Raw genomic sequence first — 72,089 nt, 5'->3', positions numbered from 1 at the left:
TGGGACTTGAACCCATGTGGCCAGGAATCAAACATGGACAGAACCCAGTCTTCCAAATGAGATCACACACCAGGTTTCAGGACTTAATGAAGCTCAGGTTCTTTTTTTTTTTTTTTAATAAATTTATTTATTTTATTTATTTATTTTCGGCTGCTTTTGGTCTTCGTCGCTGCACACGGGCTTTCTCTAGTTGCGGTGAGCAGGGACTACTCTTTGTTGCGGCGCGTGCCTCTCATTGCAGTGGCTTCTCTTGTTGTAGAGCATGGGCTCTAGGTGCACAGGCTTCAGTAGTTGTGGCACGCGGGCTCAGTAGTTGTGGCTCGCAGGCTCAGTAGTTGTGGCGCACAGGCTTAGCTGCTCCTCGGCATGTGGGATCTTCCCGGACCAGGGATCGAACACATGTCCCCTGCCTTCACAGGCAGATTCTTAACCACTGAGCCATCAGGAAAGTCCCAAAGCTCAGGTTCTTGATGTCTGATCACAGAAAGAATTCAGTAAGAGACAAAGTGATAGGTAGGAAGTGGATTTATTTAGAGAGAAACACACTCCACAGACAGAGCACAGGTCATCTCAAAAGGTGAGAGAGGCCTTGGAAGAAACACACTCCACAGAGTGCGGGCCATCTCAGAAGGTGAGGAAGGCACCATACAGTGAGCATATGCTCTGAGGCTCAAGGCCTAGTGGAAGTCGACTTGTCTGCCATCTTGGACCCATTTGGTTCTAATCAGTTTATGCCATGTTCTTGGGCTAGTCATTCTTTCAAAGGTTGCGCCCTGCCCCCTTCCCTCCTATTTCAGCTGTACCGTTTTGCATTTTCATCAGGAATGAATGACAGTTCCTGTTGATCCACATCCTCATCAACATTTGGAATTGCCAGTGTTTTGGATTTTGACCATTCTAATAGGTGTGTAGTGGTATCTCATTGTTTAATTTGCATTTCCCTGATGACATATGTTGTTGAACATGCTTATTTGCTATCTGTATATCTCCTTCGGTGAAGTGTCTGTTCAGATCTCTTGCCCATGTTTTAACTGGATTGTTCATTTTCTTATTTTTGAGTTTTAAGAGTTCTTTGTATATTTTGGATAACAGTCCTTTATATGTGTTTTGCAAATATTTTCTCCCAAACTGTGGTTTGTCTTCTCACTCTCTTGACTTGGCTTACTTTTTTGTATTTAAATATATCTGGAATTTAATTTTATCTAAGGAGTGAGATTGGAGGCCCAAGTTTTGTTTGTTTGTTGCAAATGGGATAATCTAGTAATCCCAACATGTTTTATCGAATAATTCATTTTTCCCCACTAATCTGCAATGCCACTTTTATACCAAATTCTCATATGTATTTGGATCTAAAAAACAGAATGGTTTTTAAAGTCTGTGTCTAATGGCTACTTAAAACAAGTAGCCTATATATTACCTAAAACTTCTTCAAATGTGACAAAGTACCTAAGTCATTTTCATGCATGTGTTCACCATTTCCTGTTCTTTATTGGAAACCGTGGTTGTATAAACTACATTGGGCTGGAATTTGCCCAAGGACAAATCAGGGGCTCCCTGAGAACAGAGACCATGAGCCTGGGAGCTCCCTGACCTGTCTGCTTTCTCAGACTGGTCACTACCTAAGGGCAGCAATCCAGTTACCTCCTTTATCAGCAGGTCAAACACAGTAACATGCTTCCTCCTACTTGGGGGAAAAGACCCTTTTGCTACTATTATGATGAGGATGCCCCAGGGAAGAGGCTGTACCACCTCTGAAAATCTCTGGATACCCACCCCACATACTGGCCACTCCCTTCTTCTTGTTGACTGTTTATTAGACCTGTTCCTAGCCCTGGGGGCCCCCGAAGAGAAGGTGGCAGTGTGTGCTGTGGGCTGAGTAAAAATAAAGACAACCTCTGTTGGGTGTCCATTGCTGACATTCCTCCCAGCAAGCAGAAAACCACTTGGGGGGTGGAGGGTGGCCTAAGCTCAGGTCCACGTCCCCCCTCTCAGTGGTCCATGCAGGAAGAGGAGGTCTTCAGCTTGACCTTGCAATGTCCCATACCCCACCTCCTCCTGGACTGCTGCTCTCCCAGCATTGCCAACTGCCGCCCTTCCCACCCTGGGCTTCTTCTCCCTCCCTTTCTTTCCCTTTGAATATTTTGTTTTCCTTTTCAGAAGAGAGGATCATGAGATAGAGCTCAGCTCGAAAAACATAACTCGGAGGGTGGGGATGAGGGGAGGGCTCAGTACCTCCCTTTTTTTTTTTTTTTTTTTGTGCGGGATAGTTCCCTGACCAGGGACTGAACCTGCGCCCCCTGCAGTGGAAGCACAGTCTTTTTTTTTTTTTTTAACATCTTTATTAGAGTATAATTGCTTTACAGTGTTGTGCTAGTTTCTGCTTTATAACAAAGTGAATCAGTTATACATATACATATGTTCCCATATCTCTTCCCTCTTGCATCTCCCTCCCTCCCACACTCCCTATCCCACCCCTCTATGTGGTCACAAAGCACCGAGCTGATCTCCCTGTGCTATGCGGCTGCTTCCCACTAGCTACCTATTTTATGTTTGATAGTGTGTATATGTCCATGCCACTCTCTCACTTTGTTACAGCTTACCCTTCCCCCTCCCCATATCCTGAAGTCCATGCTCTAATAGGTCTGTGTCTTTATTCCTGTCTTACCCCTAGGTTCTTCATGACATTCTTTTTTCTTAGATTCCATACATATGTGTTAGCATATGGTATTTGTTTTTTTCTTTCTGACTTACTTCACTCTGTATGACAGACTCTAGGTCCATCCACCTCACTACAAATAACTCAATTTCGTTTCTTTTTATGGCTGAGTAATATTCCATTGTATATATGTACCACATCTTCTTTATCCATTCATCCAATGATGGACACTTAGGTTGTTTCCATCTCCTGGCTATTGTAAATAGAGCTGCAATGAACATTTTGGTACATGACTCTTTTTGAATTTCGGTTTTCTCAGGGTATATGCCCAGTAGTGGGATTGCTGGGTCATATGGTAATTCTATTTGTAGTTTTTTAAGGAACCTCCATACTGTTCTCCATAGTAGCTGTACCAATTCACATTCCCACCAACAGTGCAAGAGTGTTCCCTTTTCTCCACACCCTCTCCAGCATTTATTGTTTCTAGATTTTTTGATGATGGCCACTTTGACTGGTGTGAGATGATATCTCATTGTAGTTTTGATTTGCATTTCTCTAATGATTAATGATGTTGAGCATTCTTTCATCTGTTTGTTGGCAATCTGTACATCTTCTTTGGAGAAATGTCTATGTAGGTCTTCTGCCCATTTTTGGATTGGGTTGTTTGTTTTTTTGTTATTGAGCTGCATGAGCTGCTTGTAAATTTTGGAGATTAATCCTTTGTCAGTTGCTTCATTTGCAAATATTTTCTCCAATTCTGAGGGTTGTGTTTTGATCTTGTTTATGGTTTCCTTTGCTGTGCAAAACCTCGGAAGTTTCATTAGGTCCCATTTATTTTTGTTTTTATTTCCATTTCTCTAGGAGGTGGGTCAAAAAGGATCTTGCTGTGATTTATGTCATAGAGTGTTCTGCCTATGTTTTCCTCTAAGAGTTTGATAGTTTCTGGCCTAACATTTAGGTCTTTAATCCATTTTGAGCTTATTTTTGTGTATGGTGTTAGGGAGTGTTCTAATCTCATACTTTTACATGTACCTGTCCAGTTTTCCCAGCACCACTTATTGAAGAGGCTGTCCTTTCTCCACTGTACATTCCTGCCTCCTTTATCAAAGACAAGGTGACCATATGTGCGTGGGTTTATCTCTGGGCTTTCTATCCTGTTCCATTGATCTATATTTCTGTTTTTGTGCCAGTACCATACTGTCTTGATTACTGCAGCTTTGTAGTATAGTCTGAAGTCAGGGAGCCTGATTCCTCCAGCTCTGTTTTTCGTTTTCAAAATTGCTTTGGCTATTCGGGGTCTTTTGTGTTTCCATACAAATTGTTAAATTTTTTGTTCTAGTTCTGTGAAAAATGCCAGTGGTAGTTTGATAGGGATTGCATTGAATCTGTAGATTGCTTTGGGTAGTAGAGTCATTTTCACAATGTTGATTCTTCCAATCCAAGAACATGGTATATCTCTCCATCTATTTTTATCTTTAATTTCTTTCATCAGTGTCTTATAATTTTCTGCATACAGGTCTTTTGTCTCCTTAGGTAGGTTTATTCCTAGATATTTTATTCTTTTTGTTGCAATGGTGAATGGGAGTGTTTTCTTGATTTCACTTGCAGATTTTTCATCATTAGTGTATAGGAATGCCAGAGATTTCTGTGCATTAATTTTGTATCCTGCCACTTTACCAAATTAATTGATTAGTTCTAGTAGTTTTCTGGTAACATCTTTAGGATTCTCTATGTATAGTATCATGTCATCTGCAAACAGTGACAGCTTTACTTCTTCTTTTCCGACTTGGATTCCTTTTATTACCTTTTCTTCTCTGATTGCTGTGGCTAAAACTTCCAAAACTATGTTGAATAAGAGTGGTGAAAGTGGGCAACCTTGTCTTGTTCCTAATCTTAGTGGAAATGGTTTCAGTTTTTCACCTTTGAGAATGATGTGGCTGTGGGTTTGTCATATATGGCCTTTATTATATTGAGGAAAGTTCCCTCTATGTCTACTTTCTGGAGGGTTTTTATCATAAATGGGTGTTGAATTTTGTCGAAAGCTTTTTCTGCATCTGTTGAGATGACCATATGGTTTTTCTCCTTCAATTTGTTAATACGGTGTATAACATTGATTGATTTGTGTATACTGAAGAATCCTTGTATTCCTGGGATAAACCCCACTTGATCATGGTGTATGATCCTTTTAATGTGCTGTTTGATTCTGTTTGCTAGTATTTGTTGAAGATTTTTACATCTATGTTCATCAGTGATATTGGCCTGTAGTTTTCTTTCTTTGTGACACCTTTGTCTGGTTTTGGTATCAGGGTGATGGAAGCATAGTCTTAAATACTGGACTGCCATGGACATCCCAGGTTCAGTACTTTGAAGATTGCCCTAAGTCAAAGTTACTCACTGCTTCCCAAACCTGGTGTTAGCAGGAGCTCATGATTAATATTTCACAGAAAACAAATGAATAAAACATGCTGCTAAATGTTCCTTTTTAGCAGCTCTATCTCATTAAAGGCCTGTGCGGCAGGTCTGTGAGCCTCCCTCTGCTGGCAGATCTGAGACGGGCTCAGCGGCTCAGAGAAGGTAAAGGAGCCAGCAGCCCTCCTCCGAGCCCCACAGTGAGCAGTGAGCAAAGCATCTTGGGAGGGCCCAGAGCAGGGGGAAAACCAGGGTACTGGGAGTTCGAGGGTGCATTTCCAGCTCTGATGCTCACCCGTGATTTCACTAGAGCTTGTGTTTCCTCATCTCTACAATGATGGTAGTAATTCCCTCAAGGCGTTGTCATGAAGATGAGATGAAACTACACGTAAAGCAAGTATCTATCACATAGTCAAGGCTCAATGAATGGCACCAATCAAATTATCCAAGACTCATTGGAATAACTTTGCTCTATTCTTGGAAAGTGTTCTTAAATTAGCACCTCTACTCACCATGATGATGAATCTTGGTTGAAAACTACATTTTAATGAAAGGTATCATGGACTTTCTTCATCCTCCCCATTCCCCTACTCTCCCCCACACCCCAGCCTACTCACTACTCCTGAGAGTGCGCACTCAGTCCAAGCCACCAACTGCAACAGCCCCCTAAGGCATCTCCTGTTTCCTTTCTTGCCCTCCTTCCACCCAGCCTCCACACATTACCAGAGTGATCTTTTGAAATTGAAAACTGGGTCGCTTAACAGATACACACTACTATATACAAAATAGATAAACAACAAGGACCAACTGTATAGCACATGGAACTATATTCACTATCTTATAATAACCTATAATGGAAAAGAATCTAAAAAAGAATACATAAATAAATATATATATGTAACTGAATCACTCTGCTGTACACCTGAAATGAACACAACATTGTACATTAACTATACTTCAATTAAAAAATGGTTAAGAGAAAAAAGAGATAAAATACAATTGATGTTTTAAAATAATCTATATAGCTTTCAGTAAGAAAATTATTCAATGTATATTGATTGTGTGCTTAGTTTATGGCAATTACGTTAGGAGGCATAATTGAAATTATCATGATGTAAGGTAAGTATTGATATTTCAATTCTACATTTGAAATAGCTGAATGTCACAGACTGTTAATTAACTTGCTTGATATCACAAAGTGGCAGAAGTATAATTCAAACCCAGATCTTTCTAATTCCGAAGTCTGTATCTTTATTATTTCCCTAACCAAGTGGCTCTATTTGTAAGTTTGCAGGGTGGGGCAGTGGGGCAGGGGAAAGTTACATAAAAGATAGGAAACTGACTATTCCAATAAAATGCAGTATTTGACTCTGAGCCAAAAGAAAGAAAGGAAAAGAAAACTGGGTCCTTGCACTACCAGTGCTTAAAAGCCTCCAGTGGGTTTTTCTCTCACTTAGAATATGCAGACAAAAAATGTCGCCTGCCACATCAGTAAACAAAGGATGTTGCAGCCATCAAGCCAGCAGCCACTACCCCCAATTGTGCACCGAGGGGATTCAGGATGGAAAAAAAACAGGATACTGGCCCTAGATAGTTAAGGTGCTTATCAAAGGAATGATTTCAATAAGCCCAGACTCTTGCATCTTCCCATACACAGAAAAGTGCTAAATTCACTAAGATGTCTGGTTTTCTTTAATTAGCAGTAATCTTTTGATGTCTGACTACCTGTTTTTTGTTTGTTTGAACTCCTGCATATCCCGGCCCCTCCCTTATCTTTTCGGAGCAGTTCCTCAGAACTCTCTGAGAGGCTGAATCTCCAGGCTTAAGTCTTCAGTAAGGCTGCTGAATAAAACATAATTCTCAACTTTTAGGTTGTGCTTTTTTTTTTTTCTGTCGACAGACCTACAGGTGCCTACATGAGCTGGCCCCTGTCCACCTATCCACCTCCATCTCCAACCTGTCTTCTCTTGCTCACTCTGCTCTGCCCCACTGCCTTCCTTTTTCCTTAAACTCACTCAGAGCCTTTTCACTTGCTATGCCTAGAAATGCACTTCACCCCTGTTACAGGCTGAATTGTGTCCTCCCAAAATGCTTATGTTGAAGTCCTAACCTCCAGTACCTTGGAATGTGACTGGATTTGGAGATAGGGCCCTTGAAGAGGAAATTAAGGTAAAATGAGGTCATGTGGGTGGGCCCTAATCCAATAGGACTGGTGTCCTTATAAGAGGAGATTAGAACAGGGACACACACGGCCTGAGACACATTCATATGAGGACACGATGAGAAGGTGGCCATCTGCAAGCCAAGGAGACGCCTCAGAAGAAACCAAACCTGCCAAAACCTTGATCGTGGACTTCGAGCCTCCAGAACTGTGAGAAAATAAATTTCTGTTGTTTAAGCCACGCAGTCTGTGGTATTTCCTTATGGCAGCCCTAGGGAACTAATACAACCCCCATCTTCACACAGCTGGTTCTTTTTTATCCTTCTCAGCAGTCAACGTAAAAGCCATGTCCCCAGAGAGTATGTCCATCACCACTCAGTCTAAACTACATCTTCCCATCACTTCATTTTCTTCATGGTAAAATATTTCCACAGCATGAAATTATTTGATTTGTTGACCAGCGTATTGTCTGTTGTAAAGTAGAATATAAAATCTGTGAGAGCTGTCACCTTGTCCGTCTCGTTGCTCTGCTAGGACAGTACGTGGCACAGGGTAGCCACGTGGAAAATATTTATTTAATGTCCACGATGCCAAGTGCCCAAGAGGCTACACAGACAAATATGAAATGGTTCCCAACCTGGGGAAGCGTGGGGCCCGCGGTTGGCCAGGAATCCTGGCTCTCAGGGAGTGCACGAGCCTGCGGGGTGGACAGGGCACGGTCTGGAGAGGCCAGCACAGAGCTGTGCAAGCACACAGCAGAGGAGGGAGGTGTTGGGACATTTCTGAAAGCCCAGAGGAGTGAAGCAACTGTGTGAATGTGGGCAACGCCAGCAGTTCAGCTGGCTTAGAGGGACCTGCGCTTATAGGAAGGGGTAGGAGAGTAGGGGGGTGGTAGACAGGGACTTCACCATTAAATGCCAAGCTAGGGGAGTTGAACTTTCCTCTCTCTCCTTTCGCCTCTGTCTCACTCTCTTCCTCCTTCTCTGTCTCTCTATCTCTCTGTCTCTCTCCCTCTCACTTTGCCTCTGTCTCTCTCGTTTTTCTGCCTCTTCCTCTTCATCTCCTCTCTCTCTCCCTCTCTCCCCCCTCCCTCCCTCCCTTCCCCTTTTCTTTTTTTTCTTTTTTTTCAAATAAATTTATTTATTTATTTTTGGCTGCATCGGGTCTTCATTGCTGTACGTGGGCTTCTCATTGTGGTGGCTTCTCTTGTTGCGGAGCACAGGCTCTAGGTGCGTGTGCTTCAGTAGTTGTGGTTCACGGGCTCAATAGTTGCGGCTCGCAGGCTCTAGAGCTCAGGCTCACTAGTTGTAACGCACAGGCTTAGTTGCTCCGCGGCATGTGGGATCTTCCCAGACCAGGGATCAAACCCGTATCCCCCGCATTGGCAGGCGGATTCTTAACCACTGTGCCACCAGGGAAGTCCCCCCTTTTCTTATAAGTAGAAAAAAATAAAGAAATCCAACCTTATAGGTGTGCTGTGAGAACAGAATGATATAATATATGTGAAAGCATCCACCAACGTGTCAGATCCCTAACTGATAAAAATTTGTTGAATAAAAGTTAGTTGCATAACTGTAACAAATAACTGCATAAACTGTAAAAACTATCTAGGGGACCGTACATCCAAAAGCACAGAATGCTTCCAGCTTGTTCCATCCTGAATTCCCCTCAGGGCACACTGGCACTGTGGGGTGTGACTTAATTCTCTTTATAAGGGGATGATGAGCAATGCTCTTTGTTCTTTTTGTTTACAGTTTTATATATATTTTTTGCCTGGATTTTCATATTTCTGATCCCTGTTACTCCATTTTGTTTGAAAGTGAAAGTCTTACAGAGCCAAAATTATGGAAAAGCTGGGAAAACAACTTTAAGTATTTCCCAATCCATGAAAAGAGGAAAAACAGTTTTGCTGTGGCCAAGAAATTGGATGGCGATGGTTTCACGGACATCCTGAAAGAAGACATTAAGGGATTAATTGAGGAGCAGAGAGAAACATAAAGTAAAAGAAGTTCTTAGTACCTCATACTTCTGGGAGATTTAAAGGCTTTTCCAAGGTAATTCTGACTACAGGCTGTGGGGCTTTCCCCGACACTGATCTTTGACCCTAACTCCAAGGTCAGTGAGACTTCCCAGTCCTGTTTTCTGTTTCTCTTCTGTTCACCCAACTACTATGCAGGGTAAGAGGGCATGGCCCGAGGTCAAGGATGGAGAAGGTGGAAAGCTGCTGAAGCAGTTCTGGGGTGGGGCGTGAGGGGGGACCCAGACTCAAGGGAATCGGTCACCTATGAAATAAAACTGTTATCACTCTCTTCGCCACCAAATACTTGCCAAGTGCCGCTTTGCACAGCGTTGCTGCCAAACCAGAAGTCCATCCTTTTAACTTTCGGCCATTGACTCTGGGTATTGACCCAGTGCCAACTTCTTGCCAGGTACTGTTCAGGGGAAAAAAATCAACTATACTTTTTGGCTTTGGGGGCTAAAAGACCCAAACCAGCACACGAGAAACCGTTAAAGAACACTCCAAGGGTGAATTCTAGGTTTTCATTTACACACCTAAAAGGCCCATAGGGTACCCAGCACAATGAATGAACAGACTCCACCACCATCATGGTACTTTGTGGTGAAATTTCCCAAAACCAGGGCTAAAAGGAAGATCCTAAAAGGTTAAAATAGCAAAAAAACATGTTCTATATAAAGACCAGAGCTACAAATGGAGTCAAGCTTCTCAATATTAGCTCTGGATGCTAGAAACCAATGGGGCAGCGACTTCAAAAGTCAGAGTGGGGGAACTTCCATGGTGGTGCAGTGGTTAAGAATCCACCTGCCAATGCAGGGGACACAGGTTCGAGCCCTGGTCCAGGAAGATCCCACATGTCGCAGAGCACCTAAGCCTGTGCACCACAACTACTGAGCCCGCGCTCTAGAGCCCACGAGCCACAACTACTGAGCCTGTGTGCCACAATTACTGAAGCTCGTGTGCCTAGAGCCCCTGCTCCACAACAAAGGAAGCCACCACAAATGAGAAGCCCACGCACCGCAACGAAGAGCATCCCCCACTCGCCGCAACTAGAGAAAGCCTGCACGCAGCAACGAGGACCCAACACAGCCAAAAATAAGTAAATTAATTAATTTTTTAAAAGTCGATTAAAAAAAGTCAGAGGGAAAATGATTCTCAATCTAGAATCCCATACTTAGCCAAATTATCAAATATGAAGATAAAATAAAAGCATGCAAAATCTAATAATAACACCTCCTATGCAACTGTTCTCTGGCAGCTGCTGAAGAATGTACTTCAGCAGGATGAAGCAGCAAGTAAAGAAGAAGAACAAAAACCAAAAAACATGAGATCCAGAAAACAGGTAAGGGGATGTAAATCCCAGGATGAGAACTGTGCAGCCAAGAGAGTAACTATAACCAGTTCAGGTTGGAGTAGGAAGAGGGAAGAATCCAGGAGGGAGGTCTCCAGAGGGAGGCGGAAGAAAAGGGGATTGACAGACTGATCTTAAAACATTTAGAAAATAATATTTTTAACCATTGATAGATAGATATGATGTAGTATGTGGAAAAAATTAGGACAGGTAGAGAAAATTAAGCAAATAGAAAAAAAAGGGCAATTGTTAACCAAGAAAAGTACAAAGTTGTGCAAGAACGGCATGTACACCATTTGGCTTTGCAGTGGACAAAGTTTATATAGCCATAAGATGATAAATAATTGTCAATTTAACTAAAAAATCATGATACAACTATTAGGAAGATGAAGCAGGAAAAATGGGGAGTTTAGGAGTGGAGTAAGAAAGATAAATCTGCATCTCTGATAACCTGAAGTGTAATGGATAACATGTGAAATTAATAAATCAAGGAAAACAGCATGAATTGCTATAATTGAGAAATCTGGAACTAAAGAAAAAGTAAAAAGTTGAAAGTGGCTACCTCTAGGAGCAAAAATGAGGAGACTGAGGAATCAGTAGGAAGTCTGAAAGTTACTATAACTTTTCTAATACTATATATTTACTTTTTTACAACCATATGCATTGCTTGAAGTATTTTTTTTATTCTGGTAAAATTTCCATAACATAAAATTTACCATTTTAACCATTTCAGAGTGTACAATTCCATGGCATTAAGTACATTCACATTATTGTTCAACCACCATACTATCCCACTCCAGAACTTTTCCACCATCACAAACTGAAACTTCATACCCACTGAACACTAACTCCCCATTCCTCCCTTCCCCAAACCCCTGGGAATCACTAGTTTACTTTCCTTCTCTATGAATTTGACTATTCTAGACATCTCACATACGTGAAATCCTATCAATATAATTTGTTGTTTATCAGCTTATTTCACTTTAGCATAATGTCTTCAAGATTCATCCATGTTGCAGCACGTGTCAGAATTTCCCTCCTTTTTAAGGCTGAATAAATATTCCATTGTATATAACCATATTTTGTTTATCCATTCATCTGACGATGGACACTTGGGTTGTTTCCACCTTTTGGCTATTTCGAATAGTGCTGCTATGAACATTAATGTGAGTGTACCTGTTTGAGTCTCCGCTTTCAGTTTTTCTCGGTACATACTTAGAGGTGGAATCACTAAATCATGTGGTAATTCTATGTTTAAGTTTTTAAGAACCTGCCATAGAGTTTTTCACAGGAGCTGCACTATTTTACATTCCTACCAGCAATGCACAAGGGTTCCAATTTCTCCACTTCCTGGCCAACACTTGGTATTTTCTGATCTTGTTTGTCTGTTTTTTGTTTTTACAGTAGCCATCCTAATCAGTGTGAAGTAGGATCTCACTGTGATTCTGATTTGCATTTCCCTAATGATTAGTGATGTTGGGCATCTCTTCATTCTCTCTGAAGAAATGTCTCTTCAAGTTCTTTGCCCATTTTTTTGAATTGGGTTGTTTGTGTGCCTTTATTACTTTGAGATAAAAACAAAGCATTAATGTTAAAAGCAAGATTCAAATGCCAACAGGCAAGTTGGGTTGCAAAGCAGAGACCCTGGGGCTTCCCTGGTGGCACTGTGGTTGAGAGTCCGCCTGCCAATGCAGGGGACACGGGTTCAAGCCCTGGTCCGGGAAGATCTCACACACCATGGAGCAACTAAGCCCATGCGCCACAACTGAGCCTGCGCTCTAGAGCCTGTGCTCTGCAACAAGAGAAGCCACCGCAATGAGAAGCCCACGCACCACAACGAAGAGTAGCCCCCACTCATCCCAACTAGAGAAAGCCCGTGTGCAGCAATGAAGACCCAATGCAGCCAAAAACAAATAAATAAAATAAATAAATTTATTTTTTTAAATGTATATATGTGTATAACTAAATCACTTTGCTGTACAGCAGAAATTAGCACAACATTGTAAATCAATTATACTTCAATAAAAAAAAAACAGAAAAAAAAAAAAAGCAGGGACCCTTGGTAAGGCCCTTAGATGGTTTCTTAAATGGGAGGCAGGGCACAACTTCTGCATTAGCACACACCGTTGAGGTCCCAGGCATTGTCCACACAAAAGTGTGTTACACCCTATCTCAACAAAATCTATGCATTTCTTTGCAAGGTGTCACTACCCTTCTAATACTCCTGTCCTGGAGGGTAGGAAAAGTCGTATTTTGTTTTTTTGGGTTTTTCTCCAAGCCACCTGGGACACATTCCTAAATTGCTCCCTGGTGGACAGTGTTTCCAACAAGATAACTGAATCCTTCTGGGGGAAATCCATTTTCTACCAGCTCCTTATATATTTCCAGTGTGAGCTCTGCTTATCACGTGCGTATCTAAGGAGGGCCTTTAACCATGACTGAATTGAAACGTGACACAGAGTAACTGATGTTGCTGGTGGGAGAGGTGGCTCAATGGGACATGAAACCTGCATTTGGGAGCCACTGCCCTCATGACTCCATCTGGGGCTCAGATATAAGCATACATTTCGTCCTCTGGGCACCACATCTCCTTAAGTTCTCTCAAAAGCCCCCTCTCCCCCACCCCACCCCACCCCTTTTTTTTAAAACTATAGCTAATATTCTCATTCAACCAATGAACAATTGAGATGGTGCAGAATAGAGGATGAGAGTACAGATTCTGTAGCCCGACTCCCTAGGTTTCCATCCCAACTCAGCTACGTGCTAGTTGAGTCACCTTGACAAATCCTCTAACCTCTCTGTATCTCAGTCTCCTCGTCTATAAAATGTCCTTCATTGGGTTCTACAGTTAAAATACATGAAAAGTGCTTCCAACAAGGCCTGGCACATGGTGAGTACTGTACACATCTGAAGCTCTTTGAGATGATTACCATCAAGGCATCAAGTACCCAGGAGGACGCTTACCCAACTCTTACCAATGATGTCCTCTGAGGAGTAGGATTTAGGAAGGGAGGCTGAAGTGACGATTTTAATTTCTAACTCATGCACTTCTGTATTGTTTGAATGTATTACTTTTTATTAATAGCAAAATAAGGAAAAAAATTTAATGGCATCTGGCTGAGAATATAAAACAATCTCTCTAACCTCCCACTAAAAGCTAAAAAGACACAAAGATTTTTTTTTTAAATCTTACCCAAATATTTAAAACTAATGTTGCCAATCTAGAACCCATATGAATTTTCTGTACCTACAAGACCAACAAAGGCTAAGTGGGGAGAAAATGGCATCGGTGGTTCATCTGTGCTCCACTTCCCCACGAATAGTTATTAAGAACTTTTCTTCAGCCCACAGCAATTAAAAAAAAATTGTTTTTAGTAGAATTTTACTTTAATATAAAATGGAAAAAACCCACAAAAACCCAAAGCCCTAATAGGTTAAAATAAGTCGAACAACCATTCTACATAGATAAAACCTTCACAAAGGTCAACTGAAGTAATCCAGAGCTAAAAGTGAATTGTGCAGATTTTCAAGGAAGTCACCAGTCATGTAACATAAACAAAGTATTTACACACTTGCAAGCCCTCTAAGAAATGTGCCCCAAGAAGCATTAACTTTGTTTTTTCGTGTGCCATCCTGAAGACCTGCACATTTTATTTTTCAGATAATTTAACATTTTTAATAGAGTGTGTTCTCAACCAAGTGGTAATGCTTTGGTACTATTCATATAGGACTGCTTATCCTAAAGACTTGACATTTCCCCAAGAGGAACTTCCGCTTTAGAAGTTTCATCGAAATTAAAATCTTTATCAAACATCAATATGGAGGGAGGTGACACGGGATGCAACATATACAGTCAAGTTACCTCTGTAGATTTAGAAATTACTCTTTCAAGATATTCGCACCAGAGAGCTTAGCCTGTCCTGCTTAATATTCAGTAGTACAGGTTTGAATCATCAGAACCTTGGCAAGACCTTAATATTTCAAAGTTATTAACAACTACCTATAGGGGCAAGTCCATGTTTACTGAGTTATGACAAATTTATTATAACGAAGGAAAACAAGTATAGCCAGCCATCTTAAAAAAATGCTCTAACCACTGCTTCTGAATATAGAAAGACTAAAACTACATACATTTATCATAAAACAAATCCCCTCTGTCCCCTGAAATTCCCCTAATTTCATTCATTAGAAGGGGATTTTTTTTTTTAATAAATGGATACTAGGAAAGCCCAAGGGGATTTTTAAAAAAGACTTAAAAGCACTTTACAGCCTCATTCAGCTTTCCTATGAAATACTCAGCATCTGAAATATTGGGTTGGCCAAAAGGTTCGTTTGGGTTTTTCCATGACATCGTACAGAAAAAACCCAAACGAACGTTTTGGCCAACCCGATATTATGTACACTTTTTTTTTTCTTTTAGTAAGCTTGACACTGGCTTCAGAGTTTGTGGAACTGAAGGAAAAATAACCCACTCAAAACTATCCTAAGGGCCTCCCTGGTGACGGAGTGGTTAAGAATCCGCCTGCCAAGGCAGGGGACAGGGGTTCGAGCCCTGGTCCGGGAAGATTCCGCATGCCGCGGAGCAACTAAGTCCATGCGAGCCTCTGCTCCTCAAGAAGAGAAGCCACTGCAATGAGAAGCCCGCGGGCCGCAATGAAGAGTAGACCCCTCTCGCCACAACTAGAGAAAGCCCACGCACAGCAACGAAGACCCAACGCAGCCAAAAATAGATAAATAAAATAAATAAATTTAAAAAAAAACTCTATTAAAAAAACCCAACTATTCTAGAAATCGTCATTTGGCAGAATAGCAGGTATCCAAGTTAAAAATAGGAGGGTCATTTTGTTGCTTTGTTTTCCAAAATTTAAATTGTTTTTTGTTTCCTTTCTACACAAACGTCAGTCACCACGCATGAGTGGAGATGGGCAGAGGCTCTGGCCCCTGTGCCTCCGGCTTCTCAGCAGCTGCTTTCTCATTGCTGCAGCAAGACTTGAATAGATGTGTGTCAGATGAGGACTTCCCCAAGACAGCCTTTATAGATCATGCCACAGCATATTTTCTGTCGTATCCAGTATGTGAGATCCAAAATGGAAAACACTGTTAGAGCCAGAAGCCATCTCTGTATCTGAGCCATCATCTGACTGGTTACTATAACAGGGAGATTGAGCTGGAAAAGCACTTGAGGTGGTACTGTGAGCATCAGAATTACCACGTTTAAATCCCTTTGGCAGTTTGCTGATCTGGTTGCTTTTTATCCTGTTTCCAGATAAGAGTTTTCACTTTCTCTGGTTTCAGTGTAGTCTTTAGACTGGGTCCTGCCCTTGCATCTACCACGTGATTCCAGTTGTTTTTTTTTTTTGATCCTGATGGTAATTTCTTCCATCTTTTCACAGCAGGACACGGGCATTACATGTGTCTCCTGATCAAGTCTCATGTAACCGAAAGCAGCTCAAGTCCTTTTCATAGAGTTTACTGTCAGTGAATCGGGAACTGGAGGATTTAGCTCTGCAAATACAGCAGCCCTCTATACTTTGGTATATCTTTGGCTTGTGAAAACCAAACACCTCTTCTTCTGGGCAATACTCTTCCAAAAGCAGCCGATCCACATGCAATAACGTTCCTGAGGTGTGGAGTGCAGGAGTGCATACCAAACCAATCCCCCCCTCCAATCACTCCCTCCTCCTCAACTGCCATGTCTAGAACGATTGTCTCCTGCAGTTCAGCAGCAATTAAAATTTGAGGTTAGTACCAATCAGGAAATAAAGTAGCAGTCCCCTCTACTTCACAATGAGCTTATTTGTTTGTTTTGAGCCAAGTAACCAGTTGTGGCCACCCACAGTTTCCCCATCAGTTTCTCTTTCTACATTCAGTTAAAAACTACAGCTCCCAGAAGACCCCTCGGTAGGAATGGGGGGGGTCTGGAAGAGGTCCAGGTGTGCCTGACACTAAAGCAAGCTCATTTAGCCCCACCCACCCTGCCTTAATATCGTTCTGAAAAAGCACCTAGAAGCTTGTTTGTTTAAGGGGCAAGGGCTCAAGAAACCTCATCGTGTGCTGGTCCTGAAGGAATCACTTAAAGATATTAGCCAACAGCAATGAGGAAGGAAAATTATAAAACAGCTGGCAGATGACACAGTTCAGTGGAACCTCAACAAACATGACAGCCAACTAACCCTGGAATCCCCACAAAAATGAAGGCCTCAGCAACCACACCCCAGTGGGCAGCCCCAGGGGCTACCGGATGGAATGTGCAGGGGGCAGAGTCTCCTTCCACGATGCCATCTGAATGAGGTTCCAAAATGAACGGTCACATTATGAATTGCTATTGCTCTTACAGGAATAATTTACTCCACATAAGAACTTGGGCTCCCTCCTTACCAGTTTCAGAAGCTTCATTGAATGTAATTACCACAGCATTCACTATGCCAAAAACATGGAGCTACAGCCATTGTCCTAAAAGAAATACATCTAAGATGGTGCAGGCACTCTGGAACACAGTCTGGCAGTTACTCCAAAAGTTAAACATTGAATTATCATATGACCCAGCAATGGCACTCCCAAGTATATTCCCAAGAGAAGTGAAAACGTATCTGCATGCTAAAACTTGTACACAAATATTCATGGCAGGATTATCCATGACAGCCAAAAAGTGGAAACAATCCAAATGGCCATCAATTGAGAATGGATAAACAAAATGTGATATAGGCATACGACAGACTATTATTCAGTCATGAAAGGGAATGAAGTACTGATGTGTGCTGCAACATGAATGAACCTTGAAAACATTATGCTTAGTGAAAGAAACCAGACACAAAAGGCCACATATTGTATAATTCTATTTATATGAAAAGTCCAGATTAGGCAAATCCATAGAAAGTAGATTAGTGGTTGGCAGAGGATAGGGAGAGAGGAGAATGGGAGTGACTAATAAGTGTGGGGTTTCTCTTTGGGTGAGGAAAGTGTTCTGGAATCAGGTAGTGGTGATGGCTCTACAACCATCAGAATATATGAAAAACCACTAAACTGTACACTATACACAGGTGAATTTTATGGCATGTGAAAGATTCCTCAATAAAACTGCTGTAAAAAAAAGATAGAACTAACCCCCCCCACCAAAAGTTAATACAAGGGTTTGGGGGAAGTATGGCCAGAGTGTCAATTTTTATTCCTACTTTTTGGAGTTTCGTTTGTTTGTTTTTTTCAAAATTTCCCTCTCTAATGTGCAGCTATTACTTCAGTAACTGAAGCTCTGGGATCAGAGAGATTCTGCTGGATTCAAATCCAATCTCTTTCTGGATGAACTGGATAATCTTGGGCAAGTCAATTATTCTAAATCTCAGTCTCCTCATGAAAAATTGGGGGAATAATATCAATGGTCTCATAGGGCAGTTGTGAGAGTTTAATAAGAGAATGCTGTAGATCAGAGCCTGGCATATTAGTAAGTGCTCAAGCAATATTAGCTGCTGCCAGTTTTGCTATTAAGAATACAATGCAGTAAAATAATATTACTAATTATCATAGGTAGCACTTACATAGCACTCCTGTGGTGCTTTACATAATTTTAAGGTGTTTAGTCCCCACAACTGCCTTGTGAGGTAGGTACTCTTATGCCCATTTTACAGATGAGCATTTACTGTGGAGTAGATGCACACTTGCCAGTGACATGCAGTCTGTACATTTTGTGGGAATTTAGGAGCAGGTAATGAGCATAGAGAGCTAAGGCAATCAGGGAGGACTTCGTGAAGGAAACGGTCCTGGAAGGAAAGGAAGGTGAGCCCTGGATAACCCCACATGGGTGGGAAAGTGTGGTGAGGACCCTGCAGGTGAAATGGAAGTTACCAAACAAAGAGGTGGGAAATATCAACATTTGTTCATTGTGGGTGATGAATACAGATTATATTATATTATTTCCTGCACTTCTGCACCTTAGAAATAATTACGAATTAACAAAAATTTAAAATATTTAATCATGTTGTAGAGGGATAAAACATTTTCTTTCCCTCAGTCTTTGACCTTCTTGTATATACGTACAAGAAAAAACTTGCTGGTTAGAAAAATGAGTAAATGCCAGTTTCTTTATTCTTTCTAAGATAAAGAATATTTATTCTACACTAATAGTATACTATACTAAGCATTGTTTGTAAACACCGTACTGTTGTTTGTGATCCTGTACGAGTGTCTGTATAAGCCTTTCCATGCACTGAGTGCTACTCTGAGGTAGACACCAGGAAGCATAAATGCTGGGTCATAGACCCAATTATTAAAACGTGAATCAAGCAGGGGCCAATGGGAAATTTCTGTACCTCCCTTTCAATTTTGTTGTGAACGTCAAACAGCTCTAAAAAAAAATAGTCTAAAAAAAAGTAAATCAGAGACTGGGCAGGCTAGCGTCCCAACTCCGCTTGCTTACCGGGCATCCAGGTCGTTTCTCACATGGTCGGGGCGGGGAACGTGAAGCTCGAATCCCCATCTCTGCGCGGGCCCAGGCGGCACCCGGTGCAGCCCTCCGGGAGCGAGGACTAAGTGCGAGGACCTGGTGACCCACTACCCTCCGGGCACGCGCTCTAGCCCCGCCTCCCGGCCCCTTCCATTGAGAAACCCCTTAGCGATCACGTGAAAGAGGCATGCCGGCTGCTTCACGTCACGCAGTGCGGACCAATGGTAGCTTCTGTTTATATCGCGGGGGGGCAGGGTCGGAATATTCACGCCCCCGCTGCCGCCGAGTTGCCCTCTGGCGCGGGTGGTGAAACCTAGCCAGGGTGGGAGGCGGCGTGGCTGCAGCGCGGCGGGGAGGGCCGCGCCGGTCGCCTTCTGCAGCCGCGTCTCCGTCAGTTCCCGTCGCCGTCCCTGGGGCGCCGTGCGGCTCCAGTCCGGAGCGGAAGCTGCGGCCGTCGCGGCGGCCGGAACCGCGTCCCGCCTCAGCGCCCGGAGGACATGCGGGAGAGAGAATGAGCCAGAGGGACACGCTGGTGCATCTGTTTGCCGGAGGGTACGTCCCAGGAGAGGCTTGCAGACTGGGGCTGAGGGCGCTGGGCTGAGGCCGAGGGCCGTGGCCTGAGACGCGGGCGAGAAGGGAGAAGGGGCTTCAGCCCCGGGAACCGAGTGAGGCCCGGGCGGGGAGTGGTGAGGGGACTGGAGCCGGGGGAGCTGAGGGAGCCCACGGGACTGAGGCCGAGGCGGGGAGGGGTGGGAGGGCGACGCCGGCAGGACGTCAGGCTTTGGGCCCGCGGAACCGGAGCGAGGCCTAGAGAGTGGCCGGCGGGGCTGGCGTCCACGCAGGCCCAGTTCACGCGCCGCGGCCTAGCGGACGTCGGGGATGCGGGGCCGTGGAAGGCCAGTAACTGCAGGCCTCACGTAGGTTGCTCGGCCGGGGCGGCGTTGGGGGGGGAAAGCGGGAAGTGCGGAGGCCGAGCACAAAATGGGCGCCGGGCCTCCTCCTCCTTCCGTTCCTGGCGCGCGGGCTGTGGGGCTGCCTCACGTCGCTCACGCCCCGCCTCGGATCTCCGGCAGCTGATTTCCGGGCCCTCCTCGGCCCCGGTGGGTCGTCAGGGGGCTTCCGGCGCCAACTGGAAGGCTTTGGGGTTCTGTCGCCCGCAATAGCTGTAGGTTTCTAGGTCTTGGAAAATTTCCTTTCTCCAGGTTGCGAGATGCGCTACAAAGCGACAGTGCTTCTGGGGTCGAATTCTATTCCTGAGAACCAGGCGTCTTGTACACCCGCTGCTTTTCGTCAGCTTAAAAGGAGAAAGGGGGGGGTAGGGGAGAAGTCAGAAGCTTTGGCAGTAGTTACTGTGTGTACAAGATTAAGACTAAACTTAAAGTCTCAGTTCCCTGATTGCCAACTTGAGTACTACAGATCTTTTGTTCACCCAGTTTAGTCTGCTTTTTAGGTTGTTCTTTCCAAATTATTTGGAGAGTCGTAACAATTTTAAATTTAGGAGTTACTTTTTATCTGTAGGATCACAGTCTTATCAAAAATGGCTACGGCGAATTATGCTGAGGCGCTTTGCTGCCATTATGACCATATAAAGTCGCATCCCTTTAAAGCATACAGTTTGTTTTTAAATCGACTACTTTAAGAATATCAAAGTAATACATAGGCGGTTCTATTCACAGTGGCTTGATTGGAGTTAAACGTGTGGACTCTATTGCCAGTGATGACAGTACTTTCCTCGAGTTGGCACATTCATTGAACATTTATTGTACACCAGTTATGGGCCAGGCACTGTTCTGGCATTAAAATACTTTTCATTTAATACTGTTCGTTTAATTCGTGAGACACGGTTTAGGCAGGGTTTGCTTTCTATATTTCTGATACGTAAGAATAATCTTGGCAAATTAAATCATTTTTTAAAAACGATTAGCCATGTAGATGTTCTTGTAAAGATGTGCAAATAATTGGGTTCCCTCCTATAATTAGATCATAAGGTAATTTTTGAAAGTTAGGATACCACGCATCTACTTCTGGCCACTATTTTGGGTGAAAAATGGACACGCTTTTTGATTTTAATTCATCTTCATCTGTAAAATGAAGAAGTTGTACTAAGTGATCTCTAAGGCCCTATTCTAGGTCCTAACATTTTTATTGCTCTGCATTCAAGATTCAGATGTCAAGTTTTGTTTAAAATTTACTTGAAATGTTAGCTTGATTGCACTAACTTCCCAGTTTGGATTAGGATCATCAGCCACGTTGTTGTTACTAATGCCTGTCAAGGCCCTTATGGTTAGCGTTTTCTTTAAAAACAGAAATGGGGCATTTTTGCAGCATCTAAACCCAAATAGATTTAGGAGCCCCTCTACCCCCAAAAAAAGAACCTAGCATATGCAGGTTTTTTAGAGTATTAAATGAAGTACTTGTTTATAGGTCCTGACACAAGATAGGTACTCAGCCTTATAAATTTTCTTCTTTTGCATCCCATTTCGATTTCATGTTTATATGTGGTCTCATAAGTCATTTCAGTAAAACTTGGCTTACCTTTTTTAGAGAAACAGTAGAACTAGGAAGGATGGTAAAGATCATCTGGTTTTGCCCCTTCAAAATATGGGAAAATACCAAGGTATAAAAAATCTACCCAACATTAAACAGCTTTTCATACATGTAAAATGAGAGTTAAAATAATCTCTGAAGAACCTCCCAGCTCTATATTAAATGAAATCATTTAGAATAGATTTCTGTATGAAATTTCTGTAGAATATTTTGGAAGTCTGTATGCTAAGCATTATGGAAATGCAAACTGAGTTGTGGGTAACATTGTTCTTAATTGAAGATGTCTAGTATATCTCAAAGTTGCATATTTAGGCAATCATTTTTTGGACGTTCTTCATAGAAAACTAGATTTCATTTTTTTATCATGATAGAATTATGTAAATTAGGAGTTAGGAAACTTATTTTTTACTTTCGTAATAACAAGATAGAGAAAAGGCGAGAGATCTTATTAGCCGTTGTGCAATAACCAATAACCTTTCACAGTGGCATTTAATCTTTAGACAAAAATTGTCTTAAGGTGGAGCCTTTGGATTGTTTTCCTGATGGTTATAATCGTATTTATTCAAATATGTGTTTGTCAGGATCTCAGATTTCTAGTAGCCTTATAGATGTATTATTAAATCAGGAAAACTTGAAACAGACTAGCACTGGACCTTGGGTCTGGGTGACCGACTCACATGCATAACTCGTGCTTTCTTTAACACACCCTTTGGTCCCATTATGTTTTTGTCAGGGTTAATATTCAGAGTTTGTAAGGTCATCGGTTAGGTTGATTGAGTTACGGAGGCTACTCACAACTGCCCCAAAAGGGTGTAAATATGATTTAATTTTAGCTATGCTTTTAATAACACTATATGTTTGTGTATGAAGACATAAGCAGTATGTTTTTAAATTCTTTTATAGATCTACATTGTTTAGTTGTGTGTCAGCTGCATATGTCCACCAAGAGGCAGTTTGGGTTTTTTTCCATTTGAGAGAGATTGCCTCAAATGGGAGGAATAAACCTTCAACATTTAAGTGGATGTATTTCCTTCCTTTGTAGCTCCTGTGACAGCGAGAGCTTAATACATATAGTTGGTAATTTCAGATTATCTAAGAAATGGTTTATTTTTATATCCTGGAATTAATCAATCCATTCATTTATCAAATCATTTATTTTTCATTTATTCAGGAAGAAACTCCATTTGGGTGTCAGATAATGTTGATTCTGTAGAAATTTTGTCATATTTGTTAAATTACTTGCACCTGTTTCCTTGTAAAATCAGGGCAGAAGTAAACTACTTAAAAGTATAATGTGGTTTATTTACACTTTGTCTACATTTTTTATTAGCCTTATTTCCATAATTTTTATAACCTTTTTCTTTTTTTTCTTTTTAAAAATACATTTTAATTCTTACTAATAGATTGCAAGACTAAGGTAATTTGCTTATCCTGATGTATTCTCAAACTTATTTTCCTGTAAGGGGTTTAGTGTAGTATAGCATTGTGGGTCAGGGACGCCTGGGAGTTTCCAAGACCTTTTTGGTGGTCTGAGACATTAAAGCTCTTCTCATAAAAATACTAACACATTATTTGCCTTTTCACTGTGTTGACATTTGGACTGATGGTGCAAAAACAATGACTGGTGAAGCTGCTGTTACCTTAGCATACATCAAGGCAGCATCACCAGACTGTGCTAGTAGTCACTAGCACTTGCAATTTAAAAACACAGGGTCTCTTAATAATGTTCTCGAAGCAGTAAAAATTAATGTTTTAAATCTTGACTCTTGGGATTTCCCTGGTGGTCCCGTGGTTAAGACTCCACGCTTCCACTGCAGGGAACGTGGGTTCAATCCCTGGTCAAGGAACTAAGATCCCACATGCCACATGGCACGGCCCCAAAACAAAAAATCTTGACTCTTGAGTACACATCTTCATTTCATATTCTGTTTGGCAAATGGGAAACATGAGTAAAGCATTTCGACAATTGTTTCATCCTCAAGCTGAACTAGCCTCTTTTTTCATGAGAACCAGTCTTAAAAGAACAATTGATAGAGAGACTATGACAATTGAGACTTGAATATTTGTCAGATATTTTCTCAAAAAATGAAAGAAGTGGGCCTGTTGGTTCAAGAAAAACCACAACAAATGATAACATTTGTTGCCATATGATAAAATTTGAGTTTTCAAGCAAAAATTAGAATTTTTGAAATCTTTTTATTTTTATCGTTTATTTATTTATTTATGGCTGCGTTGGGTCTTCGTTGCTGCATGCAGGCTTTCTCTAGTTTCAGTGAGCGAGGGCTACTCTTCATTGTGGTGCGCGGGATTCTCATTGCTGTGGCTTCTCCTGTTGCTGAGCATGGGCTCTAGGCACATGGGCTTCAGTAGTTGTGGCTCGTGGGCTCTAGAGCGCAGGCTCAGTAGTTGTGGTGCACGGCTTAGTTGCTCTGCAGCATGTGGGATCTTCCGGGACCAGGGCTCAAACCCATGTCCCCTGCATTGGCAGGCGGATTCTTAACCACTGCGCCACCAGGGAAGTCCCTTGAAATCTTGAATAGATAGAAAATGTAATTTTTAAAATATTGTATCACAAAACGTATCTACACTTGGAAGACCTGTATAATCCAGTGAACCAATATTTTTCAAATAACCAATGCATGATGTTATAAAGTAGTGCATAGGTAAAAGATTCAGAATGTAAAATAAAGCAATGGATTTTAATGTAACAATATGAAAAGTTTACTGGTATAGTTCAGATTCCATATTGCAGCTAATTTAAAGAGCCTATCACATGCCCAGTTTTACTGTAATATTGAAAGATATCCACAGTTATCTGAAAGGGGGCGTTGAATTGTTACACTAAAAGATTTCAGTGCCATGGTTGGGGAAAAAGTGGAGTAGGATAAAGGGGAATAATGGGGGTGCACTGTAGTTCTAAGTAGGAGGATAGTGGAGTCTTTGAGAAGGTGACTTTTGAACGAAGACCTGGAGAGGAGAGAGTTAACTATTCAGAGGGAACAGGCAGTGAAAAGATCCTAAGTAGGGTAGGAGCACTGAAATGAGGCAAGTATAGCCAGAGTAGTAGGCTATTGTTAGGCCATTGAAGATCTTTGGCTTTTCTGATATGGGAAGAGTCATTGCAGGAGTTTTAAAGCCAAATTCTGGTCGTACCATGCTTAGAATAGACTGTACATAGGGCAGGGCCAGAAGTAGGGAAATGATTTGGCTACTGGAGTAATCAAAGTGAGAGGTAACGGTTCTTCAGAGAAGGTTGTAATGTACTGTATGTGGTGTGTGAAGAAAAGTCAAGAATAACTCCAAGGTTTTTAGTTTAGGCACCTAGAGGGAGGGAATTGCTGTTAACTGAGATGGGAAGGAAGGTTGTGGATGGAATAAGGTTGGGGGAAGATCAGTATGTAGTTCCATTTAAGACGAAAATTTGAGAAGTAGAGAAGCAAAAAGCCAGTTGTTTAGGTGGCTGGTTATATTAGGTAACTCCAGGAAGGAGCTCTGGACTAGAGATAACACATTTAATAGTTAGTGGAACATAGATGATGACATGAGCCTAGACGAGGCCAGTAAGGGGGTGAATATAGAGCAGAAGAGAGGAAATTTCAGCAAAAGAGATCAGAAGCAGAGCAGGAACCAGCAAAGTAGACTTAAAAAGTGCCCAAGAAAATGTGTTCTGAAAGTCAAGTGAAGAAACAAATATACAGTATTTAGGAAGGACATATGTTATTGTCCATTAAGATGAGGTCTGAGAGCTATTAATTATTGAATTTAACAATTGTGGAGACCTTTGGTTACCTTGATCAGCAGTTTCCAAGGCAGAGCAGGGGGAGGGAAATCTGATGGGAGTGGGAGAGAAATTAGAGACAGTAAATAGGATTTTGAGATTTGTTACAAAGGGGGATCAAAGAAACAAAACAGTAATTTGGGTGGGCGGTGTTACTTTTACTAAAACTACCACATACCCTCAGCATATTTTGCTTCTGTAGTGAATTTTAGTCTTGATATCATTGTTTTTCCGTACGTTGAAGACTATACATCCACATCTTGGGCTGTATCATAATGGCTTACTTCTGTGTTTCCATGTTTATCAAAGTTGTTGGTTAACATTTTCTTTTTTTTTCAGTTTATCAGTGTTTTGATTTTGCTTTAGTATTTCAAATAAGCCTAGCTTGTTAATTTTTTTCCTGCATGAGAAACACTACATGTACCCCCCCAGCCAAATACCATTATTTTCATCCACTCTCATATCTGACTTTTCAACCACTCTCATATCTGACTTTTCATAAGTTAGTTTGTCGAGTATGTAGAATATGTCCTTCATTCTTCAAGAACTTGTTTCTTGCCTGAACATTAAAGCTTCAGAAGAAATAACCTCTACAAATATACTATCAGAGAAACAATCTTTAGTAAGACTTTCTAAATGATTTTTATGGAATTTCAGAGACAGGCTACATGTTTTGAGATTGCAACTCTATAGCTAACATTTTTTTTTTAAATATTTATCTAATTTTGGCTGTGTCGTGTCTTAGTTGCAGCAGGAGGGCTCTTCGTTGCTGCACGCGGGCTTCTCTTTTAATTGTGGTGCCCAGTCTCCAGAGCATGTGGGCTCAGTAGTTGTAGCACGCAGCTTAGTTGGCCCATGGCATGTGAGATCTTAGTTCCCTGACCAGGGATTGAACCCTTGTCCCCTGCATTGGAAGGCGGATTCTTAACCACTGGACCACTAGGGAAGTCCCTATAGCTAACATTTTAATGAATCTCTTTCTTAGTGGTATTTCTTAATATGACTAATGCCCTAATTAGGAAATTACAGGGGAGTGTTACCTGCAGCAGAAAAATGACAAAATATTTTAACCTATTCACTTTGCTTTACAAAGCTAGACACTGCAGTTGTCTGACAAAATAGTTTTGTTTAATGTTAACAGAAATATATTTCTAAAGTACCTGCATATACATATATATGTGTGTATATACGTACATACACATACACACAAATATTGTGGACCCAATCAGAATAGATTTTGTCCATTTATAAATTAACCTTGCCTATTCAGAACAAGTGTCCTGATCCATACATGCTCAAAAGGTCAGAATCAAAGATACATGTGTAACAGCCACAGTCTTAGAATCCCATTTCTTTTCCTTGACCCATCCTTTCCTTAGCAGAAACCTGGGGCACCTTAAATTCCTCCATAGGTGTGGCTAGTTAAGTTCTTTAAAGCCAGGGGAACTGAATCTAGTGGTTCAGGCCCTTGGGGCTATCCTGCTGATCAGGTTTTGCATCTGCACTGACCTAGGGATTTATGACTCTTGGCATCATGGCTGAACTGATCTGCTTGTTACTAATATTTACTTAGTGAACAATTTCTTTTTCCCCTTCCCTATCTTCCCCCAACCTCCCACATTTCTGATTCTTGTGTTGCTGTAACTTGGGTGAGGGAGAGTATCTTAGGGCCCTCAGAGTCCTTTCTCTTTCTTAAAGATCTGTTTTCCCAGATTGTTTCGTTTTGTTTTTTTTTAACCAGTTTCTTGGTTCCATTGTGCCTAGCTTCAAAAAAAAAAAATTTTTTTCCATTCTAAGCAGCTTTTAGCCATTGCTTTACTCAAGGGATCCATAGCCCTTGAGTAGTTAGAACCCCTGGCATGTCAAAAAATTTTATCTTCATTATATACAGTGAACAAGTAGAAGCCACACTTGAAAGTTCTGACACATTTACTCCCAAATTACCATAGGCTAAAAATGTGTCTACATTCCAGTAAATTCCTGGGGTGACTTGATTTACTTATTGTATAATTTCTCAAACATCATGAAAATAGAATAGTTTTAAATGTCTTGTAAAGGTGTTTCGTGATAACCATGTTAAACAATTCTTAAATATTCTCTAAAATCAATGCATAGTTACATGATAACCTGACTCTCACCAAGCAACCTTGGCCTCATATCTTTAAAAGGTATGACATTTGCCTTTGAAACTTTAAAATTGGCATTGATCCAAATAGTTTTACGAAGAACACATAGTTGAGATTTTCTAATGTGGATATACCAAGGGTATAGGGGCATTTTACAGTTTTATTTGATTCATAACCTTAGAAACCCCCTTTCTAGATTTTTTTTTTTTTTTTTTAATTTTTGGCTGCATTGAGTCTTCATTGCTATGTGTGGGCTTTCTCTAGTTGTGGCGAGCGGGGGCTACTCTTAGTTGCGGTGCACGGGCTTCTCATTGCAGTGGCTTCTCTTGTTGTGGAGCACGGGCTCTAGGCACATGGGCTTCAGTAGTTGTGGCACGCAGGCTCAGTAGTTGTGGCTCGCAAGCTCAGTAGTTGTGGCTCACCGGCTTAGTTGCTCCACGGCATGTGGGATCTTCCCAGGCCAGGGCTCGAACCCATGTCCCCTGCATTGGCAGGAGGATTCTTAACCACTGCGCCACCAGGGAAGTCCCCTTTCTAGATTTTTGATATTACAGAATAACACATTTATATGCTCTTCTGCTATCAAACTTGGCTGTTCTCTCCTTGGAATTCTTTGCTAATTGAAGCATTTAAAGCAAATGAATGAGAGACTTTGAATTGTAACTTTTTCTTTTAACAGTAAAGCATCCAACTTAATACTTTTGTTAGTAGCAAATTACATTGGTGACACCTTGCAATTGATCTTGACACATTGGCCACATCACTGGATCAGAAGGGACTCAGGACCAGCTAGAAGGCTAGAAATAAAATGAGGCCCTGCTTTAAGGCACTTGCAGTGTGGATTGTGAGGGGAAATATAAGAGGAAGTTTAGAATGTAGAACCAGTGAGACTTGAGGATAGTCGGATATCAGAAGGCCTCTTTATCCTTTAATCTCCCTTCGAACTGATGATTGTTAGCCTCCAATACCACAGGAGCATGCTTGGTGTGTTAAACTCTAATAATTAGAATTAGAGCAGAGGCCAGTATGGTTGGAACAGAGTGAGTGTGAAGGTGGATAGTAGATGAGATCAGGAGGAATCAGGGAAGATCAGATTGTGTTAGATCTTGTAGGCCATTGTGAGGACTTTGACTTTTATTCTGAATGACATAGGAAGTCTTTGGAAAGTTTTGAGCAGAGGAGTGACTTAATCTGACAAGATTTTAATACAGTCACTCTTATGTATTGAAGATACATTGGAGGGAGTGGGGTAAGGGTAGAAGAAAGACACTAATTAGGAGGTTAGTCCAGTAACTTCGACAAAATATTGTGGCTTAGACCAGGGTGGAAATGGTGAGAGGTGGTCAAGATTCTGGATTTATTTTGGAGTTCTGAGTCAAAGACACTGGCGCAAATACATCATTTTTTCATGGATTCCATTGGGTCCCAGAAACATCAATCACATTCTCCAGTTAAAAACCCATGCTGTTTTTAAAGGATACTTACTGCTAAAATTATGATTAAACATACATTTAAAAATAAAGAAGTTTATACGTATAGATTCAAAAAAAGCTGCTGAAATAAAAACCGTTTCCCTGCCCCCTTCCCCCATGTCTCCTTACCAGCGGGAACTTCTTATTTTATCTGCTTAATAGTTAGGTTTGGCATAGAATTCTAGAATAAGTAATCTTCTGCAGTTGTTGAGTAGTGTGATGCTATTATGACTTTTCCTGTGTTTGCGACCTTTTGTTCTTTCTAGAAATTCATGAGATCTTTGTCTCCAGTATAATGAAAGATTGCAATATTGTAACTTGATGTGGGCTTTTTGCATCCATTGTACCCGCTAAACCTGAGCTCACAGTTTGAGTTTGTGTGCTTCAGAAAATTAGCCTTCTGCCCTGGAATACAGTTTTACCCATGGTGGGGAGGAAGAGAATACCACCTGGGTATCCTAGCTTTGCTACATTACCCGTCAGCCAGTCCTTCTGTTTTAAATTCTTAGCCTTACCTCCATCTTGAGTACTTGGTGCACTTAGTCATTAGGCCTGTTGTAAGGAGTTCAGCAGGGCAAAACTGTTTGCTTCTCTTTGGTATTTGTTTCTGCAAGCCTTTCTTCCTCTTTGCCAAGGCAGTTAATCCTTCCCATTTGATTCATTGCTTGAAATCGTGTTAATTTCTCCTCTTTGTCCTTGTGGCATTTTCCTTTAGACAATGAGTTTTGACATGGTGAAGAGATAAACCTAATGTAATTAATCCTGCTTTCATACATAGAGATTTTTAAATGTTTATTGACAGCAGTAGTTTTGTTCTCTACATCAATTATGATGATTTCAGTGTACAAAATAATTACTTTAAAATGACTAAGATAAAAAGCCGCATGAGAAACACTGGAGTGTCACTCCTGTACTACATACCTATTGCATTTTATAATGTAAAACTGCTTCAGGACAGTGTAAGTGCTTGTGTATACACCCACTTACACCGCCCTCCCCCTGCAGCTCTGTACAGTTTAGATCGTCATGTATTTTATTTATTGAAGTGGTTTTTTTAGGTATCATAGTATATATGTCTGTCGTCTGCCATAAAGTATTTGTAATAGTTCTGTTAAAAAATTTAGTTGCTGGGCTTCCCTGGTGGTGCAGTTGTTGAGAGTCCGCCTGCCGATGCAGGGGATACGGGTTCGTGCCCCGGTCTGGGAAGATCCCACATGCCGCGGAGCGGCTGGGCCCGTGAGCCATGGCCACTGAGCCTGCGCGTCCGGAGCCTGTGCTCCGCAACGGGAGAGACCGTAACGGTGAGAGGCCCGCGTACTGCCAAAAAAAAAAAATTTTTAAATTTAGTGGCTATAATCAGTAATAGATGCTGACAACTTCAGTAGCTAATGCTTATTGAGTACTTTCTATGTGTCATGTCATGGGTTATATCATTATCGTATATTATCCTTACAACAAGCCTGTGAGGCATAGATACTGTTCTTCCCTGGTAGGTTGGTTGGTTGTTTTCTTTGTGTAATGTGTTTATTCTTTCGGAACCAGGAATGACTGAGTATGATATAGGTAGTCATTCCTGTGAATGTGCTAACTTTGCTTTTTGCTTTTGTTTATTTTAATTATGCAAGTAATTCATGTTCATTGTGAAAACCAAGGACATATTCTTTAGGTTTTACAGAATATAAATTTGCATGTTGATTACAAATTTGGGGTCTACTGGGGTTTATGTTCAATAAGCTTATGTAAATATATTAAACAGCTTTCAAAAAGCTAGGCAAATTTGAATTAAAAACAAATATGAGTTACTATAAATAAATCACTACTGTAGTGTGAATACAGTGTGGTCTACCATGTAGGCTCTCTTGAGTTCTGTAGTATATACTAAAGTGTATACTGTGATGATTCATATCTCTTACTATGTAGCCTCAACAATTAACATAAATAAACTATGGCTTCTGTTTTTAAGATTCTCCTTGGGCCTTATATATAATTAGGGGGTTTTTTTGTTGTTTTTTTTTAAGAAGATGTTGAGGGTAGGAGTTTATTTATTTATTTTTGCTGGGTCTACTTTTCTGTGCGAGGGCTTTCTCTAGTTGTGGCAAGCGGCGGCCACTCTTCATCGCGGTGTGTGGGCCTCTCACTATCGCGGCCTCTCGTTGCGGAGCACAGGCTCAGTAGTTGTGGCTCACGGACCTAGTTGCTCCGCGGCATGTGGGATCTTCCCAGACCAGGGCTCGAACCCATGTCCCCTGCATTAGCAGGCAGATTCTCAACCACTGCGCCACCAGGAAAGCCCTGTAATTAGGTTTTTAAGCCTATTTCATAGCTGCTTAAAAATACCAGTTTCTTATTCATTGAGTGTAGAACTCTCCCTTGGCCTGCTTAATTTTGTTTCAGATCTTTTATGTCCCTACTATTTGTCTAATTGACGCTTGATTTCTGAAAATATAATCATGGTTTTGATCTTTGGGGGGATTAAATTTTTTAATTTCCTATTTAAAGTCATAAATGGAATTTTTGAGAAATACTAATTTTTTGGTTTCCCAGTACATAAAAAGGTTTGCTTATACTATACTGTAGTCTATTAAGTGTTCAATAGCATTATGTCTAAAAAAAACAACGTATATACCTTAATTTAAAAATACAGATGACCTGGGGACTTCCCTGGTGGCGCAGTGGTTAAGAATCCGCCTGCCAATGCAGGGGACACAGGTTCGATCCCTGGTCCGGGAAGATCCCACGTGCCGCAAAGCAACTAAGCCCGTGTGCCACAACTACTGAGCCCGAGCACCACAACTACTGAAGCCCGTGTGCCTAGAGCCCGTGCTCCGCAATAAGAGAAGCCACCGCAATAAGAGAAGCCACCGCAGTGAGAAGCCCGCACACCACAACACGGGTTTGAACTGCACAGGTTCACTTATAGGCAGATTTTTTTCAGTAAATGCATACCATAGGACTACACAACCCATGGTTGGTTGAATCCACAAATGTGGAGCCACGGATACAGGAGGGCTGACTATATAGTTATACGTGGATTTTTGACTGTACAGAGGATCGGCACCCCTAACACCCACGTTATTCAAGGATCAAATGTACTTGATTGCTGGGAATTCCCTGGCTGTCCAGTGGTTAGAACTGCACGCTTCCACTGCAGGGGGCATGGGTTTGATCCCTGGTTGGGGAACTAAGATCCCGCAAGCCGCGAGGCGCTGCCAATAAAATAAAATTAAAAAAACCCAAATGTATTGATACTTGATTGCTAAAAAATGCTAACCATCATCTAACAACACAGCTGCCACAGACCTTCAATTTATTAAAAAACGCAATACTTGTGGGACACAATAAAATGATGTATACCTATACTATAATCAAAACATAGGACATTTCTGTTATCCCAGGAATTTCTCCATGCCCTTTGCGGTCAGTTATTCCCACCTCAGCTGCCTCTTGGTGACCACTGATCTTACTTCTGTTCTAGTTTTTTTGCCTTTTACAGAATGTCATAAAAATGAAAATGTTACAAAATGAAAGCCTTTTGTGCTGTTTTTTTTCAGTTAGCATAATGTTTTTGAGATTCATCCAGGTTGCTGCTTTTTATTACAGAGCAGTAGTCCATTGTATGAATAGACCACAGTCTGTTTATCCTTCATCAGTTGATGGACATTTTGGTTGTTTCCAGTTTTTGGCTATTAAGAGTAAAGCTGCTGTAAACGTTCATGGACAGGTCTTTGTGTGGACATATACAGGCATAGCACGTTTTATTGCACTTTGCTTTATTGTATTTTGAAGATAATGCCTTTTTTTTTTTAAAACAAAGGTTTGTGGCAACCCTGTGTTGAGCAAGTCTATCAGAACCATTTTCCCAACAGCATTTTTATTTCTTTGCTCATACCCTTTTTCTGTCCTATCACATTTTCCCACGATTTTCCATTCTTCATCAAACCTAGCATAAAAATGCTCAGTTTTAGCCACTTCTTAGGGTCTTCATTTTCTTATAAAGTTTTACACATAAAACTTAAATAAATTGTATGCTTTTCTCTCTTTCTTTTTAAATTGAAGTATAGTTGATTTACAGTGTTGTATTTGTTTCTTGTGTTTGGCAAAGTGATTGTTATTTTTATATATATACTTTTCAGATTCTTTCCCATTACAGTTTATTACAAGATATTGAATATAGTTTCCTGTGCTGTACAATAGGACCTTGTTGTTTATTTTATATATACTGGTTTGTATCTGCTAATGCCAAACTCTAATTTATCCCTCACTCTCCCTTTCCCCTTTGGTAACCATAAGTTTATTTGTAAGTTCATTTGTAGCATTTTTTTAGATTCCACATAGAAGTGATATCATATATTTGTCTTTTTGTCTGACTTCCTTCACTTAGTATGATAATCTCTAGGTCCATCCAGTGTTGCTGCAGATGGCATTATTTCATTTTTTTTTTCATGGCTGAGTAACATTCCATTGTGTATATAATACCACATCTTCTTTATCCATTCATCTGTTTATGGACATTTAGGTTGCTTCCATGTCTTAGCTATTGTAAATAGTGCTGCTATGAACATTGGGTGCATGTATCTTTTTGAATTAGAGTTTTCTCCAGATCCATGCCCAAGAGTGGGATTGCTAGATCATATGGTAACTCTATTTTTAGTTTTTTAAGAATCTCCATACTGTTCTCCATAGTGGCTGCACCAATTTACATTCCCACCAACAACGTAGGAGGATTCCCTTTTCTCCACACCCTCTCCAGCATGTATTATTTGTAGACTTTTTGATGATAGCCATTCTGACTGGTGTAAGGTGATACCTCATGGTAATTTTGATTTGCATTTCTCTGATAAGTAGTGATGTTGAGCTTCTTTTCATGTGCCTGTTGGCCCTCTGTATGTCTTCTTTGGAGAAATGTCTATTTAGGTCTTTTGCCCATTTTTTGATTAGGTTGTTTTTTTTTTGATATTGAGTTGTATGAGCTATTTGTACATTTTGGAAATTAATACCTTGTCAGTTGCATCATGTGCAAATATTTTCTCCCATTTCTGTAGGTTGTCTTTTTTTTTTTTTTTTTTTTGCCGTATGCGGGCCTCTCACTGTTGTGGCCCCTCCCGTCGCAGAGCGCAGGCTCAGCGGCCATGGCTCACGGACCCAGCCGCTCCGCGGCATGTGGGATCTTCCCGGACCGGGGCATGAACCCGTGTCCCCTGCATCGGCAGGCGGACGGACTCTAAACCACTGCGCCACCAGGGAAGCCCTGTAGGTTGTCTTTTCGTTTTGTTTATGGTTTCCTTCACTGTGCAAAAGCCTTCACTGTGCAAAAGCTTATAAATTTGTTGTTTATAGAATGGATAAACAACAAGGTCCTACTCTTATAGTACAGGAACTGTATTCAATATCCTGTGATAAACCATAATGGAAAAGAATATGAAAAAGAATGTAAATATATATGTATGACTGAATCACTTTGCTGTACAGTAAAAATTAACACAACATTGTAAATCAACTATATGTCAATAAAATAAATTTTAAAAAGAAACTCATCTGTTTTTTCAAAGCAAAAAACTTACAAGTTTGATCAGCATTTTTAAAAATTAAGATGTACTTTTTTTAGACATAATGCTATTATTGCACACTTAATATACTACAGTATAGTGTAAACATAACTTTTATATGCACTAAAAAAGCAAAAAATTCATGTGACTCAATTTATTGTGGTAGTCACTGTATTGGGATGGTCTGGAACTGAATCTACAATCTAAGTATGCCTGTATGTGTTGATTTTTCCCAGGTCAACACCTTAGGAGTGGGATTGCAGGGATGTACAGCAGTAATATGTTTAACTTTGTAAGAAACCACCAGACTTTTTCTCAAACTGTGACTTTTTTTTTTCTCCAAAATCTACCATTTTGTGGGAATTCCCTGGTGTTCCAGTGGTTAGGACTCTGCACTTTCACTGCTGGGCCGGGGTTCAATACCTGGTTAGGGAACTAAGATCCTGCAAGCCACACAGTGTGGCCCCCCCAGAAAAAAAAATCTACCATTTTGCATTCCCACCAGCAGTGTTTGAGGTTTCTAGTTGTTCTGTATCAACACTTGTTATTGTCAGTCTTTTTAATTTTATCCATTAGTAAGATGTGCAGTGTACCTCATTGAGGTTTTACTTAGCATTTTCCTGATGAAAAATGATTTTGAAAAATCTTTATTTGTATCCATATATCTTTGTTGAAGTATCTGTTCGTCTTTTTTTAGTTGTTTTTATTTTTGAGTTTTGTTTCTGAATATAAGCACTTACAAGATAAGTGTTTCGCAAATAGTTCTCTCAGACTGTGGTTTGTTTTTTTCATTTTCTTAACAGTTTCTTTCAGAGTGTGGAAATTTTAAACTTTGGTGAAGTCCAGTTTATCAGTTTTTTTCTTTTATGATTCATGTGTTTGCTTTTTGTTGTTCAATCTAAGAAATATGTGCCTAACCCAAAGTCAAAAAGATTTTTCTCCAAATGTTTCCTTCTAGAAGTTTTGTATAGTCCATTTTGAGTTACTTTTTAAAATATGATACGAGGTAAGAATCGAGTTTCATTTTACATGTGGATGTTCTCTGTTTTTCATTTGTTGTGTTAATTTTTCACTTTTATTGCATAAAGTTTGTTTCAGTTTTATTTTCTTGATGGCATGTACTGTTAAATTAATATGAAATACTCTTATTAATGATTTCTTGTCCTAACTTTTTTTGGAATGGTATTGTTTTCATGCCTGCTTTCCTTTTATTATATCTTTTGTATATACACATTTTTTAAATTCTATACGTAGAATTGTTTAGTATCTTTCTGTGGTGGGCTGTTTTTCTTCTTGCTCTAATGCCTGTTTTGGAGGTCCAGGTTACTTCTGACTCAGTCTGCTTTTCTCTTTCAATGCAGTAAGAGGTCTCTTGAGTGATTTTCCTCTGGTTAGAAAACAGTTCTCAGAACTCCATTGAGTAGCTATTAATGCTTTAAGAGAAAATTATTTTCCAGTCTTGCATTTAAAAAGAATAAATTACTCAGCCTGTCTCTTATATACTTTCAAAAAGTTTAAATATCCTTTAAGAGCTTTTATTTTGTTGTTGTTTTGGTGATCAGTCCTTATATTTAAATTGGATTCTTCTAGCTAAGCCTACCTACTTTGCACAGATTCCCACATGGTGGGCCTAACATACAGATTTTGAGACTCAAATTCCGTATTTATTTGTAGGTGAAATGCCTCTGAGTATTTGGATATTTAAAATAAGGGGACATGTATGATTATCCATCAGTGGTTTATTTCATATTGCTCTCAAAACCATTTCTTGAATTTTGAAAGATAAGATAGGAGTTTGAGAAATAGGATATACTTCAAATAATGGTCTAGGTTTCAACACAAGTAATATCTGGGCAAGGAGTACCAAATAAAGCCCTAGAACAGTGTTTAAAAGCTATGATGTGACGTACCAGTAAATTTCAGTAGTAACACCCACTGTTTGGAATCTTCAGCTAATTATTCTTGCTAGGTAGATATTAAGCTCAGTTACTTTTAACTACTAAAGGTGTTTGTATACAGTCAAATAAGTGAAACATTTAAAAAATTATTTAGTCTTCTAAAATCAAAAATCGTAAATTTTAGTACCTTCAAAAAGCCCCAGTTGTTCATTTGTTTCATAGCTCTGCGCATGTGTACTAATTTGTGAATTAAGTAGATAAGTTTTGTTCTTTGCATTTTTTTGTAGATGTGGTGGTACGGTGGGAGCTATTCTGACATGTCCACTGGAAGTTGTAAAAACACGGCTGCAGTCATCTTCTGTGACACTTTATATCTCTGAAGTTCAGCTGAACACTATGGCTGGAGCCAGTGTCAATCGAGTAGTGTCTCCTGGACCTCTCCATTGTCTAAAGTGAGAGCACAGTATTCATGAATTTTTGTCGGCTTTACCTTAGTGATGCCCATGTTTGTTTATTTATATTCTGCCATATTTAAAAAGGTTTTTACAAACTTAATGACAGAATTACTCCCATAAATTCAGTAGAAACAATAATCCCTAATGGAGAGGAACAGTAAGTTGGATAATATGTACGTTGGATAAAATGTAATATTATTTCCAAATCATGTGTATTTGGAGTATTTTTCTACATTTATCCAGTGGATTTATTTTCTCAAGACATTATAGGTATTTTGTTTTGTTTAAATAAATTCATTTATTTTTGAAATGTGATCATGTTAAATGCTAACTCTTTATGTGTATTTTTAATTTTCAAAGTGCTCACACAAGTAAGTACATCCAATTAATGTCAGTTTGATTTTTATATGACCTAAATATAACTAAGGTTTAAAGCAGAGTTCTACTGATTTTAAAATGTACTTCAGTGATCGGCATTTCTTAATGGTTTGAAAAAGATGTGTTTTTACATTTTACCATACTTCATTGTGTTACAAATTAGATTTGAAATTTCAAAACTATTGAAATTGAGTTTTATATGTTTAAACTTAGATATGTAACTGAATGCCCTGGGTGTCTGTCTTATCAGCTAAGTTGGGACATAATCTATTTGAGCTTAGTTCAGTAGTGTTTATTTTGTAGTAGCAAGTAAACTCATACTGTGTGTTTTTCACTACCAAAAGATTTCATCACTCTCTTCTTTTTTCAAATTTACTTAAGTACATGAGTAGGTAGAATAAAATTGTTAACAATTTGGGGTTAAAATGCCATTGTTGTAGATATATACTTCTATCTGCTTAATAATAGAGTATTTTAATATCATGATTTTGACAGTTATTACCGAATGTAATGCTCCTCTTCTTAAAATTCTTCCTTTGACCTTTGTGACAATACTATATTTTTTAAATTCTATTTTTCAGTGGTTTTGCCTTCTCTGACTTTCCTCAGAGGAACTGTAGGAATCCCTCTGGGCTCTGTTTTAATTTCTCATTTAAGAGTCAGTTTAATATTTCACCTGTCATCGGTGTCCAGATGGCTTCCGACTCTGCATTCTCTTGCCTTAAACTCTCTTGACTCTTATTCCCATTTTTTCCCTATTTTGGGGCTCTGTCGTAATCAATCTGTTTCATGGTTTCTTCCTTTGGTTTTTAATTTCCCAACATCTCTTGAGAGATAATTTACATACCATAAAATTCACCCATTTAAAGTGTACAATTCAATTGTTTTTAGTATATTCACAGAGTTGTTCAAACCATCACCATACTCTAAATTTAGAACATATTCATCACCACCACAAAAAGAAGCCCTTTCCTGTTAGCAGTCACTCCTGTTTTCTCCTCTTCCTCTTCCCCTAGCCCTAGGCAACAACTACTAATCTACTTTCTGTCATTATAGATTTGCATATTCAGGACACGTTACATAAATGAAATTATATAGTATGTGGTCTTTTACTGGTTTCTTTCATTTAGTATGTTTTCAAGGTTCATCTACGTTGTAACAAATATCTTTTTGTTGCCAAATATTCCATTGTATAGGTACGTACCACATTTTATTTATCCACCCATTGGTTGATGAACATTTGCATTGTCTCCCCTTTCGGAGTATTACGAGTAATGCCATTATAGGAACACATGTTTTATTTTTCTGGGGGATATACTGGTAGTGGAATTGCTGGGTTGTATGGTAACTATATTTAACACTTTAGGGAACTGCCAAACTGTTTTCCAAAGTGGATACATCATTTTACATTCCCACCACCAATGAATGAGATTTCCAGTTCTTGCCAAAAAATAAAATAAAGTGTAAAATAAAATTCCTCACCAACCTTTGTTTTACTCCATCTGTCTTTCTGATTATAGCCATCCTAGTGGCTATGAAGTGTTTCATGGCTTCTTAACCTGGAACTTTAGGAATTCCCCCCAGGCTTTGTCAATTTCTTAGGGGCTCTTGGATGGGCTTCAAGAGGTCTGTAAATTAGGTGAAATTGTATGCAAAATTGTGAGTGTTTGCAAATGTGTTTTTTTTTAAAGGACACTTACCTTTCTTTTACTTCTCAAAGGGATTATTAACAGAAAGGGCTAGCAAACATGGAAATTTTCAAAATGTGCTCTACAATTTGTCATTCTTAATTCTGCTTCTGTCTAATCTAGTTTTATCAAAAGTGCTTCTGGGGACTTCCCTGGTGGTCCTCTGCACTCCCAATGCAGGGGGCCTGGGTTTGATCCCTGGTCAGGGAACTAGATCCCACATGCATGCTGCAGTGAAGATCCTGTGTGCTGCAACTAACACCTGGCACAGCCAAATAAATTTTCTTTCTTTCTTTCTTTCTTTTTTAAGTGCTTCTGTATCACCTGTGTCAGTTATCTGGTGGCATGGTAAAAATGTAGATTGCTGGGCACTGTCCTGTACCTACTGAATTAAGAATACTTTGAGGGTGGGATCTAAGAAATTTGCATTTTGAACAAATGCTCCAGTAATAATGATAATAGTAAGAGTTATCAAGTGCTTACTGTGAGCCAGGTACTCTTTTAAGCTCTTTTTTTTTTTTTTAATTTATTTATTTTTGGCTGCGTTGGGTCTTCGTTGCTGCATGCGGGCTTTCTTTAAGAGCGGGGGCTACTCTTCATTGCCGTGCGCAGGCTTCTCATTGCGATGGTTTGTTGCGGAGCACGGGCTCTAGGCACATGGGCTTCAGTAGTTGTGGTGCTCGGGCTCAGTAATTGTGGCCCACGGGCTCTAGAGCGCAGGCTCAGTAGTTGTGGTGCGCGGTCTTAGTTGCTCCATGGCATGTGGGATCTTCCCGGACCAGGGCTCAAACCCATGTCGCCTGCATTGGCAGGCGGAGTCTTAACCACTGTGCCGCCAGGGAAGTCTTAAGCTGTTTTTTTTAATTAACTTATTTATTCCTTATAGTAACCACCACCCTACCTGCCCCCTTCCCCCAAAAGTACTGTTTTTCTCTGTTTACGGCTGATGAAAATAAGGATAAAAGTCATTACTTACCAAAATTGAGCTCTTTATATTGGGAAGTCAGGCCCCACAGTTCAGGCCCTTAATTAACCATTCTGCTCAGCTGCCTTTCAAGAGATCATTCTTAAGTGTACAGGTGCTTCAGAACCACTGGCGCAGTCTGTTAAGTCTGAATTAAAATACCTACTCTTCCTCAATCTTTCTTTCTTACTCCAAAACTTCATTTAGTAACTCACCTTCAGAAAGCCTTCCATGACTTGGACATGACTCTGTTCCTTTTCCTACTGGGCATATATATCTAGCTGGTATAGTATTTGCTTATTGATATGGTCTGTTAAATTATTTATTTCAATATAATTCTTTTTTCCACGACTGGATAGCAAACTTCTCAGTGGCAGGGGCCTTACCCTCTTTTCTGTCTCCTTACTCTGCTTAGTCTTTATACAGTACCTATTCAATATAGTAAATGTTAACTAAGTAGAGGAAGGAATAGTAGCAGACTAACCATTTTAGTACCCTAAAGGATGTTAGGGTGATCAATTTTGCCATGGCATTTCACTGGAATGGTTGGATAAGATAATGCTGCAGTATGAGGGAGTTGTCCAATATCAAGGAAAGGACCTCAAATACTAGGAGGGAACTACATTTCTAATTGGGAATTGAATTTGCTGGTAAAGGTAGTAAAATGGAGGAGATTGAAGATAAGAGTAGCATGATCATATGAAAATAAATGTAGAAATCTATATTGATAATTATGTCTTGAAAACTTTTAGGAAAGAATCTGAAAGGAGTTCTTTTTATTATTGCTACTAAATCTGTTATCAATCTTTATTAATTTATACTTTGTCAAGAAAAACAGATTTTTATAAGTGAGCAACACTGACAAGAGTATAACATATTATAGTGCAAACATGGGGAATTTAGACTCTACATTTGCTATATAAATAAAGTACCACACTTTGAAGGACATTTCTTTCTAAATAATATTTTTCTCTTTCAGGGTGATCTTGGAAAAAGAAGGGCCTCGTTCCCTGTTTAGAGGATTAGGCCCCAATTTAGTGGGGGTGGCCCCTTCCAGGTAAAAAAAATACATTTAAGTTAATCAAATTGTGGTAGTCTTTCTTGTTTCAAGCTTCATGAGGGGGGATCCTGAAAAGAAATCAAGATAAAGCACTATGGTATAACAAATGGGTATCAGTAGCCATCTAAAAGGATAGGCAGGTTGTACCGTGTGCAGGTGCAGAGGACCTCTTAGTGAGATCATTGTGAAGCAGTTTTTGCACCAAGTTCAAAAAACCAAGAAGGCCTTAATATGATGAAAGGCCAAAAGGCCTTTCTCTATGATTTCTTTTTATCTTAGATTGACTTCTTCCATGATAGAACACTGCAGAGTTCACATGATAGAACACTGCATAGTTCACATTCAGAGTGAAAATGTGTACCCAGCTCTCTGTATTCAGACAGTGTAGTAGATCCATATCTTATTTATTGGGTTTCAACTTTTTATGGGCTCTTTCTTTTTTAAAAATGATCCAAAATTTCATTCTTACTGTAAAGACTAAAAAAAGTGTAGTGTAAAGCTTGACATATTACCTTAAACCCATCACCTCTCACCGTGTGCACCTTTCCACAGTTACTCCTCTTCCCTCCCCATACATAACCACCATTGATAAGCAGTTGGTTATAGTCTTCCATTAATTTTTCTGGCTTATGCACATAAAATGCATAATATGTAGACTTATTATTATTTACGTAAATTGAATCATGTTTCACCAAATTTGTTTTGAAGCTTTCTCCATGAAAATAAGTGAAGCTTTTAAAAATTGTATAGTATGACTGATCCCTTATTGATAACCCTTTAGATTTATTTCCAGATTTTTGCTGTTAAAAACAATTGTTTTGTGAACATAGCTGTACCTTTATCCTTGAGTATTTAAGCAAGTATTTTTCTTTAGGATAGTTACCGAAAAGTAGAATTTCTGGATAAAAGGGCGTATGAACATTTAAACTTAGTGAACATTGCTCAATTGCCTTCTGAAAAGGCATGCCATCTTTTTATTCTCAGATAGGGAATTAGTTGCTCTTTATCCACATTTTACCAGGGTTGGCTACTATCCGTGTCTTTTAATACTTGTCAAATAGACTAAACATGATTTTTCACTGTTTTTTTAAAAATATACATTTGTTTTATTTTGTTGCTTTCATGTCCTCCTTCTTGTAATTATTTGTCATTTGTATCTCCTGTGAATTACCTATGTATATTCCTTGCCCATTTTCTCATTAGGATGCTTTCTTTTCTTATTCATTATTTATTCCCCTTGCTAATTTGGTATCATTCAATGTATCCTTTTTTTTTTTTCTTTTTCGTGAAGTAGAATGTTTCATTTTCAGTCATATTAACTTCCTTTTTTTCTTAAGCACATTAAAAAAGCACAGCAGTGATACTCTCCCCATTTTTACTTGTTTGTTTACTCTTCCCCTTATTGGACAGATAATCAGGATTGTTGGGCAATAGCAGGATATTTGATACAGCAAGCAACTCATGCCTGGAAAGCTCAACAGTGAGGAGGTAGTTGGGATGCATGAAGTCACAGTCAATGAGTTAACAGGGAAAATATTTACAAATTTAATGGGATGTTTACAAATGTTAGGAAACAAGATCTGACCTGATGGGACTGATTTCTTTTGCAATTGTTCTTTTAAAGGGTGCTGTGAACTACTCTTCGTGTAGTATAGATTGGTATATAGCACAGTATCTCAAAATTGTTTAACATATACTTTGATCACTTGAGTCAGTTCTACCTTCCTCTCTTCAAAAAAACATAAAGTACTCATATCACGTTTACTTAACTCAGTGTATTTAACTTAGCCTTATTAACATTACATAGGCCTGCCAAAGTCTTATACTTTTTCAGTTAGTTGCTGTCGGATTATTGGGGTAGGACTATCTGAGGATGCTTTATCTTTAATGAGTTGATACAAAAAGTACTTCATGGTCTTCATGAAGAAATATGTATGTGATATTACATGAGAATGTAAATAAAAACTAAGGCATTATGTTTTTAGATTTCTGGAATAATAAAGATCAATTTATATGTCTTTTAAATCTTAAATCTTAAATCAACATGCTTATTGACAAAATTTAAATCTTTATTTTAGAGCAATATACTTTGCTGCTTATTCAAACTGCAAGGAAAAGTTGAATGGTTTATTTGATCCTGATTCTACCCAGGTACACATGATTTCAGCTGCAATGGCAGGTATGAATATATGATATTAAAAGACAAAAAATTTTCTGACACCTAGAGACTTAATATTGAATTTTGATGAATTTAACCTTGTAAAGTTAAGGCAGTTAATGTGCTTTTCATTGATTAGCATCTGTAAACATGATTTTTACATTTATTAGTATACAATAAATTTGATTAGGTGGTATATGTAAAATCTTGTCAGTTGGCATTTTGGTATTTAGGAGTTTGTGATAGCATGCAGGTAATATAATATTTACATTGTTTTGTGTAGTACACTGAATATTTAGTGATCACTTTTAACAGTTTTAAGAATCCAACCATAATTACACTTACAAGTTACAGAGCTGTAATTTACTCTTTTCTCCTCAATTTCTGTTAGTGCCTTTTCCCTTTTTGCTGCATGTTTTGGCTTCTGTCTGAAATGTGCCGGCAGTTCTTGGTAAAGTATTCATTTTGTCCTGTGCTCAAATGCTGAAATTTTTGTGAGTGATATATTATTGATAATTCAGAGTTATTGCAACGTATGTATTGAAAAATATGTTTATCATTCCACATAAATCGCACTAAGATAACACTCAAAATGTAGGTACCAGATATGTGTACATGCTTGCTCTAGAAATGTTTCCAGGAACTCTTCTATCATCATTGATGAGACTATATGATTCTGAATTAAAACAACTAGTCGTGGGCCTCTGCACTGCCTTAAAGATAAACTGGAAGATTGGTTTGACTAGTGTGGTTCTGGAATCATTTGCTGCCCTGCATGTTAGACAAAGCCATGACCTTTGGTTCTCATTAGAAAAATTCTGTGTAGTTTTCTGAGATTTGTTCTATATTTAACCATGTCTCATATTTCCAAAATATGCTGTGACTTTATAAAGCAAATTATAACTACTTTTGTCAACTGTTGATCAGTATATTGAGTTTCAATTAGATGCTTAATAATGAGTGCCTTAAACTGTTAACCATTTTCTGTTTAGAAATAAATTGGATCAATTTCAACCACATACTTAATGAACTAAGAGTAAGTTTGAAATACTAATTTCTGAAAGGTCAATAGCCATATAATAAATAGCATGTACCTTAAAAATTATTTTCATGGCTTTTTATATTTAGTAATTGTTGACTGACTCATTGAAGTTTTAAAGCTGGAAGGTAAAGCTTTAAAGATCAAGGTGGTGAAATACTCTTTACCAATGAAGAGAGATCTTGGGCAAGTTAGGTAATTTATGTGAATCTCCATTACCTTATTCTTGTAATGAGTGGGTTGCTCTACATAGGTTTATGTTCTGAGAATTAGTTCTTTAATACCACAGAGATCATCTAGTTACAACTAGAATTTTTTTTAATGTACTTTTACAGATGTTGAATACAACTAGATATGATTTTTCCCTCTATAAATTTGAGTGTAAAGTTAGTGGCTAATTTCAAACTACATAACCACTGTATTAGGGTCTTTAAGAATATATTTCTGGATTACCAGTGTTCATGTTTTTGTTTCTTAACCCCAGAAAATTGTAAAGAAATGTTAATCTTTCTTTTTTGAAAGAATTGATGCCAAGAAAGTAGGTAAGCAATTATTTTAAGTTGAGGATAGTTATATATTCAGTATTACAAATTTAGAGTTTCAGAATATCTTAATTCCCACTGGAAAATCTTTTTTCATTGGCATATCTAATCAGAATTTATTACTATATTTGTATCACATTGCAGAGAATTTCAGTGGAATTGCCATTTTCTACTTTTTTTCTCAAATGTGTACAAATGTTAACTCATAGTTTTCAGTTTTTATTTATACATTGATACTATTTCCCAACTTGAATTTCTTGAATTTTGGTAAATTGATAGTCTTATACTTGTTCAGAGAGTCTTGCGCTATTCATTTATTGTGTAATTTGAAAATACTTCTTCCATTTGTTTGCAGTTAGATTTTTCTGGGAACTATGCCTTCAGAGCTTCCTTGCACTATTCATGAGCAATAACATTTAGCTTTGCAGTTTTTATACATAGCTACATGGTTGGTGAAACTGAATGGTCCCATGCAGACTTAAGGTAGCCTTTTGCTCCTTTCATTCTTGTAAGAGTCTAGACCAGACTGCATTGGTTTTTCTTCAGGATAATTTCTAGAGATCTTCAAAATGTGAATTGGGGATGCAAAGTGCTTAGAGGCAGTCATGTGAAAACTTGTTTTTTAACTGGCTGTTCAAAAAAAAATGCTAACCTTGTCACTTTATCGTCAAAAATGCACTAAAATACACCATTAATGATAGTGTCTGCAAGATTTTGCCACATCAAGTAGCACATGCATTAAGCTTTAGTAACATACCTTGTACGTAGTTTTTATTCCAAGTAACCTCAATTCAGTTGCATTTTGTATTTTATTAATATGAACTTGAGTGTTCTAGATACTAAACCTTTTTAATTAAAAGGACAGTTTGTTTAAAGGCCATCTTGTTTTCTTTTGTTTTAGTATTTCAAGGGAATAGTATAAGAATTTGTAAACCTCTCAATTTGAGCTATGAATTTTCATACATTGAAAAATTTTTTTCCAGTTGTGAGGCTATTTAATCAAATCAAGTAATGGTGACTCTGTTTTACCTGCCTTCCCCCCACCCCCTCCCCGTATGACATTTGCCAGACTAAGTGTGTCTTAGCTATTGAGGGTATTTATTTTCTTGAGAGTTTCTGTGTGTATTTGTTAAAATGAATTTGCGTATCCCTCTGTATACACCTGGACACAGGCGTGTATACAAAAAAAAATAGTATTACATTTCTTCTTTATAGTAACTCCCAATTTTCAAAAGTTTTTATCTGGGTTGTATATACTTTTCTGTACAACGGTACAGATTTAAAAGAAATGAATTCTGATTTTTATTGGATTATATATTCACACAGTGATTGCTTAACTTTTTCAATACCAACAATGTAATTGTTTAACATTTACTACATACCTAGTGGGTTTTATTTGCTTATAGCATTCACTGTTATTTTTCAGGATACATTTTCTATTTGACTTATTATTAAAGGTTAAATTTTTACTCATTAAGTAGAAATTTTGTCTTGCATTATAAAATATTCTTTTAAATAATTTGTCCATGGCAGTTTATTTAGCCAAATGGATGGCTAGACGTTTTGTGTGTTTGTATGTAAACATTCTTCCTGTTTTTTTATTTTGTAGAGCACAAGAAACTGAATACAAAATAATCCAAAATATTTCATAAAAATGGATGTGCAATATTACTGATCATAGTGCAAAAGGTGAAAGGTACTATTGTAGCCACCTATACTTTATTTTTTTAAAAAAATTACAGTTACAAAATGAAGTTACTTGAATTTTCTATTTTTGTTTTATTTATTGATTTATTGATTTTAATTTTAATTCTTTTGGCCATGCTGCGCAGCTTGCAGGATCTTAGTTCCCCCACCAAGGATTTAACCTGGGCCCACAGCAGTGAATATGTCGAGTCCTAACCATTGGGCCACCAGGGAACTCCCCTGTTTTTGTTTTTTTTTACTAAGTAGGCTGATTGTTAAGGAATAGAAAATTGTGATTTCAGCTCTGAGCATGGTAGAATGGTAGGAAAATGGGATATGATAATCCCCTCTAAATATTTTCTTAGATTCCCCTTTGACAAGGTTAGCATTTTTTCTTTAAGGCAAAATTGATCTTATTTTAGGTAAGTATTTGGACTCTGAAACTGCTACAGATGGCAGAATTTTCAGTACTCGGTACTTTTTAAAAAAAATTTATGGCCCATTCTTATATTCCTTTCTTTTTCTTTTTTAACTTAAAATTTTCAAAAAGTTAGATCTCACAGTAAATATTTCTCAAATCCTTCCAATGGGATTCATTTTGTACACATGTTTCTGATGAGGTCACTGCTTGTTGTTATGATACAGAAAAGCCTGTGTCTATTTTAGGCATTTACTGTACATTTCTCCCGAGAAAAGAGTGAGATCGTGTCATCTCATGCTCCCCATCCGCAGGTCACTTCCTGTAGAAATATGGACTAACTTAAACCTCGTGAGTACTGATCTGAGCATCTCTTGCAGCCTCTAGTTATAAGAAACACACCCTGGGAATTTATAATAGCTGTGGAATTAATAGAAGGCGGGAAATGAATTTTTATTTCCTGAATTTGTGTGTGCATTATCTATTTTATAAAACTTTAATTCTGATTCCTTTATAATATTCCTTCTAGAAGGAAGAATTGGGTAACTTTTCAGTCATCGTGTACTAAAAGCTTGGGGTCGTTAGCTTGGCCGTAGTAGCCTTGACCTCCAAAGAATTCCTCAGCAGTATTTAAGATTTACATGGCTATTAATGGTATCATGCCGTTCGACAGCTTTTAGAAAAAACAGTAGTTCTCTTCGCTTAGCATAACGTTTTAAAAGTCTAATACAGTGCTTTCTATTCTCTTGTCTGTTGATACTTGGCTTTCTACTTTCTTACAAAAACATTGATCTTAATACCTACCATTACTTTCCAAATATGGGACAAGAATATATGGGATCTTGTTTGTTTTAATTAGGTTTTTTGGGGTTTTTTTTTTAGTAGTTTTAATATATTTTTCTTAGAAGGTTAGGTGGGCTTTGTTCTTACAGAAGTTAATTGAAATAAAAAGTACTGAAAATGCAATACTACAGGTATCACTCACTTAATGAAATAGACATTTTCAGCAAGTTTACTATAACCAGGATTTCTGTTAATCTGGTTTTTAATTGGTTTACATTATCAGATGGAATATTAGATGAAACAGAACTTTAAAAATTGCATTTTAAAAGTTTTTTTTAAACTTTCTAATAAACTATTAACTATACTACTAATAGTATGGCCAGTATACTGCCATTTTGCTTTAAGTGACTGTGGAGCAGCAACATTAATTCTTCTTAACCTACAGGTAGATTCTTCATATACTTCTAAATCAGTTTTAATGTTTAATGGGGTGCTCAGAATATTAATATGAAATAGCATATTATCAAAATGTCACAAAATTTAAATGTCAAAGTAAAAAGTAATAGGAAGTTTCTAAATTTCGGGGGCACCATCCCCAGTATCTTTGTTTGTCTTAAAAGGAGTAGGAAGATATGTTTAACTTTGACTGTTACTCAACTTCAGACTGCCTTACCATATATAATTCTAAGCTAGTAATAAATTTTTATTTCTTCCTGCTTGTTTCATGTTTTGAATTAATAGATTATATTTTTCTAGATTTAATTAGCCTAATACTGTCTCCATAAGTTTATACTTAGAGTGTCTTTGGTTAAGAGGATGTAATAGCATAAAATCCAAGGACCAGAACTGGTAAAGGACCAATAGCTAAAAACCTGTGGATTATGCCTTGATTCTTTTGTCTAACTTAATGGTTTGCTAGCAGTTAGGCTAGTGTCTTTATTAAGAACTAGCTTGTTACTGGGAGAGTTGAGCCCCAACTGTAGTAAGCACAAGCTGTATAGATATAAGATGATGACATTCTCTCACTTACCTAGATTTTAATGTGTCATGTTCCATAGGTCAATCTGTGTCTGGAAATGAATTTTAGTTAAGTGAGAAATACCTGTTGTTTGCTTCCTGTTTAGTTTATTAACATGTACACAGCATTATGGGTATTTAAAATTTTATTCCTAGTAATATTTATAAATATGTGTTGTAATATTTTAAAGTTTACACATATGGGGGTTTTTTCAGCTTCTAATTGAGGAATTTGAGACTTAGAAGAGTGTTAATAAGCTTGGGTCCTGAGCTTATATTTTTAGACATAGAACTTTTACTTTTTTTAAAAAAAAAGCTTTGATGCTCATCTTCTTTTCAAGTAAAGTATAATAAATTGAATGAGATTTTTACCTAGACAGACTGCTCTTTTAAAAGTTGGATATAAGCATTCCCAGTTTTAGGCTTTCAAAATTTAATTAAAAGCAAATGGTTTTTTCCTAAAATTTCCACATAATAATTAATAAAAACCATTGTGAGTAACGCAGAGTGTTTTGTTGGTTTGTGCTGCTGAGCAGCTTTTTACTAATAAACTCCTAATATTACTGTATAAACATTTAGCTAATGCACATATTTAAGTTTAAAGTAAAGAATCATTAAATTAGGCTTATGACCAGAATTCTGATGTCAGGTGCACATTTGCTTTAGAATAGAATTTGAATATCTTTAGTTTGACATTTTCACTGAGAAGAATGGGGTTCAAGAGGAAAAAAAATTGAACTCCATAACTTTATTCTCAGTTAAGCCAACATGCAAGAAAAATCTTTTCCAAACAAAATATTTAAACTGATCTGGTTTCATATTTTTCTTCTCTTTCCTTTTATCAAGAATATATGCATGAAAAGAACTTTTTATTTGAAACATCTTCCTGACACCCTGTCCAACACGTTAAATTTTTATTATTCTAGTACTGGCTGATGCTTACAAAATTGTTGGTCCCTTCCTAGTTTTACATTATGTATGTATGTAGTATTAAAAGCACTTGAGAAATGGAGACTATATAATCATTACAAAATTATTGAAGGAGTTATTAAACCAAACTTATTTCAGTTATTTTGCTTGATAATAGAGTCAGTCTGAGCATCTGTTTGTGAAACATCTGGCTGTTTCCACAGTATTAATATAGTGGATTAAGGGAGTAAAATTTGAGTTGGCTAAATTATCTGACATTTATAGAAGGGAAAAGAACCTGTGAGACTAAATTCTACTTTGTAAACAATTCAGTAAAATTATTTTGCCTTTGTAGATATACCCATACTAACTTTGAAAGCGAAAAAAGGTTTATGATTAGTTCTCCACTATATGTTAACTAAAAAAACAAATTACTCCTAAGTGTACCACAGCATTTTTGTTCCTGAAAGTACTTTACTAATATTAAGTGTGCTGGTTATATTTCAAAACCTTTCTAAAAATAATGTGCTTGACCCACTAGTATTTGATAGCAAGTATTTAAAATTAAGATCCTTAGACATTTCTGCATGTAAGTTTTCACTGAATTTAAAGGCCAAATGAATAAATGTAGGTTGATGTAAGTTATATCAAGTTTGTGTAGTGATCTTAAGTGTTCACAAGTATTATATGAAAATCCTGTTTTGTATAGATGAAGCAATCTTCATAAATTTCCATCATCAAGATTGCATTTCATGTGCTGCTATTTTCCCACAGCACTAGGAAGATAGCAAGTAAAAGATATGCACTAGCCTAGAAACATACTGTTCCAGAGATCTTACTTTACTACCTGGAATGAGCCATCTTAGGGGACCACCCTTCTTGATAGTTAATACATAGTACTTTAGTTTTAAAGTAAGATAGAACTACCTTCTACTTTAAGTTTCTCTCTTCAGTGTCTATAAAAGTAAGAGGGAAGTTCTGATTTGTAACTTTTTGAACTTTTAAGTTTTTGTATGTTTTTAAGTGGATGAAAAATAGATCTGTCCTATTAACCCTAACAGAACCCTTATCTCTGTGATACCATTATTTTAAGAGTATTAGTAATTGTGTGCTTATATAAAGTATTCACAAGGCCAAACAACAATTCTTTCTGTTGTACAATCAACTTAAGATCAGATATTGGTAAATGCTGACGTTTATGTAGACTCCATTTTGAACATAGTGGTTTGTGATTTAGTTGGACCCCAAGTAGCTATTGTAGAGTTTGCATGCTAAAAGCCCTAGAATACACAAAATTTCTATGTTTCTTTGTAGAAATGGGTTTCTGAATTTAGCTTAGAGAGTAGAGTGCCACCCATAGGATATTCTGAATATGTTGGAAGAGGAGTTTATATATAATCATATTTTGCTCTTAAAAGAATCTTTTAGTTATGGTCAGAATTTGAGACTGATTTGGAAATAAAAAGTACAAATGTTCATGGTTGAATGGATTTGTAAAATAAAAGTGTAAAGCATACATCAGTTGATAGTTTAAATATTTATTTTCTTTAATATAGATTTATATAGTTTTTAAAATCTTGAAGTTAATAGTGTGTTCTTAATTTTTACCAGAGTTCATTTTAAACATGTTTGTTTAGGTTTTACCGCAATCACAGCGACCAACCCCATTTGGCTTATAAAGACTCGGTTACAGCTTGATGCAAGGTATGTTAATTCATTAAAACAAAATTTGTTAAAGTTGGCTTCAACTAAATTTCTTCTATAAATTTGTATCAATGAGATCTCAGTGCCAGGTATCTAAACATTTTTTCCCCTCATTTGCTGCTGATTTTTTTTGTTTTGTTTTTTGGTTTGGTTTTAAAACTTGGCTGCACCATCAGAGGCAAAAGTGACATTAATAGTAGGCAGTATGACAGTTTCTAGGAAGGAAAGTATATTGTACACTGTGTTTTTCAGTAAAGGAAGAAGAAAGAAAAATGACTTATTAATCTAGCCCGAGCTGTGATACTTTCATTCACTCCATGTGTGATTATAATCGGCCTCCTGACACCTAAATAAACAATGTGATCAATGAGTCTAGACTGAGTCTTTAAGGATCATTGCTCAAACTCATGAACCTTGTACCCAGAGCGTTCTGGCGTGGAATTTAGCTCTTGTGTATTCATGGACTTCATCTGTTACTGCCAGCCACTTTATAGCAGCAGGATCATTCATTCAATATATCTGTAATGAGCAGGTACTGGTAGGTTCTAGAGATATCCCAGGAAACAGTTGGGACCAACTTTAAATGGAATAGTCAAGGGATGGTTTTTTGAGCCCATTTTTAACCAGAGGCAATAGTGCAAATCTCACATATCCTAAGTTTAGGGCCTTTGATGTGTTCTGGCAGCTGAGACAAAGCTAGAAGCAGTGTGGCTTAGAGTCCTGCCATCTCAACTCCTGTTGGCCTTCAGAATGGAGGACAGGGAAAAAGTAACACTTCTAAGTAGAGCAATGACCTTATCTGATGTATTATAATAATAATAATCACGTTGATAGTTTTGAAACTGTTTAGCCTTTCAGTCTGGAGTAGACTGTGTATAACAATTTTCACTGTTTTTTGTATTTTAGGGTTTGGGAAGTCTAGTGTAGATATCATAGATTATAAATAAAACTGATCTAAGAAATCATTAACAATTATGCCTGCTTAAAGCTCTGTTTTCCACATCCTGTCATGTGGAATTGTATGCTATTTGGAGACTTGAAAAGCAGTGTCTAATTCTTGTTTCATCTAGAATAATTTTTAATGAAATGTTAAGTGTTGCAGCAGGACTCAGACTTTATCTCCTAAAGCCAGAGATCTGAAAGGTAATGGTAGGTAAGCCAACCCAGAGGTTAAAAAGTGTGAGATGCCAGTCCCTACTGTACTGTGATAAACTACCAGGGGCATGCTTCAGTATGCTATAGGGTGGATTGTAGGTGATTCCGGAAAAGCATGGATTAAAACTCTTTAATGTTGTAAGTGAAAAAAATAATAATCAAGCCAGCACAATTTCCTAGGCTTAGGGGTGGGGAAATGGGATGGGGCTGGGGTAGTAGTGAAAGGTTGATTTGAGGACGCTCCCTTACAGCACAGATCAAGAACAGGGCTGATGTGTTTGCATATTGACCTTGAGGACTCACAGCCCTTGACTTCCTTGTAAGAAAGGATATGACAGCAGAAACTAATTACAGTTGGTTGCATGGATCATTCAACTGAGAAGCTATTTATTCAGTACCATTAGTTGAGGATAGTCATTGATTCAAGACAATTATTAGTTTATAAAATTGGAGGAATCTGTAGGTTATCAGGTAGGTGTCTTAGTTGTGATTTTATTTTGTTATGTTATCCAGTTGTATATAATTTATAAATAGTTAAGTTTTCTATTTCTTTTCCCGTGGGTGGCATTTAAACCCATTTCTTACAGATAAAGTTCTATTGGGGGAATCATAATGAAGGTAGTAAATATTTTTACAAACTCAAAATTACATACTTGTAAAAGAGTAGATGCTGCACCCTTAAGTAGCACTAAGAAAGTTTTCTTGGGCACAATGCTTCATAAATACTTGATAACTGTAGAAGTCCTCATTCACTATTTACTGAGGTGAAAGATATGGCCATTACCTTCAAAGGATCATAGGAAATTTGATTTAAAGTCACCCAGTCACTTTTGGGGAAGAACTGGGTGGGCTTGGAAGAATCCCCCAGGTACACAGAAATTAGCTTAATTAACTCCTTGCTTTGTGATATTCTATTATCATTGGTGTCTCAGTCTTTTTTTTTTTTTTCCCCTATATTGGGTCTTTGTTGCAGTGTTCAGGCTTTCCCTCGTTGCAGCGAGCAGGGGCTACTCTTTGTTGCAGTGTGCAGGCTTCTCATTGCGGTGGCTTCTCTTGTTGTGGAGCACGGGCTCTAGGCTCGAGGGCTTCATTGGTTGCGGCACACGGGCTCAGTAGTTGTGGCTCGCAGGCTTTAGAGTGCAAGCTCAGTAGTTGTGGCGCACGGGCTTAGTTGCTCCGCGGCATGTGGGATCTTCCCCAACCAGGGCTTGAACCCGTGTCCCCTGCATTGGCAGGCAGATTCTTAACTACTGCACCACCAGGGAAGTCCCAGTCATTCGTTTTATATATTATTAAATACGAAAAGACTCAGCTTACTTAGAACTACATTTAATATAATGTGAGGGGTTTTTGTTTATTTTGTTCTGTTTTTATCTTGAGCTGCAGTCACAGTGTGTTTGAACACAGTCACAGTGGATTTTGTTGCTTATTCATACAGTCAGACTTCAATGAAACTGAAGATTCAAAGTAGTTATTTTGCATTCAGTAAAATAAACTATGTTACCTGTCTAGTATGACAAATTTGGGACAGAAGAATAGGAAATCTAAAATGAATGTTTTAAAATTCTGATTTTACTTCCTCATGAATTAAAGAGGGTTATTCCTTAGTAGAGTGGCATATTTCTATATATTTCATTTAGTTTATTTAAAAACCTATACTACTTTATTTTTGTTAATAAGGTTTTTCCCTTTTGCTTTTCAGGAACCGTGGGGAAAAGCGAATGGGCGCTTTTGAGTGTGTCCGTAAAGTGTATCAGACAGATGGACTTAGAGGATTTTATAGGGGCATGTCTGCTTCATATGCTGGCATATCCGAGACTGTTATCCATTTTGTTATTTATGAAAGTATTAAGCAAAAACTACTGGAATATAAGATTGCTTCTACAATGGAAAATGAAGAAGAGTCTGTAAAAGAAGCATCAGATTTTGTGGGAATGATGCTAGCTGCTGCCACCTCAAAAACGTGTGCCACAACTATAGCATATCCACATGGTAAGAGGACTTGAATGTATATGAGTAATCTTCTGTTAAATCAGAAATATTTTCCCACCCCAGCCAATGGCCAACTTATTAGAGTATTTATAATTTTACTGAATTACAGTATAACTAAATACAGTTAACCGTAATGGGATTAAACCTGTATGAGTCACATAAGGCTGTTTTAATAGGTCAGTGCAGGTATGCTATAGTAGCATGGTGGCAATTAGGCATGGGCTCTGGACAGTCAGATTTCAGCCTAGAGTCAGATTCCAGCCAGGTGACTTGGGCAAGTTTCTGTTTTTTAAAAAAGTATGGATGTAGGTGCCATACTAGATACTTTATTACTACATACATATATACAGTATACATTATTGCTAATCTGCACAAAAATCGTGCAAAGTACTTATAAGTCTAGAGATAATGCCAGAACATAACCAGAATTGTCTTCATTTTCAGATGGGAAACCAGAAATGTTAAGATTAAGTAACTTGCTCAAGTCACATAGCTTAATTACTCAGTGGTGGAGCTCAAATTTGAATTGAAGTCTATAATCCCAAAGACCAAGTTATTTTGTATTGTTTCATGTTGGCAAATAAGTATATATTAATGATTTTTAAAACTTCTGTTTTTTAAGTTTTATAATATTAGCCTTTTTCATTAATAACTAAGAAGACGACTTAAGAATTTCTCTGTAACACGCTGAGGGTTTTTTGGTAACATTTTTGTTGTTTTGTTAAAGTGTAAACTTTGATTTTGGTATGTTTGAGGGTTTAGTTTGGTTTGGGTTTTTCATCTAAGTGCTTCACTTTTGTTATGCTGATTAATGTTTACAGTCACGTATGTAAAGCTAAGGCTATGTGATTAAAGCTCTGTCAGGAAAAATGAAATACAGCTAGAAAATGAGTATTTGCTCTAAAACGTAATTTATGAATAAAAACAACTCTTGAACAAAATGGGACTGTCAGCTTACCTCCAGTTTCCTGAGGGCCGTTCCTGACTTCTTTAAGAGAAATCAAAAGAGGACAGTACCAGCAGCATTGGGTAGGTTCTGGCCTTCTATGGGACGGTGACCTGCTCAGGTGAGAGAGAGAGAGGGTTTTGGAGTTGCAAGCACCCTGTCTCTTCAAGTGAGATGATATCATTATAAGAAGAGGTACAGTTTATAAACAGTATTTTGGAGTGAAATATATAAATGACATGAATATTTAAGACAGGACATAGGAGATTTCAAATGTTAACATTTGCAGTGAAAGTTACTTTCAGCCATTTCCCTCAGGCCCATCAGGAGCATTGTGTTGAAAAAGTTTGAAAAATAATGGGCGTGGAAAGAACAGATTCTTCGGTTGAAACTCTTAATTCTTGTCCCAGCCTCTGCCTTCAGCTGACTAAAACTTCTTAGTAGCCCCCATTTCTTTCTTTACCTTTTAAAATGAAGAAAAATTAGACTAACCTTTAAGATCCTTTACAGCTCTAAAGGTTTATGATTTTTGCCTGGTTGCTTCCCAGATGTGGCCTTTTAGCTGACACTAACTAGTATTTTAAGCATTTTCAGACTCGTCCACATGAAATTTCATGTTGGTATATGTGGACCATTGTGAATAAATTAATCATTCTGCTTTTTCATTGTAATGGCCACTTCTTAAAAATCTTTCCTGCTTGTTTCTCACTGTATCTTTTTGTATTCATCTTTGATACCACCTCTATTCTCTTTCCAACTTTACCTTTATTTATCACATCTATTCTCCCTTTTATCTATATCCAGTATACAGCTGATATTTTTGTTTATTCTGTCTTTTACCATTCAGGAACCTATGAAATTTTATAATTAGTATATGTGATTTTAGCCAGCTAGCTTAGGAGTTTGGTGAAAGACATGGCTATGGTAACTAGTTTCAATAAGTTGCACATTAAAAATTACTCCTCATTTATCCTGAGCTTACACTTACAGTCTGATAAATGGGATTTGTCCAGTATTAGGAGGGGTATAAAGATAATCACACTGGTGTTTAAATAAAATGACTTTATTTTTTTCCCATACAGAAGTTGTAAGAACAAGACTGCGTGAGGAGGGAACAAAATATAGATCCTTTTTTCAGACACTGTCTTTGCTTGTTCAAGAAGAAGGCTATGGGTCTCTTTACCGTGGTCTGACAACTCATCTGGTGAGACAGATTCCAAACACAGCCATTATGATGGCCACCTATGAATTAGTGGTCTACCTGCTCAACGGATAGCACCACCAGGCTGCTGTACTATAAAGAGGGAAGACCAAAAGATACAGTGGACCATGGAGTACCGAAGCCAGCTTGGTGGACAGAAGGAAAATAGTGTGGGAACATGGAACTATACCTAAGTGGAAGTTTGGTCGTAGGAATTAAAGTAATCATAACCACATTACTTAGTCTTTTTAGTAATGTGAAAAAAAACCTTGGCTGCCTCCAAGAAAAAGCCTTTAGAAGCGCTCGTTCTTCAAAATTGCCATTTTCTCTACCATGTCCACAGGACACAGTTGGCATTTTGTTGATTTATGGCAATCAGAGTGTAGTGTTTATTCCATGAGCACTTTTCCAGTTTTCTAGACAGAGCCATCTGTAACTGTATAACTATCCAAAGATAGTATTGCCAGTCATAAATTTCTAACTTCTGCATAATTCCTATAAAATTGAAAACAGTGATAGTATTTTCACATTTCCTTGAGAGGATCTGGCACTATATTTTAAAGTTAATCATTTGGGATTAGTAGTCACTGTTTTTGACGACAAATGAAGTAGTGTCTAAACATGTGTTTATTTTTAGCTTTAAAAATGTTTTGGTTTCCACTGCTCACAGGTGCTTTATGTTTAGCATAATGTGAACACTTAAATTGTTTGTTAATGTATCAACTCAAATGGTAATAGTTTGGGACACAACCAGTAAAATGTTGATTCTTGGCCATTTCAGTAACTTGAGCATGTCCTCTTATCTTTTCTAACCTAATGATACATGAATGAATGCAGTGTCTTTTCAGTGACTAATTAATTATGAACTTGAACTATCCCCTGCCATACCTAGGTATCATTTTCTTAAAATGGAAAAAATTTACTGCTTCTGAATGTTTCTCTATTTGGTTTCACATTAAGAATTTGAACCTTTGAATTATTTCCAGAAGCTCTGCATACATTGTATTTATTTAGTAGAGAAAATGGTAATTTTTAGCTTTGTCCTTACAAGGTGTTTTCTTTTTTTAAGATGATGTTATAAATACCTGGGGCAGCATAAACATTATAGACGAAGGGCCCTCTGCAATCTGATTGGGCAGGTAATGATCCTAATTAACTTACAGTTTTATAAATGAACAAACTGCTTTGGACAAGGAATTTATTCCATCCGAATTTCTTGAATGGTAAATCATAGAAAGATTCAAGTTAATTCAGATTAAGCGTGTTAACAGGATATAGCTTTTACATTTTGCTGTTGAGTTCAACTGCACCTTTTAATACTTTAAATGTATTATATGTATGGCCCTTATGAAGATATTTACTGTAATTCAATTAAAAGACTTTCGCTTATGGATGTTGCTATACTGGTGTATGAAACTTATACAATTAAACTCCAGTGTGGTAGTCATTTCAGTATACATGAACTGTACATTTTGTGCAATGGCTTTATCTTAAGAATGACTTTTTGTGAATGCACTTTGTGGCCTTTTGGGGGGGAGGGTGAGAGTAGGAGAGAATTCCCAAGATTACTTTTTTTAAGTATTGGTTATGTATTAGGCAGAAACAGTGTTCATAACATTTTTCTGGGATTTAGGTATATTTTGGAGATCTTTACTATAAATGTTTTTAAGTATTCTTATGTACACTGTAGTGCCCCTAACATATAAAAAAATCATAGCATGTCATTACAAGCTTTCTCCACTGTCACCAGTGAGACACAGTGCCCTCTTAAATTCCTACACCTTAACTTCCTTGCAATCAACAGTAACTGGATGTTTTTGAGGTGCTTCGATTGGAATTTAAAATATTCCAATCTCTTTGGAGACCAAAGGCAAATTCAGTTTCATTACCTTTGGGATTATTAATACCTTTTATGGTGAATTTCAGCTTTGACATATATTGTGAGGAACATGCCCCCCACCCCCCAAAAAAAACAGTAATGGGGTTTGTAACTTAAATCTGTAAAGAAAGTGTCAATATATAGTGTTTTCATTTTCATGTGCCACTTATCCTGCCTAATACAGTGCAATTTGCCTTGTGAAGATCTGTAAACATTAGTTGTATTGAATGTCAGACAGAGACTCTCTAATCTTAGTGATCTGAATACCCCACAAATGATTAAGAATGATATAAAAACCAGCAGCTAAGGAACATCTTATCTAGTTGTAGCAAATTCATAACAAGTGTCCTTCAAGGATGAACTCGTATTCTATTCCTGTTTGTATTTGTATTGACCCTTTAGTGCATTTTTTTCAGCTTTTAAAAGTGAGTATATTTACGTGCTGGAAGGAAAAGATCTTAGAGTCTCAGACTTTGTTTCTTTGTGCGACAACTGGAAAGGAGCAATGAAGCTTATTTTGTTTTTTCCCCCCAAAGTACAATCTGCCGTAGTTTATGTATGACAAAGATAATTTAAAAAGAAAACTTTATATAAAAATTGTACATAAAGTTTGTCTTTGAAACATTTCTTTGGAGTTTTTTTTTTAATTGATGCAAACGTTTAAAAAGAAAAAAAGAAAAACACTTAAAAAGCATTGGACTTCTTTTTTAAACTGTTTTATTTTCATCTGTTTTCTATCAGATAGCTTTTTATTTCTAGTGTAGAGGTAGTCAGCACTCTTCAAATTGGTATGTACTTTTATTGGAGAATTGTCTCAGAAAATTGAACTTTTCAGGTTAAAGCGGTACATACTGAAAGAACATACTCATAGAGCAGCAGATAGGAACTCTGGTACTTGTGGCTTACAGAAACAGTTTACTAGATTTCAAAGTCAAAAATCTGAGAATGACCAACCTGTGATTGTGGGGTACCATACAGTGCTTTTAAATCCAGGGAAAAAACTGTATCACCAAAGTTTTTGTCTTGGTTTTCCTTATGTATGTAATTTCGTGGAACCAATCTTACTAGATGGAACCCTCAAGCAATTGATTTTTTAACTCTGACACCAAGAGAGAATATCATTAAATTATTTAATCCAGACTTTTGTCTCCTAAAACCAAATGCCCATTGTGGAATAGCATTATTCTATGAGGACCAGCTGAGTTTGGGTTGTTAAGAATAATGCGTGTTTACTCTTTACTGGAGTATAAATACGTCACCATTTTTAGATTTTGTTTTAGATCACTACAAATACTGATTTGATCTTGAAGGACTTAAGTGCTAGGAATCAGTTTATCCTTTACCCTTCCAGCGTTGTTCGTGCTGTCTTGTTGTTTACACGCTTTTCTGCCTAGACTGTTAGCAGTATAGGGACCCCTTTGGGGCTGGTAAATAATAGTTCAGCCTTTTTCTCCTCTAGTATTGATCATGACTTTAACATTCCTAAGAATATAGATGTTTCTAAATGATTTAAATTGGAAGGGGATTTTAACTATATAAAAGTATTTAATACAATGTACTAACTTTCGGCCCACACAAATCTCCATTGTGCCCTTATATTTCTCAATCTACACTCTGCTTTTTATGCTACTCCTTTTAGAAACTGAAAATTCTAGTTTTACTCAGTTTTTGTGTTAATAAACATTTTGAATGTGTACCCCTGCATATGTGAACCATTAAATTATGACCTGTCAGTCATAGCTAAATAATCAACTTCAAAGAGTTGATATCCTTTGACCATTTATGTGACGTTTGCTATTGAATTCCTGTATGTGGCTGTAAATTATGTGCATTTACTCTGTATTTATGTTAACTAGCTGAATTTTATTTGAATTGTTAAAATTCCAAAAATTAAAATATGCATATGAAAATACAGTGTTCATTTTTCAGTTTTTCTATAATGTATCCTAATACTCTGGTATGGTGAGAATGTAATCGTACTTTCTTAAGATTAATGTGTAGAACAAAAGTGCATGGCCATTTTTTTCAAGTTATGTGTTAGGGTCCTACCTGCTAGACCTAGTGATAGATACCTCTAGGAATTGAAAGGTCAAATAATCCCACTCCCTCATAGTTCAGGAAGAAATTTCTTTTCTTGCATATTTTCCACAGGTTTGTTGATCTGTAAATCCAGGACATTTCATGTATCAAAATATCTAATTTGCAAAGAATATTTGAGAAATTGGAGCCTGATTAGGATATTTGATTGATTCCTCCCTAGCTTGTAATTTTTTTTTAACAGTAGGAGCTTTTGTTTTAATTTCAGCCTTTGGGAAAGCTAAGAATATTAAAGGTAAAGAGCTGGAAACTTGTTATAATAACCAAATGAATCCACATATGATAGATTGAAATACAAGTGACACAGGTATAAGTGTTATGTAGTGCCTACCCACTTTATATTTTGTCTGTTTTGTTTTTTTAGGTTTTCCCAAATTGTAGCAACCGTCAAACCACGTAGTTTTGTTAGGAAACCAGGACAAATTTGTTATGTTCCATTTGTCAACATAATGCTGAAATTGGCCTCCTGACAGTACTCTTTCCACTGAAGACTGAAATGGTGGGTAGAGTGAAGATATTGGCAAAATAATGGTATGACTTAGCTCAAGTGTCCCAGATGTAAATTGTGTGGATGTTACCAAATATCAGGAGCTGTGATAGAAGAAGGAATCTGTGAGTTAATGATTTCTTAAGGTTCAAGTGTGACATCTGTACAACTGATACTCAGGCAAGCAAGCAAAGTGTAGTTAAATGATTTCCTTTGTTAATTTTTTGCATTGCACAGACCAGCTGACTACCTTTATGTATGGAGTCAACTCAGTAAATTTGTAGAGTGCTATGTTTATACAGTGATTTCATGTGATTTCCCAACAGCCTGTATATTGGGTGAATAGACACATGATATTTAAAGGGTTGTTAGTTATAGCTGGTCTTTTTCAGTTTGGGTGTTTGTGTTTACTCACTACACTAGGTTATTCATCAGCACTTGAGATGACCCTGAGATGATTAAAAAAAAAAAAAAAGCCTTCCCTGGTGGCGCAGTGGTTGAGAGTCCGCCTGCCGATACAGGGGACATGGGTTCGTGCCCCGGTCCGGGAAGATCCCACATGCTGCGGAGCGGCTGTGCCCGTGAGCCATGGCCGCTGAGCCTGCGCGTCCGGAGCCTGTGCTCCACAACGGGAGAGGCCACAACAGTGAGAGGCCCGCATACCGCAAAAAAAAAAAAAAAAAAAAAAAACCTAAAAGATAGATGGGGATTGGCTTAGAATGAAACATTGGGGAGTCATGAGAAATGGAGCTCAGTAAGTAAACTGGAACAACGTGGCCTGTCTTTGAAACTGATCTATATAGAGCTTAGATTACGTCCTGAGGCTACTGGAAGGCAGTGGATTTTTTTTTCCAAAGCATCATAGAAAATCAGACTTAACAAATAGGTTCAGTTTGTCTTAGATAGGCAGCCCTCAATTATACTACCTGTGAACTTCAGGGATGTTGTATTTTCTCTGAAGTGTCATGGTGATTAATTCTGTTAGAAAAATCTGGAAAGGCTGCCTGGAAAAAAATAGTATTTTTACCCAGACTTTGAAACAGGGATGGAAATATGGGCTGATACAGGGAGGGGTGTTCCTTGAAGTAAAGATCAAAGTTTTCTAATAGCCCATTAGGAAAAATAATCCATTTTCTTTTATTCTTTCCTGGGAATTGATTCAAAAGTAACTGTCTTGACATTTTGAAAACTAGTGGTAGATCCAGGATTCTAAACCTAGTCAAATTCGAAGGAGCTCATTACATCTAGCCCAACAAAATTTAGTGCTAGACCCTCCTTTTCTGTTATCCAGTTCCCTACTTTTAAAAGCACCTCATAGGGGCTTCCTTGGTGGCGCAGTGGTAGAGAGTCCACCTGCCGATTCAGGGGACGCGGGTTTGTGCCCTGGTCTGGGAAGATCCACATGTCGTGGAGCGGCTGGCCCATGAGCCATGGCCGCTGAGCCTGTGCGTGTAGAGCCTGTGCTCCGCAACAGGAGGGGCCACAACAGTGAGAGGCCTGCGTATGGCAAAAAAAAACACCTCATAATTCCTCCTTGAGTCTCATTGTCAAGAATAAATAGCCCATTTTCAACTGCTACTTCTGAACCTTAGCTTTCAAGATTATCCAATAAGATTGATGAAGATTGTATGAACTGCGAGTTTTAGTGGCCCAGGTTATTTGATCTATATCTTCCTAAACTACATACTGATTTTTTGTTTTGCTTTTTGCCTCCACACCCCTGATAAGTATGCTAGGGCAACTAGACAATAATATGAATAAAAATGAACAATTACATCACCATACACAAAAGATGGATGATAGGTCTAAAGGTAAAAATTAAAATTGTAAACTAGAAGAAAATATCTTTGCAACCTTGGAGTAGGCAAGGATTGAAATTTACCAAAAAAAGGCACTAACCATTAAAAAGAAGAAACATCAAAATTTAAAAGACACCATTAAAAGTAAAAATGCAGCCACAGACAAAATATTCACAGTATATCTGACAGGACATTTAATAAGGAAAATTTTTAAGGTAAAGACCTGAACAGCCACTTTACAAAAAAGTAGGCATATGAGAAGATACTTAACATGATTAATGAATTAGAACCAAGGAAACACTACAGTGCACCCTGTACAATGACAAGTAAACATCATACCGAGGAGGTTCAAACAACTGGGACTCATACATTGTTGTTTAGAGTGTTAAAATGGTACAGCTACTTTGGAAAGATGCCATTTCTAGGAAAATTTAAAACTATATCCACTGTATCACCCAGAATTATTACCAGGTGGGGAGGAAAAGTTTCCCAAGAGAAATGAAAAGTTGTCCTCAAATGTTCATAGCAGCTTTATTACTAAAGGTGGTCATCAAGAGAAGGTCACTTTATGCTCATACAGTGCAATACTGCACAGCAAAACAAAAAGCAAGATGTGAATTACTGATACATGCCATAGCATGGATGAGTATCAAAAACATGTTAGATGCAAGAAGCCTGGCACAGAATAGTATATCCTCTATTCCATTTATGTGAGGGTCAGGAACAGGCAAAACTACTCAACATGATAGAAGCCAAATTATTGTTTACTGGAAGGTGTGGGGGAGGAGCTGACTAACAAGGGGGCCTAGTGGAACTCTGGAATAATGGCCATCTCTCACATGTTGATTTGGGTAGTGGTTAAATAGGTGTGTACACAATATGAAAATCATTAACTGTGCATTTAATATTTGTTCACTTTAAACATGTATTTAAAAACGTGAAATAAAGATACTTAAGGAAAAGAGTAAATTTTGAGTGAAAGCTACAGAATGAAACCCATGAAGACTTGAGATACTGGAAGTATCAAAGTACAGTTCATAAAGTAGTCATGCTTAATATGTTTATTAAGTCATGCTTAATAAAATGGCAGTGTTACAAGTGAATATCTGATTGTGGTATCATGAGTAAGCCGGACCTCTGAGCAGCGCACCTCTTCCGTGACAGCTAATCTTAGAACATGCTTCTTAAGGCATTGCTGGCAAAAAAACAGAAGGGTTCCCCAAGGACTTTTTCCCCTCCACTCCTCTACCCCAAGCCCAAAGCTAAACTATTAGAGTAAATCTGGATTAATCAGGGTAGGGACTGGTGCTGCAGCTTAGATGACCAGGAGCAGTTAGTTATATTTGGGGTCTGGGGCTGAAGAGTAGGGGAGTCAGAGCAGGCTGAGGTGCTTCCAGGATGGGGATACCAGTAGAAGTAGAATCAAATCGTTAGAGGAAAACTTTCCAAGTTAGGCCTACAGAATTCTCATAGCATTACTTGATGATCACCAAACACGTTAAGACCAGCCACTATGAGTGATTACAGAAACACAGAAACAACACATTTAACACTGTCAAACACTTAATAGGTTCCAACTGACAAGACAGAAAATGCAGAGTAGCTGTAATTACTAAGATGAGCATACAATAAGAAACATAAGGGATAAACAGACCAAAAGTTAAAATACAGGAACTGACATCAACTCAATAGATAAGTCAAAAATGGACTAGACATAAGTGAAATGATTTAAACTGTAAGATATATCTAAATCATTGACCTAGAAGACAGCAAAGAGAGAGAAAAGGACTGTATGAATGAGAAGTTAGGAGACATGGAGGATGGAATGAGAATGTCTAATACTACATTATATTAAAGTAATGAAGAGAATAGAGAAGAGGCAATATTTTAAAAGGTAAAATTCCCAGAGTTGATAAACATGGATCCGTAGCTCCACGAATCACAGTGTATCCTAAGTAGGATTAAATCATGCCTATACACATAGCGAAACTGAAGAACATCAAAGCAAGGTGAAGATCTTGATTTCTGCTACCTGCATAATGGGCTACGTTTTAGGGCCAAAGTTTCTAATGAGTGCAATTAAAATACTAGATAGGGCTTCCCTGGTGGCGCAGTGGTTGAGAGTCCGCCTGCCAATGCTGGGGACGCGGGTTCCTGCCCCGGTCCGGGAGGATCCCACGTGCCGCGGAGTGGCTGGGCCCGTGAGCCATGGCCGCTGAGCCTGCGTGTCCGGAGCCTGTGCTCCGCAATGGGAGAGGCCACAACGGTGAGAGGCCCGCGTACAGCAAAAAAAAAAAAAAAAAAAAAATACTAGATAAAATACTTCAAAAATCTTATCATCCTAGAGTTAATATAATAATGAGGAACAAGCAGGCCAAAATCCAAGATACAGCAAGAACCTATAAAGTTGATAGGCACTTAGACGTGTTTGCTGATCTAACTATAATCTTGATAGCCTTTCAGAACAAGGGAGACAGAAGCAGATGAACAAGCAGGCCTCCCCTAAGTTGAGGAGCCTAGTAGACCCCGTTAAGCTGGGACCCCAGAAGTACATTTGGATTCTTCTTTGTGCCCCCTTGGGACCAGACAAAGTTTCCTTGGTGCTGAGCAGAACTGAGAAGAAAAATTGAAAGAGGAAAAGAGCCTATCCCTGAAACTGTAGATCAAGTACTGACTCTTGAGCAGAATTAAAGCCCATATCTGCATTATTAGCGTGGGGAGGGGGACCCTCGGGTCATGAATGAATGTGGTTCCAGAAATATAAATCTCAAGTGCACAATAGAAGCAAATCCCATTCATTCCTGGAAAAAGCAATCCTCATCCCTCATCCCAGGTCGTGGTAAAACCACATCCAGAGTTTTCCAAGGCCTATGAGACTGCACCACTGGGGAAAACCCTCAAAATAGAAGCAAAAACAGCCTGTCCTCCCCCACCAAAAAAAACAAAAACAGATTCTGGAGGTATCAAATAAAGATTGCCAAATGCAAACTAGTACATTTTTAAAAATATAAGGCCTACTTGAAAACAGAATGAGCCGCTTAAAAATGGTAGAACAGATTTGAAAACCAAATATAACTTCTAGAAATGAAAAATAAAATTTAAACCGCAGTTGGACAACGTTGAAGGAGAATTGTGGAACTGAAAGATGGAGCAGGAGAAATGCAGAATGCAGCAAAGGGGAAGAAATTACAGACGAGAGAGTAAGATGCAGGCAGGATACACAGCAAGTCCAATAGATGTTTGATTGGTGTCCCAGAGAAGCAGAGAGAAAACGGATCATAGAGATCATCTGAAGCTACAAAGGCTGAGAATTTTCTCAAACTGATGAAGAACAGTACTCCACAGATTCAAAATCCCAGGTAATCCCAAAGAGAATAAATAAAAATAGGCCCCTATCTAGACACAAAGTCGTGAAATTAGATAACCAAAGGCAAAGAGAAAAATTTGAGAAAAAAGCATCCAGAATTTTTCCTTTGACAGAACCTTCAAAGCAATGACAGCTAGGCTGACAACTAACTCCACATTAATAACAGAAGACAATGGAACAATTCCTTCCAGGGTACTGCCAAACTAGGATTTTATACCCAGTAAAAATCTTTCAGAAATGAGAATAGAATAAAGAAATTTCAGAAAAATTAAAACTGGGAGTTTGCTATCAACAGAAGCTCACCAAAGGAAATCCTAAAAGATTTAGGCAGAAGGAATCTGAGACCAAATGCAAGGCCTAAAATGCAAGATAAAATGGTAAACAAAAAAGCAGTAAGTTAGGCAGGTAAATGCAAAAGGTGTTTAACCATATGAAAGAGATAATTGTGGCATTTTTTTTAAATAACAAAAATACAGCACATTACAATTTTTTTTTTAATGTTTTAATTTTTGGCTGCATTGGGTCTTCGTTGCTGTGCGCAGGCTTTCTCTAGTTGCGGCGAGCGGGGGCTACTCTTTCGTTGCGGTGCGCGGGCTTCTCATTGTGGTGGCATCTCTTGTTGCGGAGCACAGGCTCTAGGTCTGCGGGCTTCAGCAGTTGTGGCATGCGAACTCAGTAGTTGTGGCGCACGGGGTTAGTTGCTTCGCGGCATGTGGGATCTTCCCAGACCACAGCTCGAACCCGTGTCCCTGGCGGGATTTTCCGAGACTAGGGCTCGAACCCGTGTCCCTTGCACTGGCAGGCGGATTTTTAACCACTGCGCCACCAGGGAAGCCCCGAGCACATTACAATTTTATGGAAGTGAGGAAGGAGGTAAGTGGGAGTTTGAACATTCTATGAACCTTGTATTAACCAGAAGGAAGACAAAGATTTTGATTCATTTAAAATTTTAAATATACATTGTAAGACATAGGATAACCAATGAAAGGCCTCTTCCCCATACTAGTAGAAGGGGAAAACATGAAATTCAGTTAAAAAGAAGGCCAGAAAGGAGAGACAAAAAGCATGAAATAAGATAGTTTTAAATCCAAATATATCAGTAGTTACATTAAGTGGAAAAGGACGAAATGTTCCAGTTTAAAGATTTTCGGGCTGAATTTAAAAACAAACAACAACTTTGTGAAAGACATGGCTAAACCATAAGGGCATGCTAAGGTTGAAAGTAAAAGAATTGGATAAGGTGTAAAAATACTACCCAAAGGAAAATAAGTGTAACTATATTGCTACCAGAGAAAAAAGGCTTTCAGGCAAGAAAACATTCCTAGAATTCAAGAAGGTTAGTCACCACATATTAATAAAAGATTTGTTTCATCAAAACACAATGATTCAATGATTTAAAATTTTCATGCATCTAATGACATTTTCTCATTGTATAAAGCCAAAATGGAAAGAACCACAAGAAGAAACAGACAAACCCACAGCAATAGAGGTAGTTTTTGACAAAGTTCACTCAGAAATTGATAGAACAAGCAAATAAAAACAGTAAGCATATAGATTTCAACAAGATGATTAACAACTCTGACCCAGTGGAAACACATAGAACACTGCATTCAACATCTTCAGAATATGCGTGTTTTTTCAAGCATACACAGAATGTTGATAAAAATGGACCCAACAAAGCGAGAGAGAGGCATGGACATATATACACTACCAAACGTAAGGTAGATAGCTAGTGGGAAGCAGCCGCATAACACAGGGAGATCAGCTCGGTGCTTTGTGACTGCTTGGAGGGGTGGGATAGGGAGAGTGGGAGGGAGGGAGATGCAAGAGGGAAGAGGTATGGGAACATATGTATATGTATAACTGATTCACTTTTTTTTTTTTTTTTGCCGTACGCGGGCCTGTCACTGCCGTGGCCTCTCCCGTTGCGGAGCACAGGCTCCGGACGCGCAGGCTCAGCGGCCATGGCTCACAGGCCCAGCCGCTCCGCGGCATGTGGGATCTTCCCGGACCGGGGCACGAACCCACATCCCCTGCATCGGCAGGCGGACTCTCAACCACTGCGCCACCAGGGAAGCCCTGATTCACCTTGTTATAAAGCAGAAACTAACACACCATTGTAAAGCAATTATACTCCAATAAAGATGTAAAAAAAAAAAAAAAAAAAAAAAATGGACCCAAGCAGTCTCATCGAACTTCAAAGTATTAAAGTCATACAGAGTTGTTTCTGGGACCACAAAGCAATTAAACTGGAAATCAACAAGAAGACTGAAGAACTTTGTAAGTTTGGAAATTGAGAAACATGGTTCTAAAGAATCCACAAATCCCCTCAGTCAAATGGACAAAATATTTTAAACTGAATGATAACAAAAAGTCTAAATGTCAAAACTGATAACTTTTTAAGCAGTCCTTAGAGAAAATTTTACCTTTTAAGCCCATATATTATAAAAGGAAAAAAAGGCTGAAAATTAATGAGGTAAGCATTTATATTAGTTAGGGTAGGCTAGGGCACAGTAGTTTAGAGACTCAAATACGTAATGGCTCAACCTAATAGGAATTTATTGCTTGCTCATTTAAGGATCTTGGGCTGAGAACAGGTTGGTTCTGCTCTAACAGTCCTTTAGAGACTCAGCTAACTGAGGCTCTGTGATTCTCAAAACTCCCCTTCCAAGGGTACACTGGGGCTGTGGTTCTCATACTTCAGCATATATCCAAATCATGCAGACAGTTTTGTTTTTCTGGTGTTGTCATTGTTCTTTAAAGTGCAAAATGTTACCTATCTTAGAGAAGCTATAAATCGGTAGGCAAAATTCCATCATTTGGGGAAATAGTTCAGAGAATAGAACTTTTAGATGTGTTTTCCCCATACTATTACAAAAATATTTTCCCCCCAGCCTTATTGAGATATAGTTGACATATGACATTGTATACGTTTAAGGTGTACAATATGATGATTTGAAAGTACACTTTTGTGTGCAAAATTGTTGCAGGAAAGAAGAGTGGGGCACGAGAGGATGGTCACATCCCAGGTCACCTCTGAGTCCCTGGGATAGCCACCAAGTGTGGGTTCTTGGCTTCACACAGGAAAGAATTCAAGGGCGAGCCATAGCAAAGTGAAAGAAGGTTTATTCAGGGAGAAACACACTCCATATGTCAGAGTGTGGGCCATCTGGGAAGGTGAGAGAGACCCCAGGGTATGGGGTGGTCAGTTTTTATAGGGGTGGGTAATTTCATAGGCTAAGGAGTGAGAGAAGTATTCCAGCTATTTTGGGGAAGGAGTGGGGATTTCCAGGAATTGGGCCACTGCCCACTTTTTGACCTTTTGTGGTCAGCCTTGAAACTGCCATGGCGCCTGTGGATGTATCATTTCGTTTGCTGAAGTGTTACAATGAGCATATACTGAGGCTCAAGGTCTAGTCATCTGCCATCTTGGACCTATTTGGTTCTAATCAGTTTATGTCATGTCCTCGGGCTATGTTATTCTTTTAAAGGTTGTGCCCTGCTCCCTTCCTTTCTCAAAATGATTACCACAATAAGGTTAGTTAACACCGCCATCCCCTCTCATAATTACCATTTGAGTGTGTGTGTGTGTGTGTGTGTGTGTCTGGTAAACCATTTAAAATCGGACTCTTAGCAACTTTCAAGGATATAATACAGTATTGTAAGTATCGTCACCATGCTGTGCTTTAGATCCCCAGAACTCATAACTGGCCGTTTGTACCCCTTGACTAAGCTCTCCCCAGATCCCCTCAATCCCAGCCCTTAGCAACTACCATTCTATTCTCTATTTCTATGAGTTCAGCTCTTTTAGATTCGTATGAGATCATACAGAATTTGCCTTTCTCTGTCTAACTTATTTCGGAAGACGTTTTAGTATGATGTAGTCCCACTTATTAATTTTTGCTCTTGGTGTCATATCTAAAAAATTGTTGCCAAGACCAATGTCAAGGAGATTTTCCCCTATTTTCTTCTAAAACTTTTACGTTTTCAGGTCTTACATTTAAGTCTTTAATCCATTTTGACTTAAATTTTAATCCATTTTGACTTAAGTTTTGTGTAAGATCGGAGTTCAATGTCATTCTTTTGCACATGACTATCCAGTTTTCCCACCACAATTTATTGAAGATACAATCTTTTCCATATTGAGTGTTCCTGTCTCCCTTGTCAAATATTAGTTGACTATATATGCATGGCCAGTATCCTGTTTTTCTCCATCCTGAATCCCCTCAGGGTACACCAGGGAAGGAGTAGGGGGCAGCAGCTGTAGTGGCTGATAGCTTTAAGACCTCCAAAACATCCTTTGTTTACTGAAACGGCAGGCGACACTTTGTCCACAGTAGATTATGACCAAATTGGGATAATCCCAACAACACAAGGCTAGTTTAACATTAAATAATGTATTAATGCAAATTTATCACATTAGCAGATTAGTGAAGAAACACCATATGATCATCACAGATATGGAAAAAGCCTCCAGTGAAATTTAATATTCAGTCATGATAAAACTCTTCACAAACTAGAAGTAGAAGGTGAGGTCTTTAACCTGATAAGAAACATCTCCAAAAAACCTATAGTAGCCATCATACTTAGAAGTGAAATGTTACTATAGTTCCTTTGACATCAAGAACAAGTCAAGAATGCTGCCATTACCACTTTTTGACATTGTACTTAAGATCCTAGCCAGAAACAATTAGAGAGGAAGAGACTAAGTTATTATGATTATCCACATGGAAAATTCAAAAGAAATCTATAGATTAATTTTTAGAATTAACATATGTTTAACAATGTTGCTAGGTATATAGAAATAATTGTGTTTTATTGAAGCAACAAACAAAATATTACAAACTTTAAATAATACCATTTACAATAGCAACAGTGAAAAATAACATAGCTGGACCTAAAGCTCAGAAAATATGAAGAAAATGATACACTCTTTTGGAAAACTATTAAAGAAGTCCCAAATAATTGTAGAAATACAACATGTTATGGGTAGGGAAACTTAGAGCAATAGCAATTGTCTCCAATAGACCTATGGATTTTATATGATTTAAGATCAACAGCATTTTTCTTAGAATTTAATTAATCATTAAATGTACATGGTAAAACAAAGGACCAGAATAACCTAGATGCTTCTAAAGAAGGATAAGATAAGGTGACTTTTTTTTTTTTTTTTTTTTTTTTTGCAGTACGCGGGCCTCTCACTGTTGTGGCCTCTCCTGTTGCGGAGCACAGGCTCCGGACGCGCAGACTCAGCGGCCATGGCTCACGGGCCCAGCCGCTCCGCGGCATGTGGGATCTTCCCGGACCGGGGCACGAACCCGCGTCCCCTGCATTGGCAGGCGGACTCCCAACCACTGCACCACCAGGGAAGCCCAAGGTGACATTTTTATTATAAAGTTAGAGTAATTAGGACTTCTGGTATTGGCACAAGAATATACAGCTGAAACAATGGAGCAGAAGACAGAGCCCAGAAACAGACACACACCTAGACAGAGACTTGATTGTATTTGAGATAGCATGACAAATCACTGAGAACTGGATGGACCGTTCAGCATGGTGCTGGTTCAAGGTTATCCATATGAAAAATTATAAAATTGGATATTCATATCCAGTTGGTGGATACCTTATGGCATACTAAAAGAATCCATTTCAAATGGATTATATGTAAATGTGAGAGGCCAAAATTTTACAATTTTAAGAAGAAAATATAGGAGAAAATCTTTATAAACTAGTGGGAGAGAAAGTTAAGCAAGACACAAAAAGTGTACATCGGACGGGAAATGATTGATAAATTGGACTACATTAAACCTTATAACTTCTTTTCCTCAAAATACTTCAAAAAGAATGAAAAGATAATGCCAAACGAATATATTTGCAACACATGTAATTGACAAGGTATAGTATCAGAATGTATAAAGAACACCTGTGAATCAATCAGTTAAAGACAACCCAATAAAAACCTGGACA

General features: G+C 38.3%; 1 protein-coding gene and 1 pseudogene across 3 annotated transcripts; one reads left to right on the top strand and one right to left on the bottom strand.

The window, feature by feature from the left end:
- Positions 1-14,964: 14,964 nt before the first annotated feature.
- On the bottom strand, positions 14,965-16,263 carry LOC101283684 (SIN3-HDAC complex-associated factor-like; annotated as a pseudogene).
- A 3,041-nt stretch (positions 16,264-19,304) lies between these two features.
- On the top strand, positions 19,305-60,282 carry SLC25A36 (solute carrier family 25 member 36). 3 transcript variants are annotated; one of them, XM_004278238.3, is made up of 7 exons: positions 19,307-19,583; positions 36,686-36,850; positions 40,863-40,940; positions 43,022-43,122; positions 51,133-51,199; positions 54,057-54,346; positions 56,375-60,282. In XM_004278238.3, exons 1-7 carry the CDS (start codon positions 19,543-19,545, stop codon positions 56,566-56,568), a joined length of 936 nt encoding a protein of 311 aa, XP_004278286.1. In that variant the 5' UTR covers positions 19,307-19,542; the 3' UTR covers positions 56,569-60,282. The 3 variants fall into 3 exon arrangements, with proteins under 3 accessions (XP_012391603.1, XP_004278286.1, XP_049565847.1); XM_049709890.1 differs by lacking the exon at positions 19,307-19,583 and adding an exon at positions 30,235-30,255; XM_012536149.2 differs by lacking the exon at positions 40,863-40,940 and having other exon boundaries at positions 19,305-19,583.
- The last annotated feature ends 11,807 nt before the right edge of the window (positions 60,283-72,089 follow it).

Source organism: Orcinus orca, chromosome 5 (assembly GCF_937001465.1).
Source record: "Orcinus orca chromosome 5, mOrcOrc1.1, whole genome shotgun sequence".
NCBI lineage: Eukaryota > Metazoa > Chordata > Mammalia > Artiodactyla > Delphinidae > Orcinus > Orcinus orca.
Note: the sequence above shows the minus strand (reverse complement) of the source record. Positions and strands in the feature narration are given on the sequence as shown.

What these genes read in the sequence shown, in the direction of transcription:
- SLC25A36 (XM_004278238.3), top strand. Translation starts at nt 19,543, where the DNA reads ATGAGCCAGAGGGACACGCTGGTGCATCTGTTTGCCGGAGG. An exon ending in GTGGGGGTGGCCCCTTCCAG is followed by an intron (nt 40,941 to 43,021) that starts GTAAAAAAAATA and finishes TCTTTATTTTAG; the next exon opens with AGCAATATACTTTGCTGCTT. An exon ending in GATTTCAGCTGCAATGGCAG is followed by an intron (nt 43,123 to 51,132) that starts GTATGAATATAT and finishes ATGTTTGTTTAG; the next exon opens with GTTTTACCGCAATCACAGCG.